At 38.1% G+C, this 62,253-nt stretch overlaps 11 protein-coding genes across 11 annotated transcripts; 9 read left to right on the top strand and 2 right to left on the bottom strand.

Annotated features, from left to right (window-relative positions):
• Nucleotides 1-7,946: 7,946 nt before the first annotated feature.
• Nucleotides 7,947-8,846, bottom strand: LOC125776182 (uncharacterized). The gene has a single exon (XM_049447092.1). It carries the CDS (start codon nt 8,788-8,790, stop codon nt 8,029-8,031), a length of 762 nt encoding a protein of 253 aa, XP_049303049.1. The 5' UTR covers nt 8,791-8,846; the 3' UTR covers nt 7,947-8,028.
• A 6,135-nt stretch (nt 8,847-14,981) lies between these two features.
• Nucleotides 14,982-16,229, top strand: LOC105222621 (uncharacterized). Its single transcript, XM_049447090.1, has 2 exons — nt 14,982-15,119; nt 15,211-16,229. The coding sequence occupies exons 1-2, from the start codon at nt 15,105-15,107 to the stop codon at nt 16,072-16,074; spliced, it is 879 nt and encodes a 292-aa protein (XP_049303047.1). The 5' UTR covers nt 14,982-15,104; the 3' UTR covers nt 16,075-16,229.
• A 3,590-nt stretch (nt 16,230-19,819) lies between these two features.
• Nucleotides 19,820-20,958, top strand: LOC125776180 (uncharacterized). The gene is made up of 2 exons (XM_049447089.1): nt 19,820-19,847; nt 19,939-20,958. Exons 1-2 carry the CDS (start codon nt 19,833-19,835, stop codon nt 20,800-20,802), a joined length of 879 nt encoding a protein of 292 aa, XP_049303046.1. The 5' UTR covers nt 19,820-19,832; the 3' UTR covers nt 20,803-20,958.
• A 2,764-nt stretch (nt 20,959-23,722) lies between these two features.
• LOC125776181 (merozoite surface antigen 2, allelic form 2-like) lies at nt 23,723-24,746 on the top strand. The gene has a single exon (XM_049447091.1). The coding sequence runs from the start codon at nt 23,787-23,789 to the stop codon at nt 24,588-24,590; it is 804 nt and encodes a 267-aa protein (XP_049303048.1). The 5' UTR covers nt 23,723-23,786; the 3' UTR covers nt 24,591-24,746.
• Nucleotides 24,747-26,167: 1,421 nt separating this feature from the next.
• Nucleotides 26,168-27,107, top strand: LOC105222620 (uncharacterized). Its single transcript, XM_011200007.3, has one exon. The coding sequence runs from the start codon at nt 26,317-26,319 to the stop codon at nt 27,001-27,003; it is 687 nt and encodes a 228-aa protein (XP_011198309.2). The 5' UTR covers nt 26,168-26,316; the 3' UTR covers nt 27,004-27,107.
• Nucleotides 27,108-28,216: 1,109 nt separating this feature from the next.
• Nucleotides 28,217-29,258, bottom strand: LOC125776183 (uncharacterized). Its single transcript, XM_049447093.1, has one exon. It carries the CDS (start codon nt 29,048-29,050, stop codon nt 28,289-28,291), a length of 762 nt encoding a protein of 253 aa, XP_049303050.1. The 5' UTR covers nt 29,051-29,258; the 3' UTR covers nt 28,217-28,288.
• A 4,158-nt stretch (nt 29,259-33,416) lies between these two features.
• On the top strand, nt 33,417-34,532 carry LOC105222619 (glycine, alanine and asparagine-rich protein-like). The gene is made up of 2 exons (XM_011200006.2): nt 33,417-33,476; nt 33,544-34,532. The coding sequence occupies exons 1-2, from the start codon at nt 33,462-33,464 to the stop codon at nt 34,369-34,371; spliced, it is 843 nt and encodes a 280-aa protein (XP_011198308.2). The 5' UTR covers nt 33,417-33,461; the 3' UTR covers nt 34,372-34,532.
• A 3,323-nt stretch (nt 34,533-37,855) lies between these two features.
• LOC105222617 (homeobox protein SIX3) lies at nt 37,856-38,840 on the top strand. Its single transcript, XM_011200005.3, has one exon. The coding sequence runs from the start codon at nt 37,963-37,965 to the stop codon at nt 38,707-38,709; it is 747 nt and encodes a 248-aa protein (XP_011198307.2). The 5' UTR covers nt 37,856-37,962; the 3' UTR covers nt 38,710-38,840.
• Nucleotides 38,841-41,517: 2,677 nt separating this feature from the next.
• LOC105222622 (uncharacterized) lies at nt 41,518-42,475 on the top strand. The gene has a single exon (XM_011200010.3). The coding sequence runs from the start codon at nt 41,571-41,573 to the stop codon at nt 42,396-42,398; it is 828 nt and encodes a 275-aa protein (XP_011198312.2). The 5' UTR covers nt 41,518-41,570; the 3' UTR covers nt 42,399-42,475.
• A 1,864-nt stretch (nt 42,476-44,339) lies between these two features.
• Nucleotides 44,340-46,123, top strand: LOC105222623 (pupal cuticle protein 36a). Its single transcript, XM_011200012.3, has 2 exons — nt 44,340-44,898; nt 44,971-46,123. Exons 1-2 carry the CDS (start codon nt 44,884-44,886, stop codon nt 46,072-46,074), a joined length of 1,119 nt encoding a protein of 372 aa, XP_011198314.2. The 5' UTR covers nt 44,340-44,883; the 3' UTR covers nt 46,075-46,123.
• Nucleotides 46,124-58,708: 12,585 nt separating this feature from the next.
• Nucleotides 58,709-60,908, top strand: LOC105222624 (neurofilament medium polypeptide). Its single transcript, XM_011200013.2, has 2 exons — nt 58,709-58,819; nt 59,814-60,908. The coding sequence occupies exons 1-2, from the start codon at nt 58,805-58,807 to the stop codon at nt 60,759-60,761; spliced, it is 963 nt and encodes a 320-aa protein (XP_011198315.2). The 5' UTR covers nt 58,709-58,804; the 3' UTR covers nt 60,762-60,908.
• The last annotated feature ends 1,345 nt before the right edge of the window (nt 60,909-62,253 follow it).

Genomic DNA, 62,253 nt, shown 5'->3' with positions numbered 1-62,253 from the left:
CACATCGACTGGAAAAATTACATTTTCGAATACTCAGTACATCGATTTGATGAGTCATCCCCCTAACAGTCCTGATTCGGCACCAAATGTTTTTCGAAACCTTAAGAAGCGGTTGATGCGACCAGAAGCCTTGTCTTGGTCATATGTACTATACCTCAATCGGAGTGACAAAAGTGCTTCCGAAATTGATTCAAACGCACGCAGCAGAGTATAGAACTTAATGGAAAATATTTTGAAAAGCATTAAAGCGATTTCCGATTATTAATATTTTTCTTTTGTTCTCTAATCCCGTAAAATAAAAGGCAACCTCCGTAAATATGTATAGAAATTTAAACACAGTTAAATATTTTAAGGTTAGAAGTGTTCTCCGAAGGCGCTAAAAAAGATTGTCTAATGCTGCAGTAATTCAGGCGTAAAAACTGAAAAAGGTAAACTCTGTACCTGCAGATATTGTTCATACTATAAAAGCCTCCGTTTAAAAAAATTCAAAGTTTGGTAAATAACTCAGTTACACTTTAAATATCTGTAACTCAAAAGCTATTTGAGATCTCAACTTAAGTTTTAAGTATTTTATTTTTTAAAGTCTAATCTATTGAAATCTGAAAAAAATTATTTTATCTGTTTTATTTGTTGTTAGCTTTGTCTTCTAAAATATATATTCACTTATTTTCGAATCATCTTTTTCTCAGTGTATGCACTTGTGCCCTTATTATATATTCCTAGTTCATACAAATTTATGTACCATATATACTCATATCTACGAATGTATGTAGACAGATTTAGTAGTTGCTAAGTGACATCACTTAACGCACAGATGTAAGTGGAGTGTCCCTTTCATTATGTTAATCCAGCGTTTTTGCCCATAATTTTGTAAGAATATTGCAATTAAAAGTATATAGTATGAAATGAAATTTGAAGTGCCACTTTTGTAGAGTGTAATTGTAATTGTGGAGAATTTGTTATAACGGGTGATTTTTTTGAGGTTAGGATTTTCATGCATTAGTATTTGACAGATCACGTGGGATTTCAGACATGGTGTCAAAGAGAAAGATGCTCAGTATGCTTTGACATTTCATCATGAATAGACTTACTAACGAGCAACGCTTGCAAATCATTGAATTTTATTACCAAAATCAGTGTTCGGTTCGAAATGTGTTTCGCGCGCGTGTTTTGTTCAGCGATGAGGCTCATTTCTGGTTGAATGGCTACGTAAATAAGCAAAATTGCCGCATTTGGGGTGAAGAGCAACCAGAAGCCGTTCAAGAACTGCCCATGCATCCCGAAAAATGCACTGTTTGGTGTGGTTTGTACGCTGGTGGAATCATTGGACCGTATTTTTTCAAAGATGCTGTTGGACGCAACGTTACGGTGAATGGCGATCGCTATCGTTCGATGCTAACAAACTTTTTGTTGCCAAAAATGGAAGAACTGAACTTGGTTGACATGTGGTTTCAACAAGATGGCGCTACATGCCACACAGCTCGCGATTCTATGGCCATTTTGAGGGAAAACTTCGGACAACAATTCATCTCAAGAAATGGACCCGTAAGTTGGCCACCAAGATCATGCGATTTAACGCCTTTAGACTATTTTTGTGGGCTACGTCAAGTCTAAAGTCTACAGAAATAAGCCAGCAACTATTCCAGCTTTGGAAGACAACATTTCCGAAGAAATTCGGGCTATTCCGGCCGAAATGCTCGAAAAAGTTGCCCAAAATTGGACTTTCCGAATGGACCACCTAAGACACAGCCGCGGTCAACATTTAAATGAGATTATCTCCAAAAGTAAATGTCATGAACCAATCTAACGTTTCAAATAAAGAACCGATGAGATTTTGCAAATTTTATGCGTTTTTTTTAAAAAAAAAGTTATCAAGCTCTTAAAAAATCACCCTTTACTAACTATTAAATATGAATAATAATTAATAAGATTTGAGAAGATCTGAAGAGTGAGTAATTAGTGTACGAAATTTCTTATAATGTTTTGTGTCTTCCTGAGGAAAATTGAGATATATTATAAGCAAAAAAAATAAGACTTTTTTCATAATTCTAAAGTTTTTAAGTTTTTTCTTCAAAATCTATGTCGCTCCCCTCAAAGTGATCTCCCACGCTCCCAATACACTTGTACCAACGTTTTTTCCAACCCTCGAAACAGTTGATTTCCGGAAAAGCCACCACTGCACGTAGCGATTCACTTTTAATATCTCCAGTTGACTCAAAACGATGTCTCCGTGGCGGTCGTTTGAGTTTGCTGAATAGCATGAAATCACATGGAGTTAATCAGGCGAAAACCTCGCAAATAATCAATGCAGTATGGGACGATAACTTATCGTGTTGCAAAATCCAAAGATTATCGCCCATAATGGTAGGTTCATTTAACGAACAGCTCGTAAACGTCGCATAACATTCAAATAGTATTCCTGGTTGACAGTTTGACAGTTTGACAGTCGGAAAGCATTTGGAATGCACCAAACCTCGATAATCGAAGAAAAGTGTCAACATATCCTTGATTTTTGATCTGCCTTGGAATGGCTTTTCGGGTTCGGATCACCTTTGCCAAGATATTCGGCCGACTGATCGTCTATTTCCGGGTCGTAAGCATAGTTCCAATACTCATCGTACTCATAATTCAAGACATCTTGGTAGTCGGAAAGCATTGTTTCACAGACATTAAAACGACGCTGTTTCTCGAAAAAATTTAGTGTTTTGGGAACCAACCGTGCTTTCACTTTGCTTCTTTCAAAATGCTTTTTACTGATCTTTCCGATATTCCAAATATACCTGTAAGATCCCTGACTGCTGATCGTCGATTATGAAGCACCAATTTCTTTATTTTAGTGATGTGTTGATCATCGGTTGTTGTTGATCGCCGTCCTGGACGTGGTTCGTCGTCAACACGTTCTCGCCTTCTTAAATAATTTGTAGGAGTCAATCTTGCTCGCGACAATCAATTATCACCATTCGCACAAAATTTAATGGATCTTCATTGTTGAATAATTTATTTCATCGTATAAATCGCTGAGTGCACTTTATCATCAGAATGGCACTGATTGTCATGCCAACTAGGAAAAAAGTTATTTCGAAGAATGTGTTCCCTCCTGAAATTTAAATAAAAAAGTCTTATTATTTAGCCCACAGTGTGGGTGTATATTTAAACTCCAGTTATTCCGAGTAATCAGTTCACAACAGATTTAATTAAACTGGCTTTGCTTATTTCTGAGAAATATTTTCATTTCGGACTGAAGTAATATTTGGCAAAGTCTAGTACGACCTATTATATACGAGTATAATGCCCAGTGCACACAAATGCGTACCTACACAACTGTAAATATAAATAAGTTAACGTCGTTAAATATACGCAAAAGCCGAAAATAAACTAGAATGTCGAAAACTGCAAACTTTCCAGCGGATTTTCCGCGCATTTAGCGAAAGTTTTTAGGGAAAATGCCGGCGTTAATTTATAGCAAGCTTGGGAGTGATTAACGACTTAAACGTACATAAATGCAAAATTAAAATTGTTTGTACTAAATACTAGTTGCCTACACACGAGCCAAAGTCAGGACCGCCCGTCGATTGCCTTGAGTGCGTGACTGACGCGTGGTGTGTTGTGAGTTCAAGTTGTAGGCGCGGAGAAAATGCATTAAAAATGAGAAAATAGTTTTCTTTTCTTGAGTGCAAAGAGTTTATTTCGAGCTTAAAACAAATTTCATATTTTTTAAATCCATCTCTTGGGCATCGACCGCTTTTCCATTTGTGGTTTAGTACTTGGAAACACGGCCATATTCTGTTTTCGAAATTTCAAAAAAAGAAGGAACATTAAGTTATACTGTATCAAAGAACGGTGCCCGTCCTTGATTTTGATCCTTTAGTTGTATGGTCCCTATAGCATAGAGCTTGTACCAATGCCTCAGAAAGAAACTCAATTTTCTTGATAATATCTCGTCAAATGAAAAAGCTGTTCATACAAGCATTTGATTCCGATCCTTCCCTTGTACTGACAACTATATAAGTAAGTGATCCGATATCGACGACAGTCCCAAATCAGCATCTTATTGGGAAAAAAGGACACGTGCAAAATTTCGGATTGATATTTCAAAAATTAAGTGGCACCTGTCTGCCACAATCGATTGTACTCGTCACACTGATCATTTATACGAGTATATATATTTTATAGGGTCTCTCGACGTTTCACACTGGGTGTTACAAACTTAGTGGAATGTTTAGGGTATGATGAGATCTCAAAAGTTGTGCTTGGTGACTCATATAGGGTAGGAAACGGCCGGACGGCGGCGTTATTAGATCGTACTTTTTTCGTGATAAGCAAGACCGGCACGTTACTGTGAATGGGAATCGCTACCGCTCCATGATCATGGATGATATGGACTCGGACAATATGTGGTTCCATCAGGACGATGCCACAACCACAAAGCGAATGTCACAATCGATTTATAGAAAACCAAGTTCGGTGAACGTGTTATCTCACAAAATGGCCCAGTAAATTGGCCGCCTCGTTCGAGCGATTTGACGCCGTTAAACTATTTCCTGTGGAGTTATGTTAAGTCTTTGGTCTATGCCAATAAGCCAGCGACCACTGATGAACTTCTCACGTATATCGAACGTGAAATTGCAGCAGTATTGGTCAATTTATGCTTCAATACCGTCAAGATTTGGGTTCAGCGTCGGTACTTCTACAAGCGTGCCTGCGATGGCAATGACAAAAAATTTGATTCGAGTGATATCCTTTTTGTTTTATTTCAAAAAAATTTTGTAGCGTTCTTATTGGAAAACCCGTTATAAATATGTTTTCTACATATACTTGTAGTACAAATGTTAGTGATGACTTGAAGTTTTCCTAAAGCTGGTATACCATATGAATATGTTCAACAACATAAGCGTGTAATTGCAAAATTATGCTTAGACCACACTGCAGCACATTGTTAGATACTAATAAACTAACAGATTTTCAAAGAATGTGGTTTCTTAAAATTCAATTTTAGTGGCGCGTTAAGAGTTTTTCGCACAAAGCTAATCATCTATTTATGCTCATACAATACCACGTAAATACAATGTATGAAAAGAAGAAGCAAAAAGAAGCGACATTTAAATAATATCTCGAAAAAGATGGCAGTGATATGAAAAGATCGGCAAACTATTAATTTGCATTGGAAATTTGAGATTTCTATGGCGTTTGCTCAACATACTACATACAAATCTGTGAATCGCATTTTATTTTTAGCGTGTGGATATTCCGCTGCAAATCAAAAATTGAAATAAGGCAATAAATAAGAGCGAAAAAAAGTTTCCGCCCGGTAGTCGCCAGCATTTGGCTGGCTCGTGACGCCAATTTCGCCCACCATTTTTTTCGTGAATTTTTATTTTTTTAATTTTTGAATGTCTATTATTTGGCAAGCGAATTGTTTTATTTTCGCGTGATTTTCGAAGCGAACGAATATTTGTTTTTTTTTTTAATATACTCGTATAGTTAGAACATATAACTGCGTCAGTATGCAAAATTTAGCAAATATTAACAGTTAGATTTTGCTTTGTTCACAATTTTATGCGAATGAAATTTAATGTTTTCACATAAACTCAACAATGCGGAAACTTTTGTGTAGAACACATAAAGCAAATTTGGAGCGTTAGAAGTGTAAAGAACGGCATATTTAACTGTTAACAGGTTTTTAGCGATTTTATGACACTCCATAGTATAATGGAGCCATCAATGATGCATAATTTGAACAAAGCACCTACGTTTTCCGGATATTGTGGCAAAACGCTTATCATGCAAATGTTTCACAAGCGAATTTGGCAGAATTATCACCGAATTACTTAATAATTTATACATAGTACATATGTTGAATTTAGTTAACAGCATTTGTCAACAGGTATCGAGTCAATTAACTCCCTCACAGAGTTCAATTAACTATTTACGGTTATTATTTCTTATTGAAATCAATACCAATAAACGTTTATTTATGTTATTAGTTGTTTGTGTCTTAAGTTCTATGCCAAAAATAGCTTAGATGTTAGATTTGCTATTTTTGTTAACCCCAATTAAAAAACAAGTATGAAATTTAGTTTGACAAATTGGGGCAAATTGTTGGATTTATGCATTTTTTCTTTTTAGGAGATACGGAAAACAAAAAGAACAAGTTTAATCTGAAAACTGCTTTCTCGATATTGCCATTTGAAGCTTACCTCAGCTAACAGCAAAAGAACGCTCTACTCGATTAAGATTTCAAATGGAATATATAATAATAAATCAAAGTTGCCTTAAAAAAATAAAAAAAACATTATCGGTAGTCCTTCTGAAAAAGATAAAGATACTTGAGTGGTTACTGATGACTGACAAGGCAATTAGCCGGCCGGCTGGTTATAAACAGAGCTGCACCAATATGGTCTCCTGGGCCCAGCAAAACGCAGTAGCGGAGGCCTGGTTGTTATACCCTGAACAGGGTATTTTAAGTTTGTCACGATGTTTGTAACACGCAGAAGGCAGCATCGGAGACCCTATAAAGTATATATATAAATGATCAGTATGCTGAGTCGATTTAGCCATGTCCGTCTGTCTGTCCGTCCGTCTGTCCGTCTGTCTGTCTGTATATATACGAACTAGTCCCTCAGTTTTTAAGATATCCTTTTTAAATTTTGCAAACGTCATTTTCTCTTCAAGAAGCTGCTCATTTGTCGGAACGCCCGATATCGGGCCACTATAACATATAGCTGCCATATAAACTGAACGATCGGAATCAAGTTCTTGTAAGGAAAACTTTGACATTTGATTTACCTTCACGAAATTTGGTAGAGATAAGTTTCTAGGGCAACAATGTAATATCCGAAGAAATTGTTCAGATCGGTTAATTGTAGCATACGAGTATAGTTGCCATACAAACTGAACGATCAGAATCAAAGCCTTGTATGGAAAACTTTGACATTTGACAATTTACCTTCACCAAATTTGGTATAGATTATTTTTTGGGGCAACAATGTAATCTCCGAAGAAATTGCTCAGATCGGTTAACTATAGCATATAGCTGCCATACAAACTGGACGATCGGAATCAAGTTCTTGTTTGGGAAACTTTCACATTTGACAATGTATCTTCACCAAATTTGGTATAGATTATTTTCTAGGGCAACAATTTATCCTCCGAAGAAATTGTTCAGATCGGTTAAATATAGCATATAGCTGTCATACAAACTGAACAGATAGTTACTAGCAGAAATGCACCTGTGAAAGGTATTGTGCTTCGGTGCAACCGAAGTTAACGTTTTTTCTTGTTTTTAGTCTTTCTTGAGCCACCTGCTTAAAATAAAACCACCTCTCAGAAACAATGGAACGTTAATCCACAGTGACACTCGCGTAAATTATTTCTGGATATTGAATTTAGTAAACCAAAAACGTACCTGTTTAGAATAGACTCTGACACATTAATCATAGATCCAGTAAGCCAACAGAGATTCCCCACATAAAACCAACCATATCTTTGATGGCAATTAAAACTTCTGTCTATATGGTTCGACCGTTTCTACAACAGTTAGTTCACGTAACTGAAACTCACTCGTATTTTTATTGAGCAAAGGACTATCTTCTCGGCACACACTACTTATGGCAGCTTAAGTGTTTGTCAAACTCTAATATGTAGTTCAGATTAGCCCCCTCAACATTACTATATGTTTTCTTATAATTTTACTCAACAATGTGTTACCCTTCCAAATATCGATATCGAACTTATATTGCGAATTGGAAAGGGAATTTTCAGTTAAATCACCTGATCCAAATGTCAGGCAATAAACACACTACAAAAAACGCTTTAACTCCTTAACTCTCTTATGACCAACAGCCTTCATTAACATGAAGGGCAAAAAAAATTAACCAGTTCGGATAACCCAATTTATATAAATATTTTTTTTTTTATAAAACACTTATAATTTTATTGGTTGGTCTTAGAATAAAACATAACAAAAAGCAATAACAAAGACACCTAGAAATATATCTCAGTATAACGGTAAAACTATCCTCATGAAAATTATTTTCGGATAATCGAGGAAGGCAAGTATGAAGCACCTGGAGCGTTCACTGGACGGGCAGCTGGTCGCGCGGCAGGAGACGAAAAGTCATGAACTGGTGCGGCGCCACCATCGTGCGATTGAGAGTTGCCACCCAATTGATCGTATTGCGACTGAATAGCACGTTGGGCATTAGCAGCATCTTCTGGTGTGCGGTACTTGACGAAGTGTACATCGGGTTTGTGACCTGTAAGGTCGTGTTGAGACTGCAATTTGTTAGCCAAATCACCCAAGTCGGCTTGTTTTTGTAGAACATAGATGGCGGTCTTCTGTTCGGCAGCAAGTCTGGCAAGATTAAGCGCGGCGTTCTCCAAACCATTACCTTCGGGTCCCTTAACGAAGACAACACGCAGATTCTTCTTCAATAAAGCGTCCAGGTTTTCGCTGCCGGCAGGTTCATTGAAGTCATTCTCATCAGCGCTGTAGGTGTAGAACTCCTTGTCGAATTCAGCGGTGGGTGCGGAGTAAGAAGGTGATACTTGTGTCGCTGCACCTCCTGGTCCACCATAACTACTCAATCCACCAAGTCCACCACTGCTGCCGCCTAATTCACCAAACCCATTATCGCCAAGTCCGCCACTGCCGCCGAGACCACCGACTCCTGAGGAGCCACCTGGTGCAAACGAGAGACCAGCGTCTGAGTGTCCTACAGGGCGATAGTTGTAGCCCAACTTATCCGCGCAGGCAACGGTGAACAAACATAGGACGATGAAGGCACGCATTTTGAAACAGTCGAAGGTGGTTTGAAACTGAATTTAGCTGAATGATTGCACTGTAATAGTTGTGTTTGGAATGATTAACGTATTTGAGTAGTGTCACTTTTATATGATCCGAAATTTTTTAAGAATTAGTTCTCAAACGCCCAAAAACAAAGTGCATTCAATCGTGCAAAAAAAAAAAAATTAAATGCATTCTACAATATTTCTTGGCGCCAGAGACAAATACATGCATATTTGTGTGCTTCCGACGAATTATGAATAAAGAAGGAAACAAGTAGTAGAGAGCATGCATGTTGCACATATAAATATGTATTTAAAAACGAATTATTAGACTATGCAAATTAATTTAGTTTTCTTTTGATTATTTTCGCAATTATAACAATCATTAAGTTATGAAATTTTTGAAATTTTACTTGAGCTTGTCCATAAATGGAGCCGATTCAGTTTTTTTATTATATTATATATGAATATCAACTATTAGGTCCACATTAGGCAGTATTTTCGTAGTTGGTTCTGGCATTGGAATGTATTCATGGGTTCCTACAAACATGTTAAGAAATATTTAAGAAATGTTGTTGCGAGCCTTAGAAGAATACAATATCGTCACCTGAAATGCAAAATAACGTATCATCAAAAAATTCGAAATTGAGTGTCTTATTGATTACGCTTCACTACTTCAAATTATATACATAATATTAAATATGTTCAACATTTTCTGGTTCTGCGGTCATATATAAACCAGTTTTAACCAATATTAATATTTTGTTTCACTCATGTTCCATTTTATTCCGTGTTTCATTCATGCCACTGTAAATTTCTGAAAATGTTGTTACGTTAATTTGCATTTCAGGTGACGATATGTATATAATATTTCTGTCATATTTCAAGTAAATATTTAATTTACAAAAAATTACATATTTTTTCTTACGGAAATATAATCGTAATGTGACTTGTGCAAATATTAAGATGTATTGATGACATTTGATGCATATGTTCCTTGGCACCATAAAAAATTGGGTATTATAGATGAGCGCAATCGAGTCAGAGACTCGCCACAACACGTTCAGTTGAAACTCCATAAACTGTCATAATTAAGGCACAAGTTAACACATAAAACTTTAATTTGGTAGAGAGGATTGCAGTAGCAAAGTTTATCAGTGGTTTGAAAATCGTTAAAAAGTGGATGTGAGCACGCCGTGTAAAAGATATAATGCTTATATCTTCCCAACCATTCACGCTATGGTATATCACCCAAATTTGCAGATGATAATTGTTTTCGACATCTCTTAAGACACACAGTCGCGGCAGTGTATAACAAGGTGAAATAGGATAATAATCTCGCCCACTTCCCATATATAATGCTTTATTAATTTGTTAAAAATTACTAAAAGTGAGATAAATAAATGGATGAAAAGGGCTCGCATCGCCCATTTTTAATAGAAATCACATATTTTCAGGCCTACTCGACCAATTTCAGCTAAATTCGGTAAATAACTTTATCTTGACATTTCTTTGTAACCTTTCTCTGCTCCCAATTTACTCTGACATTGATTCCTCAATTTCCAGCTGCTTCTAGCAATGATTTTGCGCTTAATAAATATAAAAGAAATTGGTCTACACCTTTGTAGAAACCTCACATCCCTAATGTAATGAATTGTAATCCTCTGTTTGACGTTTTCCATCTCAACTTAATATACAATATATATGTATAAATATATATACGTATACATCTTTCGTAAAAGAAACTACCCAAGTAATTTAGTAAGTAAGATAATATCTTAAAATAACGCTTCCTGAGTCCTAATAGTTAGATAACACCAGGAAGTGGGTGCATGACCAAACAAATTAAAAGAGATTCTATAATAGCTCTTTAGCAAAGACAAACGCTGGAGCTTATTTCTAGGCGTAAACGGACGTTTTATGAGACAAACAATAATAAGTTTGGAGATGATTTCAAAAGACAACATGTAAGCCCTTTTATTTCTTTGACTTGATCAAGGTGGATATCAAAGTATACAAGTGACAGATCACGCGTGAGTCGTGTCAAGCTGTCATGATATTTTTTTTATTATTGTTTCCCATTTTATCATGAAAAGACTTACGCCTGAAGAACGTTTACAAATCGTTCAACTTTATTACGAAAATTCAAGTTCTGTAAAGAATGAGTTTCGCACGCTACGCTCAACTTATGGTCAACATAATCGACCTACTAAGCGTACTATTCGCAAAGCATCACCCATCTTGAGACGCAGTGAAGAAAAAAAAACAGCCGTAGCTGAAAGTGTACACGAAGAGCGTGGAGAGTCGATTCGGCACCGTTCGCGACAACCCAGACTGACATATGGAACGAGCATTTTACGTCAAGATCTTAAATCAAAAGCGTACAAAATACAGATTTTTCAAGAATTAAAAGTGCTTGAATTTCCCAAGCGACAGCGCTTCGCTCTATGGATTCTTAAAAAGTTCCAAACAGATCCGAAGGTTTCGAGTAAAATTCTGTTCATTGATGAGGTAATGAGGATTGATGAGAGTAACCTGAAGAGATTCAAAAGCTGTCATTTCATCGAGAAAAAAAAACAACGGCTTAGTTTGTGATGCGGTGAAATCAATGGTCCATATTTTTTTAAAAATAATGCCGACTGCTACCACGCCATTGACGCCTAAAATTGATGCTACTGATCTCGGCGACGTTTGGTTTCAACACCACGGCGTCACTTTTCACACATCGCATCAATCAATAGATTTATTGAGAGAACACTTAGGTGAGCAGATAATTTCACGTTTTGGGCCGGTCAATTGGTCACCAAGATCATGTCATATCATTCCATTATACTTTTGCCAAAGATTATTAGTTTTTCTTGGAAAGAGGGGAGAAGCTCGAATTGGATCACCCTTTATTAACATATAAATAATATTGCAAGAACTTTAATGATATGTTTAATTGCGTATGAGATAGATTATGTTGCCATAGTGATAATGACTTGCAACTCACAATAAAAGAAAAACTAAATGCATAAAACATATTCAGGTAATGTATACACATGCTAGTTTCATTTCTTTAATTGTCCATTCTATTTTTTTTTAATATTAATTAATTACGGAAGACATAAAAAACATTCCTTTCCGGTTGAACATAAGAAACTGGATCTGCACTGCAGAAATGGAACAATATCTACATATAAAACAGATAAACATGGGCATTAACAGCCATATATGTATGTTTGTATGTATGAGAATAGCTAACAAAATATGAAACAAATAAGCAGTCCGATTTTATTATCTAATAATTTTAATGATATCATAAACTTTTGTCTCTTCGAATAGAGTTAAGTGCAAATTATGTTCAATTAACAGTGACAGCTTAAAGAAAATTATAAATACGCGCCATATACATACATACATACAACACAAACAAAAGTATGCTTTAATTCCATAGTTAGTGAAACGAAGCAAACTACAAAGCAGAACTATGATTTTCTGCCAATCACGTTATGCAAATCGCGGAGCGTGAAAGAAGTCTCTAAAGTTGTCAAAGTCGGAAACGTCCTTGTTGTTTGTTATTTTTATTCATTTCTGTTTTTGGTTCTAGCGGAATGTTGGCCGATAATAAGAACATTAAGCCACAAATTAGAATTAATTAAGCGCTCTCAGTCTTTTATGGCCGCCGCGAACACATTTGCCTGCACCGCGGTTGCTCACCGACTGCGGCGCTGATGCATAAACACTTTTTATTTGAATTAATGACAACGAGATGACTCGTGCACACACACACCAGCCAATCTAACTGAACAACTAAAGTATATATACATATGTATGTATGTATGTATGTGCACCCAAAATATTTACATAATTACATGTAGCTACATTAGTAGGTATTTTAAAAATTTGACACGCACACGCACACAAACTCATATTGGAAGCCGCTGAGATCCGAAATATGTAGTTGTTTTTTAGTTTCTCCGCATAAATTAATCGGAGCTGCGCTGCGCTCGCGCGGCTGTGAACCGGACAATGTGCAGATTTGCATACGAAATCTTATGCGGCGCGTTGACAAGGCGGCAATTGGATTCAGCGCTTGACTAGCGATATAGCAAACAACAACAGCGGCGCGTCCGCTATCTGCGCGCTGGCATCAGCTCGGCTTAGACGATTTCGGTGTATTCGATTTTGGCTGTGTTTTGTTTTTGGTATTTGCTGGTTCACCGCTTCGTAGGTGCTACTATTAATAAACATATGTGGCTTCTGCTGCAGCAGCTTATTTTAAACTTGACCTCTGTGCTGATGCTGCGCGTCCAAGACCTTGAAAATTCAGCTAGTTTTAGTTTCGATTTCGTTGTTTACATTTCGGGTATTTCGTTTGCATATGGCATTGCTGATCCAGTTTGTCGTGTTTAAGTTTGGACTAATGAAATTTGTATTTGCCCACATACCGTACATACATATGTACATATGGAGCTTAGGTAAGATTTGTAAATATGCATAAATCATTACAGAATTTTTTCTAAACATATACATAGGTACATATGTAATTAGGTATAGATTGTATTATATATGTATATATGTACTTGTATGTTCGAAGAAATTTTAAATTTTGGTTTGAAAACGTTGGATCTTCTTGCACCTTTCAAGAGCCCACAGAGCGAAGCGATGTCGCTTGGGAAGATCGAGCGTCTTCAGTTCTTGTAAAAGCTTTTAATGCTTTCAATTTAAGATCTCGACCTAAAATGCGCCAATTCGTTCCATGCATCAGTTAGAGTTGCTGTGAATGGCACTGAATCGACTCTACACGGTCTTCTTGTAAGATTGGCTCAAAACGGTGAGATGACAGCTTGACATGACTCACGGCTAATCTGTCAAAAACAACCTATTGAAAAGCTACCTCTTCTCGGATGACCCTATATATGCGTTATACTTGATAGGATCCCCAACGTTTCCTCCTAACTATTACAAAATTTCTAGTTAACATAAAATACCCCCTTCAAGGTATAAAAAGAAGATTCATAGCATTATGACTTCGAACACAAACCAAACTACAACCAAAGCAGGGCCTAATGCAGAAACATTGACCGGACGCGGTAAAAATCAATTGTAAATCGCAGATATTTGCTTGTTCTTTATTGACGCAGACACTGTTAATATGCTTATAGCCGAGTTTAAGCAGCGTGCCAGTCCTTCTCCCGGTGGGTACTGCGACGATTACTCTCAGAGCTGGAGTGTTTTCATCCATTCGGACGACATGACCTAACCAAGATAGCCGTAGTCCCTTGATTCACTGAACAATGTCAATGCTGGTTCCAAGGATGACGAAATTATCTACGACTGTCAACAGTGACGTTATAGCCAAGGAGAATGCGATGACTGTTTGTTTGATAACAGGAGATATTTCATTTTGCCCTCTTTCGCCGAGCGTTTGCTTAAATTTTTGATGCTATGACGCATCATAAGCAAGTATATAAGTATGCCCGTGTTCAAGGATTTTACACAAGTTGCTTTTATCTTCGTTAAGTATGCCAAAATATGAATTTTTGTCGTATTCCAAACAGTGGTTTCTCTTTCCTAAGCCTTTAACGACCAGTAGCGTGACGCAGCGGGTTACTTGGAATTTCCCAAAAATAGACACCACAGACATACATATACTCTATTGAATGTTATAATCTGATAACACCATCCGTCGGCTGCAACTGGATGCTTCGATCGAAACTATTTTCTTGTTTTTGTTTTTTATTTTTTATTTATCAGTTTTGCATATCTACGCGTCGCTTTACCTGTCTGTGACACCAAGAGACTTGACATTTTATCTGCTACTCAAAATCTTCCATGTCGAATTAGCCACCTGTGGCGATGACTTGGCCGGCGCCGACTTTGACACGCCGATGATGATTGTGACTAGATAATGACTAATTTAATTAAGACTTTAATCTGCAACAAAAAAATGTTGTAAAGGGTTGATTGTGCAGAGAATGACGATGTATTTTTTTTACTGGTGGGTCAGATTTGCATTTGCATAGACGATGTCATAACTTTGATAAAACACAAAACTTTACTACTGCGATGGTTAACTCACAGCGGCGAGACAAACTCAAGCACATGATTTGCGATTAGCTCTTTGTTGTGCGCTCTCATTTGCAAGATTCTGCATCGGTCTTAGTTGTGGCAGAGAAACTACTCTGAGCCTATTGAATTTTTATTTGAGCAAACGTTAAAAAATATTAACGGTTAATATTTTAACTATAATCTCATCAATTTAGTATATAAGCGCGTTTGAAAATTTAGTTAAATCAGAAACAAAACATTCTTCAAAGCAAAAGAACTTCAAGATGCGTGCATTCTTTGTAAGTTGTCAAAGTGCTGATTATAATTAAATTTTGTGTGCCACGGTCTACATTTCCGGAGTTTGATAAACAATTCTATTTTATTTTCTAGGTGTTGTGCTTGGCTACTGTGGCTTATGCCGATAAATTGGGCTACAACTATCGCCCAGTAGGACACTCTGACTCCGGACTCTCCTTTGCACCAGGTGGCTCCTCAGGACTCGGTGGTCTTGGCGGCAGTGGCGGATTAGGAGGTAGTGGCGGTCTCGGTGGATTGGGTGGATTAGGTAGCGGTGGCAGCCTTGGTGGACTTGGAGGCAGTGGTGGTCTTGGCGGAAGTGGTAGCGGTCTTGGTGGACTAGGTGGCTCAAGTGGCGGTTTGGGTGGTCTTGGTGGACTCGGTGGTTCAAGCGGCGGTTTGGGTGGTCTTGGCGGTTCAGGTGATATCGGTAACTCCGGCAGCGTAGGACCATCATACTCAGCTCCCGCTGAATTCAATAAGGAATTCTTCTCCTACACCGCTCCCGAAGAAGAATTCAATGATGCTGACGCCGGTCAAGATATTGCCAGCTCATTGAAGAAGAACCTCCGTGTTATCTTCATCAAGGGACCTGAAAACAAGGGACTCGAGAACGCTGCCCTCCAATTGGCTAAACATGCTGCTGAAGACCAAACCGCCATCTATGTTTTGCAGAAACAAAGCGATATCGGAGACTTGGCTAAGAAACTCAACTCTATCAACAGCCAGAGCGCTCACAAACCTGAAGTACACTTCGTCAAATACCGCACACCTGAGGATGCTGCCAACGCTCAACGTGCCATCCAATCGCAATACGACCAATTGGGCGGTCCCTCTCAATCGCACGATGGTGGTGCCGCACCAGTGCACAACTTCGCATCCCAAGCTCCAGTTCAAGCACCCGAAGTGCATGCTCCCCGTAACTCCTACTTGCCCTCTTCTATCATCCGTGTTTAAGATGGATTATTGATCGGAGGACTGAACCTTTGCCTCACTGAAGAACTGATTTGTTAAATTTATCACAAGAAATATGTAGAAATATTTCGAAATTGTTGTTGAACCGTGCTAGTTATTGTTATTGTTAACGATTATATTAAAATATTTACAAAGAAGTTTACAATGTTTTACTGTTCAGAGTTTCGAAAATTGCCTTGAGTTAGTATGAGTTTTCTGAAGAGATTTTTAGGATTAAATCTTGGTCACTTGAAAAACTAAATTTTTGAAATCTAAGGTGTTTAGCTTTAGTTTCGAAAAGTGGAACGGTGAAATAAACATTTAAAAACTGTTTCCATTTATTCACCCTTTACAAAATTATAAAAATTAGCACCCGGCAAAGTTTTTAACTCTAACATATTCCCATTCCTATAACGTAGGATCAAGAATGCATTTCTTTTCAGGCTCTTTTTTTAGTAGCCGGATAAGACTGTTAATGAGATTAACTACAGGTAGTTCTTTCTAGCCAACGATAGTGGATTCCAAGTCATTTAAAAAACTCACAGTCTTCTTGAGAGATAAAACCAGGGCTTGCGACGACCGATCATTAAGTAAATTAAGGAGTAAATTTAATAAGTTTTGTTCTTATTAAAATTACTTGATGAAAGTGTATGGAGCTGTTTAAGGGAGCGACAAAGGGGGAAGCATGGCTCCGTTATTTAAGTTTTCGTGCTATTCAATCCACGAACATAATAAACCAAATTCAAAGCATAGAAAAATCATCATTCTGATGACAAAGTTATGGCGTCAATATTTTGGGAGCCGTCTGGAATAATTTTCACCCCTGTAGGATAAAAAGGAAGCTCCATTTATGGATACTTCGAAGATTCCTAATGGCGAGGCAAAAGTACAGTGAAAAGTACTCACTATCCCTCTCTTTAAGTTGTCAGATGCATCTCTATTAAAGTTGGTAAACGTTTCGCACGAAACTTCTTATTCCTAAAACAGATATTATAAGTACAATACTCTCGTAATACAATCAAATTAGCGCAGCATCAAAAATGTGGGAAATAAGGGAAAATCCAAAAAACTCGCCCGATACATTATATTCCTATACGTTTGCGATTTGAAATTTACGATTTGATATTTTATTTATTAACCTTTATTTCACAATGAAAAGAGGATGCACAAATCGATCAATCTATATCAGCCAGAAATTTTCTAAATAAGTTTTCAGTCCTTGAAGAGCATAAAAGAAGTTTTCAAAGTAAGTTTTGCACAAACCTTTGGTAAAGTAAAAGATTACACGTTAAGATGATTGATACAGAAAGCCAAAACTAGTCGAACCGTCATTGGAAAAAAAAAACACAATTCCAACAAACTTTTCTGCTATAATAATTTGGTCAATTTAATGCTGTGGGACCCGTCTTTATAGACTGAGATGGTATATTCTTCCCCTATTATGCCCCTTCTTCAATCTCGTCTAGAGGGTATCCTCACCTGAAAGTATCTATTGAAATTTGGCATTGGGAGAGTGTAATCTGATTTATTTACGTTAACACTGAGTTGGTTTAGGATATCACTATGTCCATTGTTCTTCTGATTCCAACCTCCCAATTATTTTATTATTATTGCAGAACATACTGCAATTAGTAGGTAGAGGATCACATTAAGCGCGTCAGTCGGAAGTGACTTGATTACTCCAGTAACACCTCCACATACTGCTATTTGTGTGTATCCCATCGATATATAAGTATAGGTTCAATGACATCCAATTGATTATACTCGTACTATGTTTAAGACCCCAATTCCTGATTGCAAGTGCAGTAGGTCATATAGGCTTTTCTATTCTTTTTTCTATATTTATATAAAAGTTTCACTTGATTCTTTCACTATAAAGTACACAAATTAATAAGCAATTAATATAACGAGATTAAACTTTGCACGAATAGTTCCCTTAAAAGAAACCAACTTATGACCAAAAATCGGAAAAATGCAAGAAAAACTGTTCAAGTCCCTAGGTACCGTATATTTGGACCCCAATACCGAAAAGTTGACTTTTGATCAAAAATATCAGTCAAAGTGTGATATACATATGTCAATTTGAAATTCAGGGATAATTCTTCTCTGACAATGGTCCGCCTCTATGTCTGGGTTGAATCGGGTCAATACTTTTTTTAGTCTCCATATATCTAAAATAAAGATTTTCGAGCTTTCGGCTTCTAAGTGAAAATGAGAGAGCGTCTTTTACTCGTAACAGTGTATCCTTGTGCCTTAAAGAGATAAAATTGGGCGTAAACTTAACCTAGCCACTATATAACTAATATAAGAATTTTTAAACATCCGACTAACTCTACATGAATGTTAATAGTATGTGGTTTTGGCAAAAATATATAAAATCGGGTCAATACTACCTCAAATCCCATACACTATATGTATATAATGATTTTCGTCTCTCTAACAAACCTTATGTGCCTGACATTGTATGAGTTATATACTATATTGCATATGCACATACAAATATATAAATTGCTTGAATTTCAATCCTCTGGTTAACGTTTTACACCTTTTTGTTTCCTGCAAGTTGCAAAGCTATTAATGTGTTGTTTAAGAGTAAAAACTTACGCAGTGGCACTGCTCAGAACAAAGGCCATTTTCGTGAATTATTTTATAAATATCTTAGGCATACATACTAATTTCTGAAGAAAATAATTAATAAAGTACACCCGATTTCTAATTTAAGAAATTCCTCCTTTGTTGCAATAATTATTAATACTAAACCTACCAGTATCGGTCAAATTGATCGTTTTCAAACTTTTGTAAAAAAAAATTTAAAATTCATAAAGTGACGGTGTGGATTTGGACTCCTCTCAAAGTTTTAGTAGTTTTTGAGGTGGTTTAAATCTTACTAATAGAACTGATTGAACTGTCCTACTATTTGAGATATCGATTGTAGTAAACTATTTTTAAAGATTTAGATACAGTTGTTCTCTTTGAACTTCACACGAACGTTATAGATGTTTTTTCAGGAAAAAGGGCCTAATTAGTAATCTAAATGAAGCAGTATCGAAGAAAGTTTGTCGAATAGATATACTTTAATCACTCATTCGCGAGCTTCAGAACCTTAAGGTTATCTCGTTTTATTTTGTTCTAAATATGGATATGAAAATCAATCTCCTCTATCCGCGTAGATGTTACCATATTTCTCGTATCCAAATGTATGTACACATAATACAAACATACGTTCTGTGTTTAATGCTTGAGTTCTTGGGTTTGCTTCTGCTGCGATAACGAAGCTTGTAAAGCGACCGCCACTAATTATATTAAGTCTTTAATCTTAATACTAAAACTATCGACTTTGTTGTAGTTGTTGACTACGTCATCCGTTGAGCACCATTTCGGATTTGAATTTGCATAAATGATTTCATAATTCAGCTGAAACACAGGAACTAGAGAAGTCTAGTATAATGTTATGTGTGAATGTTGTGATGGTCAAGTAGAGATGACGCAGCAGACGCATTGATATGGTTCGCAAAATAGCTATTGATTTTCTGTAGATGAACTTTTTGCCGCTTCCTCTCATTTACAAGGTCTTGCATTTGCTCATTATGTTGTTAAGAGATTTTTCATTATGCTTTAAGTAGAAGATGCTAACGCAAACACACACATTTAACTGTAGTTTTGGTGACTTATAGTTTTTGATTTTGAGTCATAATCATAACGGTGTAGTATATATAGCACGTTTCACAATTGACCAAATCAGAAACAAAACATTCTTCAAGATGCGTGCATTCTTTGTAAGTTGTCGAAGTGCTGACTTTAATTCAATTTTGTGTGCCACGATCTACATTTTCGGAGTTTGATAAACAATTCTGTTTTATTTTCTAGGTGTTGTGCTTGGCTACTGTGGCTTATGCCGATAAATTGGGCTACAACTATCGCCCAGTAGGACACTCTGACTCCGGACTGTCCTTCACACCAGGTGGCTCCTCAGGACTCGGTGGTCTCGGCGGCAGTGGCGGATTAGGAGGCAGTGGTGGTCTCGGTGGATTGGGTGGATTAGGTAGCGGCGGCAGCCTTGGTGGACTAGGCGGCAGTGGTGGTCTTGGCGGAAGTGGTAGCGGTCTTGGTGGACTCGGTGGCTCAAGTGGTGGTTTGGGTGGTCTTGGTGGACTCGGTGGTTCAAGCGGCGGTTTGGGTGGTCTTGGCGGTTCAGGTGATATCGGTAACTCCGGCAGCGTAGGACCATCATACTCAGCTCCCGCTGAATTCAATAAGGAATTCTTCTCCTACACCGCTCCCGAAGAAGAATTCAATGATGCTGATGCCGGTCAAGATATTGCCAGCTCATTGAAGAAGAACCTCCGTGTTATCTTCATCAAGGGACCTGAAAACAAGGGACTCGAGAACGCTGCCCTCCAATTGGCTAAACATGCTGCTGAAGACCAAACCGCCATCTATGTTTTGCAGAAACAAAGCGATATCGGAGACTTGGCTAAGAAACTCAACTCTATCAACAGCCAAAGCGCACACAAACCCGAAGTACACTTTGTCAAATACCGCACCCCTGAGGATGCTGCCAACGCTCAACGTGCTATCCAATCCCAATACGACCAATTGGGCGGTCCCTCTCAATCGCACGATGGTGGCGCCGCACCAGTGCACAACTTCGCATCCCAAGCTCCAGTTCAAGCACCTGAAGTGCATGCTCCCCGCAACTCCTACTTGCCCTCTTCCATCATCCGTGTTTAAGATGGATTGTTGATAGGAGGACTGAACCTTTGCCTCACTGAAGAACTGATTTGTTAAATTTATCACAAGAAATAAGTAGAAATATTTCGAAATTGTTGTTGAACCATGCCAGTTATTGTTATTGTTAACGATTAAATTAAAATATTTACAAAAGAATTTTAATTTATTTTTATTTATATTACTCCCCGTGCCAAACTGAAGTTATTATATTTCTCAAAAATGAGTTTTTCATATATCCGTGATCTTGATAGTAATTCCGGATACTTTTGTCAAGATCCTAGTTCCACATTTCATGTAAGCAAAGCTTCTTAGGCTTTTAGTTCAGAAATATTAGAAGTTCAATTATAAAGTATAATTATTTCCACATTTGTTTGGTTCTGAAGAAATGAAGCTTATGCCATTAGAGATCGGTTATAGAAAGCGCGAACCCTTTTTTGAAACTAAAGATAGGATTTAGTTGAGAGCCACAATCGGCATGACCTTCCATAACAGCAGCAAAACTGGCCCAAAATTCCTCATAACTTTTTTTCACTACTAATATTTCAAAAGAATTTTTATGGACTTAGTTTTTTTCCGTTATGTTTTTATTATTCGCAGTTTAGTATCGTCAATGGCAACTGAATAAAAATTGAATCCATACCCTGAAAAAATTGTTTTTGTTACTAATAAGAGCGCTGTGTGGGCAACGCGTCAAGTGTAAATTGTTTTTTAATTTTTCGCCTAAGCCTCAGCGGCTTCTCTTTAAGTCTAACAAAAAAAAAAAAAACAAGTTTGCCCGCTAGAGTATGTAAGCGAACTTGGAGGTATGCTAGTTTTAGTTAAGGTGCAGACACCATTAATATCATTATAAATTCATAATCGCTTGTAGATATTTAATAAAACGATGATATAAAGGCTATAATTCCATAATGTACACATTTACATTCGGCGATATTTAAATGAAGAAGTCATTATGTCAAAAGCGCAGCAATCGTTTTGCTGTAGAAAATATGCTTAAATACTACTTTGTGAGGCTCTAGTAATATTTTATACCCAACGCGTATAGCAATGTGGTTGGATATTTGTAGAGTGGTTAATGTGAGCAGAACTTCATATAAAAGGTGTTGTTGTGGTCGTTCATGATGGGATGATGGGACAGTCCTGGAGCCTCTCCCGACTTCAGACTGCTTGTATTGTATTGCGGTATTACGGTATTTCTGTCTCCGGAAATGGTCCATGAAACTTTTTCAAATTAATTTTCAACCAAATTTATGAAGTTTTGAGCTTCTCAGATTCTAAAGACGGTTCGCAATGTATTGAAGAAGTATATTATTTAAAAATACCTTAATATTGGAGTGTCGAAAAAGGATTTTCGTATTTCTAATCAAATTTCCACTTATTTTTTTTATGTTTATAATGAACTTGAACTAAATATGTACCATTTTGGTCGAACACTTTTTGTCATTTTTCCGCTAGAAACATTTTTCCACCAGTGTAAAACTTTAATGGGTTCTCGGCGAAAATCTGCGACAAGTAATTTTCACAGGCTTCTCTTGAAGTCAACTTTACTTCATTAAGGAAGTTCTGCATTGACCGAAACAAATGGTAGTCCGATGGTGCAAGGTCAGGGCTATACGGTGGATGCATCAAAACTTCGCAGCCAAGCTTTTCCAGTTTTTGCCGAGTCATCAAAGATTTATGTGGTCTAGTGTTGTCCTGATGGAAGCCGAGATCCTTTCTGCTGATCAGTTCTGGTCATTTTTACCGATTACTTGCTTCAGTCTCATCAGTTGTTGACAGAAAAATGTAGAACCAATCGTTCGACTAGGCTGGAGCAGCTTATAGTGGTTGATTCCTTTCCAATCCCACCATACACTCAGCATAACCCTTCGAGTTGACAATGCTGGCTTTGCGACCAATTGTTGAGCTTCACAACGATTGGACCTTGATCTTTTTCGCACATTATTGTTGTATTTGATCCACTTTTCGTCTCCTGTTACCATTCGCTTCAGAAATGGTTCGATTTCATTTCGCTTCAGCAAAGAATCGCAGATGTCAATTCGGTCCATTAAATTTTTCACAGAAAATTCATGTGGTGACCAAACATCGAGCTTCTTTTTGTAGTCAGCCTTGGTTCAAAACCATTTGATAATGAATGTTGAGTTCTTAGCGAAGTCATGGCTGCTTTTGTGACGGTTCAGGTTAATCTTTTCCATAATTTCATCAACGTTTTCAACGATAGGTCGACCAGAGCGAAGTGCATCTTTCACATCGAAATTTCCAGAATGGAAGTGAGCGAACCATTGTTGTGCTATACGAATTGATATAGCACCGTCTCCCTAAACTTGACAACGACACCTACAGACAATGAGTTTTTCGACTACCCAATAAAATTCACAACAAATAATATTTTGTACGCTGGGTATAACAATATGAGAGAGCGCAGTGTGAGGTCAATATCGATTTGTTTTCTTGTTGATAGAGTCGAAGTATTTTGATCTCCCGCTGCTTCCTTTGCCAGTTACACGCTTTTCATGCTTATAGATTCTTGTTTGTGTTATTATAAAATATTATAATACTAATGGAGGCTATTGCAGCATTGTAACTTGACATTAACGGGCCTATCAAGATAAATGAATTAAATAAATTTAATAAATTTTCTCCGAGTCTTTTGTGAGCAACTTGACACAGAAGGTTGTAAGGCGGCTGAAATAAAGAAAATAATGCACATTCAAACTAAAAGGGCAACAATAACAATAAAACAAAAACAAAATAAAGTGATTTTCGATTCCAAATTATGGACGATATGAACTTGTAGCCGAATTAGGCAGATTGAGGCGTGTACACTTGGGACACTTTGATGGTTTAAAATTTGCATTTGCAAGTTCGAACTCAAGACACTTACATGTAGTATATAAGCTTAGTAAATTTTACTTTTTAGGCATTCTAAGTGAGCAACTCGAGTGTGAATCAAAGGTCGTGGAATCAGAAGACTAATCGAAAAAATGCGTGCGTTCATTATTTTATCTCTGGCTGCAGCCGTGTGCGCTGACGTCGGTTACAATTATAAAGCCGGCGGTGGCAGTCCTGCAATAGGGGGACACAGCGGTGGTGGTTCCAGCGGTTTGAGTGCAAACGGTGGTTCCAGCCTTGGTGGACACGGTAGCTCGATCGGATTAGGTGGACTTGGTGGTATTGGCGGTATTGGTGGCTCCAGCGGTTTGGGTAGCATTGGCGGTTCAAACATTGGCGGCAATTCGGGTCGCGGCGCTGGTTCCAGTGCACCAGTTTCAGTTAGTCCAGCTGCTCCAGTCACATACGAAAAAGAGTTCTACACTTTCAGCGCTCCCGAAAACGAATTCAATAACGATAACGCCGGGCAACAAATTGCCAGTATTAGGAAAAATGTGCGCGTAGTTTTCATTAAAGCACCTGAAAATAAGGGTCTTGAGAATGCCGCGGTACAATTAGCCAAGCAGGCTGCTGAGGATAAGACTGCCATTTATGTGCTTACCAAACAACCTGACATCGGCAGTTTGGCTCAACAATTACAAAACATCCAGTCGCAACAGAGCCATAAGCCCGAAGTACACTTTGTCAAGTACCGTACACCTGAGGATGCCGCCAATGCCCAGAAGGCCATTCAATCGGAATACGACCAATTAGCGGGCAAATCGCAGGCTCATAACGGTGGTGTAGCGCCAGTGTTGAACTTCGCTTCGCGTGCTCCTATTGCTCAAGGTCCCGCACCTAAAGCGCCAGCAAATTCCTACCTGCCTTCGTCGGTTCTGCGCTTATTCCGTGCGTAAGAGTTAGTGTGAAGAGTGTTTGTAGTTAAGCTTGGAATATGGAATGTAAACTGATTGTTTTAATTGTTGGTGTTTATTATGTATTTTTTGTTATATAAAATATTATTTTTTTAAATGAAATGCAAAGCGAAGAATTTGCTCAAAAATTATGTAAAATCTTTTATTTACTTCAACCAATGCTTCTGCTTCACAATCCATAATTTTAAATTAAAGAAGATTTTTGGTAGTAAGGTCCTTCTTCAACTGATCTCTCCTCTCTAACGAGATCTTCCTCACTATCTACTTCCTCGGGTGGATTATGAATCGAAAACCTTAAAAGCTGGAGAGTGCGCTTCCGGACATCATGACCTAGAAAGCGCAGACGCTGTCTTTTAATTCGCTAAACTATATAAATGTCGTCGTATTTCTCGTACAGCTCATCGTTCCGTCGGCTGCGTTATTCGACGTAGCCAATGCGCAAAGGACGATAAATCTTCCGCAAAACCTTTCACACGAAATGAGACTGGCTCATCAGATGATGTCATTGTCTATGCCTGCGCACCATATAGTAGGACGGGAATAATAGGGACTTTTAGAGTTTGGTCTTTCTTCGTTTTCGTTATGACTGTCAAGAGTGGCATGGGAGCCAAATCGGGAATGCGATGACTGTTTGTTTAATGATAGGAGATACTTCGTCTTGCCCTCGTTCACTACCAGACTCATACGTTTCGCTTCCTTATCCTCAATGAACTGAAAAAGTCACACGATAGGGAGCCTCCTTTTCTGAAACCTCACTTGGTATCGAACAGCTCGGAAAGGTGCTTCCCGATCCTTACGGAGCTTTTGGAGTTCCTCAAAATCAGCTTAAGCAGCCGTATTAGGTGTGTGTCGATCTTGCTTTCACGGGTCTTTTCCAAGATTTGGCGGATGGTGAAAATACAGTGGGTAGAAGTAGCCACACTCATAAGGTCCAATCAGTTTGTTGACGATGGGTTTCAGTCTTCACACCGCTGTTCAAGAAATGCGATGGGCAATTTCTTTTACTTGAGTTAAAAACAAAGCACCATCCAAATCTTAGCAGCCCTGTTTAGTGAATATGGAAAAGCCATGGTCTATACAGGGGGTCAATAAACCTTGACGAACAAAATATTTTTTCCAAAATACACAAACACATTTTTAGCAAACATTTTTGTAAAACGAAACACATAGTTCAAATTCAATTTCTGCAATTACCACCTGGGTTCAATAACCCTATGAATTTTTAATAATTTTTTGCTTGGGTTTTTGTTTCTAAGTTTCTTTTAGCTCTATGTGAACGCTTAATTTAATATGGACGCATTATCAAAAGCGCTACCAACGTTTAGCAGATCAAAGGCACTCTTCGGAATTAACGAAAATGCGAATGGTCTCTGCAGTATAAAGCCTGATTTATTAGACAGTTATTGGTAAGTAGAGCGCTAATATCAAATAAAAGTTGTTGGTAGTTTCTTTACAGTTTTCGGTGCTTTAGATTATAATTGAATGCGACAGATAAGTGTTGTTTTTGTATCCTACGATAATTTGGAAATAAATTGCAGCAATCAAATGCATTTTTGCAACCTCGATACATCTTTCGAGTTTAGGAAGCCGCTCGGATTCATATAAATATTGCCGAATCACAAGGAGTAAATCAGTTCAAAGTAAACCTTTGAGAGCTAAATACATCTACTATTGATTTCGAAATTATACAACCAGCAATTAATACAAAATGCGTGTCTTTCTGGTCGTCTGCCTCATCGCCGTAGCCTCTGCGGACAAACTGGGCTACAACTATCGTCCTGTGGCACACTCGGACAGCGGACTGTCATTTCCACCAGGCGGCTCCTCAGGACTCGGTGGTCCCGGCAGCAGTGGCGTATCGGGTGGTGTTGGCCCAGCAGAGTCCGGTCCTTCGTACAATGCACCAACTGCTGAATATGAAAAGGAATTCTACACATACACAGCCGATGAGAGCGAGTTCAGCGAACCAGCTGATAATGGTCATGCCGTCGAATCACTGAAGAAAAACTTGCGTGTCATCTTCATCAAGGGACCTGAAGGCAATGGCTTGGAAAAAGCTGCCGTCGACCTCGCCAGACACGCTGGAGAAGAGAAGACCGCTATTTATGTGCTGCAGAAACAAGCTGACTTGGGCGATTTGGCTAACAAATTACAGGCTGAAAACGATGTGCAACGTCACAAACCCGAAGTACACTTTGTCAAATACCGCACACCCGAGGATGCGACCAACGCTCAACGCGCCATCCAACAGCAATACGATCAATTGGGTGGAAAGTCTCAATCGCACGATGGTGGCGCTGCTCCAGTTCACGACTTTGCATCTCCGGCAGCTCGCCCAGCACCACGTCCCGTTAGCGCTCCCGGCTATCTGCCATCCTCTATTCTCCGCTTCTAAGGAGATTTGAAGTAACTAGTAATTTTGTTGACTACGAATATATGCAGACTGATGTTGTTATTGATTGTTGATTAGTGTTAATAAATAATATTTTTGAAGATTTTACCCGAAGTTGTATGTATTCTTATTATACTTCTTTCTAAAAGCCATTTATTTAAGTTTTTCGTTGGTCTCTCAGCAACTCCTGCAATATTCTCTTTACTGCACTGCTGAGGCGAGTTTTTCACTAACAATATCATTCGCCTTGAACAGTAATACATTTGGTGCTTGGTATGGGGGAGAACCTCCAAAGCTCCCAGAGCTTTTGGCGAATCACTACCGATGTATGTAGCCTGGCGATGTACTGACGCTTGACAGTTCCTCTCTTATTTGCCAAAGTTGGGCTCTTTCAAGCGACTACTTCTCTCAGACGGTTAAATTATATACAGTAAAGAAGAATTTCTTAACTTTGGATGCGAATTAAGAGTGGGGCGTCTTTACCAATACAACAAATTCAATTCCTACCCAAGCATCAATACTGGTTTGACAACCGTTTTCGTCGCCTCACCCCAAGACGGTGCTTTTTTGATCCAAATCGAAGCATTGACTTGCCTATTTAAAACATTCGCTTTAAGTTGGTACAAATAAATAGCCACCACTAACCATCCCTTTTTTTTTGATTCATGGCGTGGATAAATTATTACATGTGATTTCGTTAAAAAAATGGGCAGTAAGTTTGACTCATGCCACTTTTATGATGAACCAAACTAAATAACAATTATGCCTATTATCGATATCACATTTGCCTTCACAATATAAAAACAAGTTATCAGAAAAAATATTGAACTTGCTCTTGTCACGAATAGCGCTCCCTAGATGGGACAATACTCAGCCAAAAATGGTCGAAGGCTGTCTATACATTCCAAAGGGTTTAAGAATGTACAATTTACCTAATAAAATCATTGATTTTTCGTAGCAAGAAATATGTCACCCCCTTTAACTGTAGAGTGTGTAGCTATGTACTTAGTTTTTGGTTGCGCCACATTAGTCCTTCTTTGAGTTCAGACTTTTAGCTTATTTACCCAAAATACATATGTATATATAAACATATATTTATTTATGTCTCTTAAAGATATCAACAGGAAGTGTATGCAAAGCAATTTTCCAAATAAACTTCGTTCAATAAATAACCTTTTTTTTTACAAAAATACAAAATTTTATTACCAATGAGCTTACAGTATAAAAACAATAACAAAGAGCCTTAGAATTATATCTCAGAAAAATATTAACCACAATTATACTTAAATTATTTACGGATAATCGAGGAAGGCAAGTATGAAGCACCTGGAGCACTTACTGGACGGGCAGCTGGTCGCGCGGCAGGAGACGAAAAGTCATGAACTGGTGCGGCGCCACCATCGTGCGATTGAGAGTTGCCACCCAATTGATCGTATTGCGATTGAATAGCACGTTGGGCATTAGCAGCGTCTTCTGGTGTGCGGTACTTGACGAAGTGTACATCGGGTTTGTGACCTGTAAGGTCGTGTTGAGACTGCAATTTGTTGGCCAAATCACCCAAGTCGGCTTGTTTTTGTAGAACATAGATGGCTGTTTTCTTTTCGGCAGCAAGTCTGGCAAGATTGAGGGCGGCGTTCTCCAAACCATTACTTTCGGGTCCCTTTACGAAGACAACACGCAGATTCTTCTTTAATAAAGCGTCCAGGTTTTCGCTGCCGGCAGGTTCATTGAAGTCATTCTCATCAGCGCTGTAGGTGTAGAACTCCTTATCGAATTCAGCTGCGGGTGCGGAGTAAGAAGGTGAAACTTGTGTCGCTGCACCTCCTGGTCCACCATAGCTACCCAATCCAGAAGGTCCACCACTGCTGCCACCTAATCCACCAAACCCACTATCGCCTAATCCGCCACTGCCGCCGAGACCTGCGAGTCCTGAGGAACCACCTGGTGCAAACGAGAGTCCAGCGTCTGAGTGTCCTACAGGGCGATAGTTGTAGCCCAACTTATCCGCGCAGGTAACGGTGAACAAACAGAGAACGATGAAGGCACGCATTTTAAAGGAGTTGAAGTTGGCTTGAAGCTGTATTTAGTTGAATGATTACTCAGTAATGGTTGTGTTTGGAATGATTAACGTATTTGAGTAGTTTCACTTTTATATGATCGTAAAATTGTTCTGCAGAGTTTGAGTTTTCTGATGTCCAATAACAAATTGCATTCGAACTATGCTGAAATGCATTCAACAAAACTTCTAGGCGCCAGTAATTTGGCATCTTCGTGCTTGTGCGAAATGAAATATGCAAAATATGCATAAATAATAACTAGCAGAGATGATATCTGTTTTCTTTTCTCAAACGTTAATTGGCTTGTTAGCTGCTATTTATAAACTAGAGTAAATTTATGCGCAACAAAATGTCAAATATTTTGTTAAATATAAATGCTTTGCATAATCAATGGATAAACGAACTTATTTGTAATCCATTATATATATTATAATGTATACATATATATATATATATATATATATATATCGTCACATAAAATCCAAGATAACGTATCATCAATAAAATCGAAATTGAGTTTTTTATTGCTTATGATTCACTGCATCATACATATTACGTGTACGTAGCATTAAATTTTCAGCTTTCGCTCTCAGATATAACCAATTTATAACCAATATATAACTAATATATAACCATTTTATAACCAATTTATAACCAATATATAACTAATATATAACCATTTTATTACCAATTTATAACCAATATATATATGACTGTTTTTTAACCACTTTATAACTATTTTATATCCAAAACTCAACTTTAGTTTCAATATGAGTGGTCACGGTAGTTTGGATTCTAGGTGAAGATATGTAGTCCATTAAGTGCAACATGGAACGTACCCGGATTTTCTTCGGCCAAGCACTGTCAACTCGTCACTATTCCCCAAAATTACTTCAGGAATGTTTACCGCCGCTAAAACAACAAAAACAACAAGTTTTGTATTTTTCATCGCAAATGTTTAAACCAACATTTTCCTTTCTTCCTCTTCTTTGAACTTACCATCGAAAAAAAATTCGAACTTTCTGTTCACGTGACGACGCTTACACATCCAGAGCATAGTTTGTAACCAGCCCCTGTGAAATAAACGGCCTTGAGCTCTTTTGTTTGTACCAATTCTCAAACCTATAAACCTAATTCTGAGCAAATTCCAACAGTTTTGTTTTATTTTTTTGTTTTACCGTCGCATATTATTAATTTTCTATCGTGTTTAATTGCCTCCATTGTTTGCTCTGCCAACTGATCCGACCATTCAATGTCCCCATCTATAGAAATACACGCGATAAAATACAAACTTGTATGCAAATAAACCGGTTTCGCCAAATTCACTTCGCTTGGCGTTTCCTTCTGGCGCTTTGTTGTTCGTTGCCGCCGGTCGAAATTTATTTTATTATGCATTTTTTTATAGCCACTTTTCTTTGGTTGTGTGAATGAATGTGTTTCTCATACCAACTATGCGGGTGGAATGACCTCTAAAAGTCGCACCGGAAGTGATCAGCCGAGCTGGTAATCGTTTGTGCTATCGGATATCGAGTGTCGGATGTTGGATGTCGCTATGCATCGTTTGACGTAAATTCGCGAGAAGTAGACACACAGATAAACAGATATGGAGATATAGATGCTGCGATAATGTCTGCGACGTCTATGAACGGCTGATGGCTGATAATAATTAAAATGCGCCAACAAGTAGTTGCTCAGCCGAATTCATCGCTAAAAATAGTGTCACTCGCATAAAGTTGTTTATACCGTTATAAGTAACGGTAAATAAGTATCTCTGAAGAGCGCATAATTACATGCTCACATATGGAACAGTTTTGCATATGCAATACTCTTCGATACATATCGCTAAGTATACAGAAATGTTCATAAATACGTGTATATACATATGTATGTATGTGTATGAATTCGTTTTTTCATGTCTCACATTCCACCAGATAATTCGCTAATTGGCCTTTTATCGTAGCGTGAATGATTGGTTGTTTAACTCATTAGATTAATTGCTTGGCGCCATTCATTAGCGGTTTTTTCACGAATTAGAAAATTGCATATGCCGATTAAAACATTATTCGTAGTTAATCATTTGCAGCTTCTCTCGGAAAGTGTAATAATAGCTAAAATTAGTTTAAATGCTATTTAATAGTTAGGTTTAAAAAACAATGACTCCGCCTTACCGAAACTAAATATCCTTTACCAGAGCATTTATTATATCAAAGAAGGGTATAAGAAGATCTGTAACTTGATTTTGATCGGTCAGTTTGTACGTATATAAATCATATATGCTATATCCGATCTGAAAAATGTTGTTCAAAGCTTGTCTCGAAAACTAAAATTTAACAAATTTTTATAAATATAATTAGTGAGATAAAAGAGTTTTCCATACAAGGGTTTAATTTCGATTATTCAGTTGGTGTGACAGCTTCTTCTTCGGAATGATGGAACCCTGTTTAGAAGCTCATGAAGGAAAGTCCATTGAGTGTCAAACGCTTGGGAGTGGCCAGACACGATTTTTTTTATATTTGGCTCATGCAGTTCACGACTTACAATGTTAGGCCCATTATCCCCTGGATATTCAAACAACATCTGTCTGAAGGCGTGCTAAAGTGAGAAGGCGAATCATATCTACACAGGGTTGTGAGCTGTGTTTGAGATCCGCCACGTAAAAACACCACCCATGAAAAGAAGAAAGCAGCTTTCTATGAGAGATCCCACTTTTGTATGGCTGCTATATACCGAGTTTTCCAATAGGGTTGATATGATTTCTAAGTATCGTTGTGGTCATTTTTAATATTTATTCTTAACATAGTGCTCAAGTGCAAAAAGACAAAGAACCGCACGAGGTAAGGAATATATTGCTGCCGTTCAAGCAAGTGTTGCTGAAGACCGCAATTTACCAGCCATTGGGACCTTCTCAACCACAACTTGGCGAATTTTGAGACAGGGTTTGAGCTGGCATCCATAAAAATTATTCTCACTCAAGAACTAAAGTCATTGGACCACCGTAAACAACGTAAATTTGCTGATTTTACCTTAGAACAACTTGAAAACGATTCCGATTGTTTTAAGAAAATCATCTTCTTCTTAGTCTGACTTTCATCTCATTGGTGCGGTAAATAAACAAAACGGTCGTTTCTGGTGCGAAGAAAGTCCAAAAATTATTCATCAACAATTACATTCACCGAAATTGACCGTTTAGTGTAGTTTTTTGGTCTGCTGAAATCAACGGTCCGTAATTCTTTCGAAATGATGCTGGTGACACCATTACTGTCTATGGCGATATAGATCGATGATAACCGAATTTGTATGGGCGCAATTGGAAGAAGTTAATTTTGACAAGATCTGGTTCCAATAAGACGAGGCACGTGCAAGAACCAAGTTCTTGGGAGAAAAATTTGGATATTCGATTATTTCAAGAAATTATGACATTGAATGGCCTCCAAGAAGTTGTGATTTAAGACACATAACTACTGCTTCTGGGGTTATTTTAAATCACTGGTCTTTAGCAATAAACCAGACTCTCCTCAAGTTTTAGAAGTCAATACTGAACGTGCTATTCATGGCATACCCCTTGAGTTAGTACAAAAAGTACTCGAAAATTGGGTTCATCGATTTCGTTCCTGCAAAAGAAGTCGTGGAGGCCATTTGACTTGCATTGGATCGATTGTACTTCACACTGAATAAAAAACATTTGAATTTCTTTAAAAATTAGAAAGAAGTCATATCACTCTTATTGGAAACCCTGTATTATAAACAAAAACAAGGAGGAAAAATATAATCCTCAAAACCCTTGACGGGAAAATAGTGTGGTCCGTGTTGTTGTTTGTTTTGTGCGACATATATGAGAAAGAGAGCTCGGTAGCAGAATTAAGACTTCTCAAATATGTAATATAAATAATTTTTTGACTGATTTCCATCGAACGCCAAAGATATGCACTCATTTAATGAGATATACAGAAAATGATATACAGACTATTATATGTACATATGTATGCAGATAGCACACAAAGCTGCATTTCATAATTGCACAACAACATCAAACACTTTGTTGCCGACCGACCGAAGATATGAATAAATTTTACGCTAAGCTCGAAAGAATTAGCATAAACATAACTAAAAATGTAGTGTGTGCAAATTATTGTCATAAAATAAATGCCTAATTATGACAATGACGATGAGATACAAAAGAGTTCTTCGGCAATATGTGAGAGTTGCAAAACCAAATGATTGGTAATGAACTCTCATCCGAATGTCCAACCGATGTAGCAGACGACAGATGCGAAGATGAAATAGCAAATTGATAAGATTATTATTTGATGTGAGCTCGTATAAATATGAAAAGTCGCAGACAAGAAATCATCATAAACAAATAATATTTCCAACAAGTAACTAGTAACAACTCAAATCTAAAAAATGCGCGCCTTCATTGTAAGTATTGCTGCTGTGGATAAGCAAATGTTCAAAATAAAGTTTTTTTTTTTTGAATTTTTCACAGGTCCTGTGCTTAGTGGCTGCAGCCTCCGCTGATAAGTTGGGCTACAACTATCGCCCAGTGGGTCACTCCGACTCCGGACTCTCATTTGCACCAGGTGGCTCCTCAGGACTCGGTGGTCTTGGTGGATTGGGTGGCTCTGGAGGACTGGGTGGATTAGGTAGCGATGGTAGCCTTGGTGGATTAGGCGGCGGTCTCGGTGGGCTCGGTGGTTCAAGTGGTGGTTTGGGTGGTCTTGGTGGACTCGGTGGTTCAAGCGGCGGTTTGGGTGGTCTTGGCGGTTCAGGTGATATCGGTAACTCCGGCAGCGTAGGACCATCATACTCAGCTCCCGCAGGTCCCGCTGAATTCAATAAGGAATTCTTCTCCTACACCGCTCCCGATGGCGAATTCGATGATGCTGATGCCGGTCAAGATGTTGCCAACTTACTGAAAAAGAACCTCCGTGTTGTTTTCATTAAGGGACCTGAAAACCGTGGACTCGAAAACGCTGCCCTTCAATTGGCTAAACATGCTGCTGAAGACCAAACCGCCATCTATGTTTTGCAGAAACAAAGCGATATCGGAGATTTGGCCAAGAAACTCAACTCTATCAACAGCCAAAGCGCACACAAACCCGAAGTACACTTCGTCAAATACCGCACACCTGAGGATGCTGCCAACGCTCAACGTGCTATCCAATCGCAATACGACCAATTGGGCGGTAACTCCCAAGCTCATGATGGTGGTGTTGCCCCAGTGCACAACTTTGCTTCCCAAGCTCCAGTTCAAGCACCCGAAGTGCATGCTCCCCGCAACTCCTACTTGCCCTCTTCCATCATCCGTGTTTAAGTAGAAACGTCATAAAACCAAATCACATTTGTTATCTATTTTGTCTAATTGAAAGAACTGATTTGTTAAGTTTGTTTTACGAAACGTTTGAACCAAGTTACGAATATGGACTACGCTTATTATTGTTATTGTTGCTAAATTTAAATATATATAAAATTACGATTTTTTATTCATATTTATATTGTTTTAATTCTTTTTTTAAGATTCCACATTGAATGTACCAATTTTTATGACTTTATTTTAACATCAGCTTTGCTTTGGTGTATATTTAAAATTTGCAAATATTAAAAAATCTCATTGGGTATAAAACCCATTCAGTAAGCTAATACTTCTCCAGTCTTGGAAATCTCTTATAAAAAACTAATTTAACATTGGCGGGATATTAAGCATGTATGTATATAGTATGTACATTCATACAATATATTTGAATGTGTTACGCGTATTGAAGAAGTTTCGACATCTTAATCATAATGTATTGAAGAAGCGAAAAACTTCAATATCTGTTCTGCCTGGTTCCTCTTTCCTACAGGTGTTCTTCAATAAAAACTCCCCTTGTCAGTCCAAAAACTTTTGTAAATGTTACGTTCGCTGAAAAATTAGCAATCCTTCTTCTTTACTCAGCAGTATTCTCAGTAGTTCATTTTTGCAGGGTGATCCATTTCGAGGTTCTCTACTTTTTAAAATAAAAACACAGAAACTGCAAATATAATGCGAAATGTTTATTAACATTCGAAAGACGATTTTTTTGCATATATTTTTTGAAGATTATCTTCTTCAAATATGGGAAATAAATCCGGCGAATGACACGCGTGATGTTATGCTCCACGGGCTGAATTTGAAGCGGTATTGTTTGCGCAGACTTTAGACTTAACATATTCCCGCAGGAGCCCAAAACATGAACTTATCAACTTGCCGAGATATTATCTCAATAAATCCATTGACTGATGTGATGTGAGGGAAGTGACATGACTTGTTATAACCAAATATCGTCTAGATTACTACATTCAGTTTCAGGCATCAAATAGTGGGGTTTCATGACGCGATAACGGTCGCCATTTCGGTTATGTTCTCACTGGCATAATTTTTGCATATATATGGACTGATGATTCCACCGGCTCACAAATCACACCAAACCGTTGTTTTTTCTGAATAAAATGGCAGCTTTTGAATCTCTTCAAGTTGGTCTTCGACGCATATGATCAAAATGAGTGATGGTGATGTACGCTAAATAGGTCAATTATGTTGACCATAAATTGAGCGAAGCATATGAAACATATACTTTGCAGAACCTGAATTTTCGTAATAAAGTTGAAAGGTGCAGAGGAGTAAGACTTTCCATGATGAGACGCCAAACAAAAGCGAGCAAAAATAACTTACATCTTGCCACGACTCACGCGTGATCTGTCAAAAAAAAACCGATTGAAAAATGTGCTACAACGTGGTTATCGCGTCACTACTTGACAAATATAATTGACATTGCTTTGGTAGAATTTTTATTGTTAGTATTGCAGGAAGTAGGGGCTCTAAACCTGATTTTTCCTCGAATTTCGCATTTGTTTGTATATATCTCGTAAATGACAAGAGCTATAGAAAAAACGAACATGACAAATTTGTAGGAAATTTGATTTGCTATAAGTCAAAAGCGCTATCATTAATACTTCTCGAGATATTTGGCTTTTAAGTACCTCTGATCTGTAGGAATTTGACGATAAGAACTCACGATTGTAGTGTATTTTATAGTGAAAATTCTCTTACTCAGAGGGTCCAGCTTAATGTTAATATTGCAATTTTCGAATTTTTTTTAGGGTATTTCCAAGGAAATTTTGTGACGGAACTGAAAAATAAATACGAGCAGTTCAAAAAAAAAAAACATTCTTTTCTTAACCAAGAGAGCTGGTCGGTTGTCTGAATCATCTGAAATCAAGTGAAAGGGACTATCCTTCTATGAAAAACTTTTATATTTGACAAGGTATCAATACAAACTTTAGATTATAATTTTAGGCATCGCTATAATTTGCGAAGCAATTGCTCAAACCTCTTAGGGCATATTGCTGCCTTTAAAACCGATCGTCCAAAATCAAGAAAAATATAATTTTTCTCTCAAGAAAGTATCGGGAATTCTTCATTTCCCCCTCCCATCTCCCGCTTATATGGAAGACAAGTAAATTTTTTTTCTGTGTTTGTGTAACTGTCCTTAATTATGATGCCAAAAATTAGCGCGATCTGTCAACCAGCGTGTTAACAGCAGCTGTTTATGTCAGTCGACCTCGGTAGTGTTTGTCGAATTTTACAAAATTTTTTAACGTATTTGTGTATTTTAAACACTCAACAAATATCGTTGAACAAGTGCCGAATCTCCCTGATTTAGCTCCATTTGACTTTTACCTTTCCTCACACTGAAATATCCATTTCTTGGAACACGTTTCGACTCAATCAAAACAAGACATGAAAATAAATTCGACGCGAGAGTTGAAGGCCATCCCGGAAAGTGCCTATAACAAAATGTTTTGACGATTGGGAGAAGCGTTGGCACATGTGCATCGCTTTAAATTGATTTTACTTTGTAGGCGATAAAATAAATTTGGTTGATGATTGAAAAATTTTCGTTTATTTATAAATTTCGGATATTTACTTGACAGAATATAAATAATGCACTTGTGAAGAGTATCATAGCTTCGTTGGCATTTTTTCTTATTTAAAGTATTATTATAGATTACGTAGGTGTGTAAAAAGAAAAATTGCAATACTTTATTTTTACCAAACCAAAAATATCAACAACCATGCAAGCTTTGAAAAAAAAACATTAAAAATCATAAGCAATGATAAACGTAACGGACTGTTGCATGAGCATAAATGAACATTTAGAGCTACCGAAATATATTTATGAGCAGAAATCTGTTGCCATACGTCTACGATTGATTTGTTAACTTCGCAGCAATTTTAATAAGCTAAATGCTGACGCGTGCAATAAAAGTATAATAAATCTTTATTGCGAATTTAGTGTTTATTTTGATGAAAATCAGGCGGTGGATGTTAAAAAGTCGTGGTGACGACTCATGTCATTTTAAATTAAGTTTTTTAATGGATGCTGCTGAAGACATGCACACTTTTAATGCTAACTGCATTTGAAGACTTGGTGACTTAAAATATGCAGAGGCTTGGCCAAAGCGATCGAAGAAGATTGAAGTAGAAGTGACGTTTCTGCTCATTTATAGTCAAAGCCAAATTTATGAGCTGCGCGTTGACAAGTGGAGCAAAGAAGAGCGTGAAGCTTTAGGTTGCGGAACATCAAATAAAATTCAAAATCGATATGCCCATTGAAGTCAGCTCCAAGCGTTTTTGGTTAATCAAAGTAGAGGAAACTGAATAAAATATCATTGGATACAGATATAAATATTTTATCCATAAATAAAAAGACTTAAGCATTTTGGGTTTTTTATAAAAATTTGAAATTGGATTTGTATAAAAGATGGTGTTTCGATGATGGCAAATCATTCCGAACGCGACCATTTCAGAGTCTTAAGAGACAACCGCGAAAACAAGCCAAATAGTGAAATAATTTACCAAGTGCCAAAATATAAAGAATAAAAAATGCGTGCTTTTATCTTCCTGTGTGTATTAGCCTCTGCTTACGCCGATAAATTGGGCTACAACTATCGTCCTGTTGGCCATTCCGATAGCGGGCTCTCATTTACGCCCGGTGGCGGCGCAGGTGGATTAGGTGGTATCGGCAGTGTTGGTGGACTCGGTGGCAGTCTTGGTGGACTCGGCGGCAGTTTGGGTGGACTCGGCGGCAGCGGTGGTGTTGGTCCTGCTGCACCTGCACCAGTTTATCAGGCACCAGTTGCTGAGTACGAAAAGGAGTTCTTCACATACACTGCCGATGAAAATGAGTTCAGTGAACCAGCCGGCAATGGTCAGGTGATCGAATCGTTGAAAAAGAACTTGCGCGTCATCTTCATCAAGGGACCCGAGGGCAATGGCTTGGAGAAGGCCGCTGTCAATCTCGCCAAACACGCTGCCGAGGAAAGAACCGCCATTTATGTATTGCAGAAACAAGCTAACTTGGGCGATTTGGCTAACAAATTACAGGCTGAAAATGATGTGCAACGTCACAAGCCCGAAGTGCACTTTGTCAAATACCGCACACCCGAGGATGCGGCCAACGCTCAGCGTGCCATTCAATCTCAATACGATCAATTGGGCGGCAATTCTCAAAGCTACAATGGCGGTGATGCTCCAGTACACAACTTTGCTTCTCCAACTGCGCGACCAGCACCACGTCCAGTTAGCGCTCCCGGCGCTGCTTATCTGCCTTCATCCATTTTCCGTGTCTAAAGGTTATAGACAAACGTGTTAGCAAAACTGAAATCGACTTTGAAATGTTGTTATATACATATAGACTGATGATTCTTGTTAATTGTTGTTATCTACTCTTAATAAACTGTTTACTTAGTAATGCATAATTAAAGAAATTGGTGAAATTAATTTCCGGTTAATGGGTTGAATAGTCCACCCTTTAAGGTATCATGAAAAAATGTGACACTTATTTTTGTTTCAGGAGGTTCAGGAATACTACAATAAGAGCATAAAACTGAGGAAGATCTTTTTTCAAAAGTTTAAAGAGTTATAAAGAACTTTTTAGCGTTGAGATAGTGATCCACAATACTTATCTGTTTAATAACAGTTTATTATTTATGTAAAGGTGGTACTTATTTGTTTAAACACTTTTTTTGAACTCTGAAAGCATTGCTTAGGGGCTTCCAGCGTCATCAGGTAGAAGTAGAAAAATAATGTTATGGCAGCTAGATAACCAAGTATGTGAGTCTTCCTTCTGTTTTCTTGGCAACACAAATTTATTTATTTACTTTTTACTTTCGAAGTACAAAGTCAGCATTTCAATGTCACACGTGCGGGGAAATTAAATCAAATTTTTATCACCTAGTAGGAGCAATAACTTAATGGGTGCAGTCGTAGTAAAATGCATTATGCAAAATAATTGGTAAAGTTATTTTCAGATCTCCAATGTGTTGACAGCAATAGCTGCACAAACTAAATTCATCGAAACATTAAGGTTGATGGTGAAAAACTAGTTGATTTCATTAGCATAACTTTTTCTGAAGATATAGTATGTAGCGTTTATACGTACCCGTGTAGCGATGAAATACCGGAATAATAATTCTATAATTTATTGATTATATAGATTTCATAACCATAACAAACCTGTTGCTTTATGCTAGAGTAATTATGAGTTGTAGGCATGTTGTTCCGAAATTTTGTGTTAACCCACTGTGAGCCAGAATATAGAAGAGGATTTTAAGAATTTCGGAAGAATAAGTTTATGTTTCCAGATCTACAAATCTTTACCGATTGAAAAATGTTTCCAGTCATAAGAAAGTATTTTTATTCATCAATCCGAGTTTTATAGAAAAGAGATTTCGGAAACTTGACTATTGCTGCTATATTTTGAATAAGTAAGATGCTCACCGATGATGTCAATCATTGGCATCAACATCCACGCCGTTAGTTCTGCTTTCTACAGGCTGGATATAAAAGCGAAGCAAATGAGTCTGGTAGTGAACGACATCAAGACGAAATATCTTCTGTCATCAAACAAACAGTCGTTGGACTCGGGACTTGGCTCCCACGCCACTGTTGACAGGCATACCTTTGAAGTCGTAGATAATTTCCAATTGAGAAGTAAAGTTCTCTCTCGGTGAAACTATATGGTGCAGAGGCATGGACGATGACAACATCTAATTAGTCGATGTTACAAGTTTTCGAGAGAAAGTTTCTGCGGAAGATTTATGGTACTGTGCTTTGATATTGACATTGACATAGTTCAGCGAATTAAGAGACAGCGGCTTCGATGGCTAGGTCATGACGTCCCGATGGATGAAAACGCTGCAGCTCTGAAAATATTCGACGCAGTATCTGCCAGGGCAAGCATAGAAAGTACATTCCTTTGGAGAGACCAGGTGGAGAAGGACATGAATATAGTCAACCAATTTTATTTTGATTACGAAAAATCATGAACAAATCAAAGTATCCCGCAAATCGCCAATGGTTTTGGTTAACTTGAATATTTATCTACTGTTGTCTCTAATTCTTATGGAATGCTCGATATTTTTGTAATTTTCGTTTTCAAAGTTCCGCGAAAACTTTCATTATACATTCATAAAAAAAAGTAGTTTTTAAGAATGCCAAATTAAAGATTTCATTCTAGTCAGGTCACTAAATGGTATTCGCTTACTAGCACATACATACATACTTATTATGAATTTACCCATAACATTATATTAAAACTATTTTGGGATGTGGCTAGTTTTCTGCATTTTAATGGACTAATTTCGCTAGTTTCTGCTATGCTCGCTATATTTGCGGTATTTTGCATATTGGCCGGCTTCATAAAACCACAAATACACCGCTTTGCCGGTTCGGCTTTTGTGACGTCTTGCCTAATCGTATTCATATTAACACCAGGCTCGCCTGTAGAATGCGGCTTGCGAATCCACTTTGAGTGGAACTAATTCCGCATTGCTATGAATATTAATTTTCATTTTCTCACCCAATTCATTTGTACTTTTGTTTTCGTTAGAGATTAAGAAAATAAACTACTAAAATCGTCACAGTGCAGCGCAGCGCACATTTCGGGAGTTTTACTGGTATTGTGGTCGCGCCAAATAAAGACTTTGTCTCCACCAAAACAATGCTGACGCTCATAAATTTACTAATAACTAAAATTATGCGGCGCTACTGAGCTGTGGACTGGATCAAAGCAATTTTCTTCGCACAAACTACTTTTGTGGATGTGTGGGTGAGTGTGCGTTATACGAGGACGGGTTAGATCATTTGCATCAGAAAAGCTTTATAGCCACTAATAGTCATCTAGTATGTAGATATGTGTGTGTGTTCTTGTAGAGAGATGCCTGAACTTGCGGTTAGTGGTTATAGGTACGCATATGTGATTTTCGCAAACTGGGTCCGGGTGCTGCGTACTTGTGGGAAGTCGCCGGATCACTTGTACGTCGAAAGCATAATAAAACCCGTTGGACATCAACAGGGAGAGTTGTTGTTATATTTATGCTGAATTGGGCAAAAATCGATATTCAGGCATTGTATATAAAGAGGCTGCCGTTCCAGCAAGAATTATTCTCAGTTCGCAACTTCAGAGTAAATTACCAAATTTAACGGACATCATGCGTTTCTTCATTATTTTGTGTTTGGCGGCCGCCGTATCCGCAGACAAATTGGGCTACAATTACAGACCTGTAGACCACTCTTCGTCCGGACTCTCCTTCACACCCGGCAGTTCTGGTGTAGGTGGTGTTAGTGGCGGTATTGGTGGAGGTAGCGATGGTTTCGGCTCTGGCGGTCTCAGCGGATTTGCCCCTGGTGGCGATGATGGTAGCTACGGCAGCTCTGGAAGTCTCGGTGGACTTACTGGTGTCGGCAGTGGATTCGATTCGGGCGCTCAGAGTATTGTGTCACCAGTCACACAGGAAGCCAACAAAGAATTCTTCTCCTTCTCTGCTCCTGAAGATGAATTCGAAGATGCCGAAGGTGCCCAACAATTGGCTAATTCTCTGAAAAAGAACGTTCGTGTCATCTTCATCAAGGGACCTGAAAACAATGGCTTAGAAAAGGCTGCCCTTGCTCTGGCCAGAAACGCTGCCGAACAGAAGACCGCCATCTATGTGTTGCAGAAACAACATGACATCGCTGATTTGGCTAACAAATTGCAGTCTGTCAATGATAACCGCAACCATCATCCAGAGGTGCACTTTGTCAAATACCGCAACCAAAACGATCTTGTCAACGCCAAGCGCACCATCCAATCGCAATACGACCAAGAGCCCGGTGCATCCCAAAACTACAACCACGCAGTTGCTCCAGTGATCAACTTTGCCTCACCATCCGCCCCAATTCAGTCATATGGCCAACAGCAACAATATTACAACCCAGCTGCGTCCAACACAAACACAAACTACTTGCCACCCTCGCTGTTGAGACGTCTCCGTTTCTAAATGCTAACTTGTACCTAAATATTTACTTAAATAATTTTTTCGAAAACGACAAAAATAAATAAAAACACATAAAATAATTAACTGATTTTTATTTAATATCATCTGAAGTACTGAGGTAGTATTCGCAATTTTTTAGTAAGATATATGTATAAATATTGATTAAAACATAGCAAGGGTCAATTGTTTCGAAAGCAGAGAGAACAAAAAGAGATAGAATATCTAACCAACAAAAAAGATATTAACTTTAAGTAAATAATATATAATTTATTTATTTATAAGTTATTCTCACAAAAAAGCGAAATCTCTAACAGGTAACAAATTTATTTTAACAGCTCTTTCTCAAACTTTTTGAAATTACTTTCCGAAAGTACTTTATTTTCGATGTCGAGTTCTGTATTACCTATAAAATAAATATTTATTGAAACCACTTCTCTATCATGATACTGTGATACTCACGATACTTATGCATGTACATTCGAAGAGTCATAAATGTTTTATAAGCTTTAAAATTTTTATTATGTCGTTTAACACAACTACATTAAAATAAAATGTAAATATAGTTTTTTATAGCTTTAAAATAGAGGCGATTAAACCGGAGATCATCCTTGTGATTAACACTTTAGCAAACTCGATCGGAGCGATCGTTATTAAGTTTTCTTTGGGCAAATAACTTTGTTCATTTAAACATATTAGTTCTTTGTATCATAAACTTATGTTTTTTTATTTTTATATCAGACATATAGATATAATACGCACAACATATAATGAATAATTAATATTGATGCATATTAATATTTTAAGTAAAATTATGCACTTAGCATTTTTCTATTTACATACATACATACATATGTACATACATAAAACGCGCGTTGTATGTTAAATTATTGAATCCAACGACGAACATCATTAACATTAACATTTTCACTAAACTCACATCACTTTGATAACGCATGAGATTTAGCATTTCATAACAATAAAACATTTTCCCATCATCATGTCAAAACATGTTTGGTAAACCGGCACTTTTTCTAACATCACTAAAATTGCATTTATGCACTTTTGCTTTGATTAATTATAGCATAACTTATGAACATTTTGACAAGATCCTTTTATTTGTTTATATTTTTATTATTATAACAATTAACTTCACCAATATTAATATTTTACAAGTTATAAAATTAGATCACGACCACGAACCGATGCAGCACTCAAGCGGAGAATGTTAACGTACAGGAATTAACATTCCCAGGCTCGGGTGTATTTGTTGCAGTGCTACACATTGTGGCAATTCGGGAAAAAAATTAGCATGCGACATTGCAGTGGATTACTCGGCTGCGCAATATCACGATCAAAGTATTTTAAAGTGTTTTGTTGGGATTTTGTGTTGTAACACAATCATACTCTGTTAGACTAACATATTATACATAAATGCTGCTAAAAAGCTAGGAGGTGGGTAGTTTTTCATAATGTTAAACAATACTTACGTATTTTTACAGAAAATGCTTTGGATGAGGAATGAGAAAAAAATGAAGAAATGAGAAAAGCGAAAAATGGCAGAAATTTAATATTTTTTAAATTACAAAAACCATATTGTTTAATAATTTATATGGCCATCAAACTTAATAAATACAACATAAAATATTAAAAAATGTCCTATAATTTCTCTTTTAGGAAAAAAACAACACAAAAGTAAAAGTAGCCCATTTTAGTAGCCAAACATAATGCTAACAAAAAATGAAAATTAATTTATAATTAGAAAATAAAAACATAGTATTTAGAAGCTGAATCATGGAAACAATATAAGTATAGTTCGGCAACCATTTGCTTCAATTCTGTGAAAAAAATGTAACTGTATGTGCATTTTTTGAATAAACTTGTCGATATAACTGTTGATTTAAGTTTATTATTAGCAGTTATGCAAAATACTCTGCTTGAACTTTGGCAAACGTTCAAAAACGGTATATCTACTTGCGACTTTTGCCGGGTGGAATTAGCATAACCTCTTCAAAGTTCGTGCAATTCTCACAGCTCAAGCGAGAAAAATTAATATTAAACACCCATAAAATGTATTTGGACCTGGTCGCCCGACAACGGTATTGCTCTAACCATATTTTCAATTGATAATTTATGTTTAATCAACTCATTAGATTCTACACGAATTATGGAAGTGGCCGGTATCCATACATTTATATACACACAGACAGATGCTCAACTTTAACTCGCATATTAGTGGGAGATTATCATATTCACATGACCACAGAGTCCAAACCGAATAGGAAGCGGATGACTTTTCGTCACTGATTATTAACATATTGACGTTGATTTGCAACCAAAACCGCACAGTTTGCTTATTCAACTGATTGGTATCGATTTAACTATAAATTTGGGCTGCATGTTATGAAGTGTTGTACTCAAACAAGAGTTTTCAAATAACGAACATCGTTTCCAACTAAAAACGGAAGTAGATCTATAAAACTTCTGAAAGATGCGTGCTTTTGTGGTGAGTTCCACTCAATCAAATTTATATAGGACATAGGAAATGATTTCGGAGCTACAATTTATTCTATTGCAGGTCATGTGCTTCGTGGCTTTAGCCACTGCCGATAAACTGGGCTACAACTATCAGCCTGTGGGACACTCGGATAGCGGATTGTCCTTCACCCCTGGCAGCAGCGGATTGGGCGGTGGCTCAACTGGCGGTCTTGGTGGTCTTGGAGGTCTTAGCGGCGGTCCTTCTGCTGGATTAGGCGGTCTCAGCGGAGGCCTAGGAGGCTCGTTAGGTGGTCTAGGCGGTGGTTTATCTGGTGGTCTTAGCGGGACCGGTGGTCCGAGCGGTTTGAAAGGATATGGCGGTTTGGGTGATGGTGCATCAGGTGGTTTGAGCAGTCTTGGTGGCTCCATAGGAGGACTGGCTGGTCTAAACGGTGGTCTTGGTGGCTTGAGTGGTGGTTTAGCAGGCAATCTCGGTGGTCTAGGCGGTAGCTCTTCGGGTAGTCTCGAAAGTAACTCAGACGGTAATGACAGCAGTGATTCTAGTAGCAGCAGTGGACCTAATAGCAGCAGCAGCAGCAGCTCAGCTGGTGCACCAGGCGCAGTGGAATACGAAAAGGAGTTCTACACATACACTGCTGATGACAATGATTTCGATGAACCCGAAGCCAATGATCAAGCAAACCGCTCAGTAAAGAAGAACATTCGCGTTATTTTCATCAAGGGACCCGAAAACAATGCCTTGGAGAATGCTGCCATCAATTTGGCCAGACAAGCGTCGGAACAGAAAACCGCCATTTATGTGCTGCAGAAACAAACTTCTGTGAGTGATTTAGCCAATAAACTGCAGGATTCACATGACGCCCAGAGTCATCAGCCCGAGGTGCACTTTGTCAAGTACCGCACGCCAGAAGATGCGGCCAATGCACAAAAGGCCATTCAAGCTCAATATGATCAATTGGATGGACCATCGCAAGCGCATGACGGTGGTGTAGCTCCAGTGCATAACTTCGCATCGCCTGCTGCGCACGGTGGTCCATCAGGCTTAGATGGCGGTGTGTCTGGCCCAGCAGGTGGTGTATCAGGTGGAAACGGACAATTTGGTGGTATTTCGGGCGGCCCTGGCAAGAGTATACCAAGCGCTACATATTTGCCTGCCGCAATCCTGCGCAAACTTCGTTTTTAGGTTACTACCTCGACCTTTGTTATTGTGTTTCTTGTTATGACTGTTATGTTCGAATAAAACTTTTGTATTTTTACTTTAATCCTTTTTTTCTTTGGAATATTGAGGTACTGTTCATTTAACCTCTGGAATCACAAAACAATAATGATATAAAGTATTTTCCGAAAAATTCTCTTGGTTGAAAGTGTACAAAATACAGCTTCTACAAGAAGTAAGGCCCTACCCAAGAGACATCAATCAATTCACTCTGTGAGCTCTACAAAAGTTCCAAGAAGATCCGACGTTTTCGAGCCAAATTTTGTTCAGTGATGAGGGCCATTTCAAGTAATCAAATAGAACCTAAGCTGCAAATTGCACAAATTTCAAAAATAAGTTTTCCAATGCTCGAATGAATATGATTAACTTAAATCTAAGAGCAAAAAGAAAAATATTTACTTTTTTCTTATTCTTATTTATTACTAGTTTCACTATCTTTATTATCGTCCGTATTTTCACCAGAAAAAACTTCCGCGATTGCATCCCTTTCTTCTGCTTTGTTGTCGATCCCAATTATCGTGGTATTCGCAGGGGCCTCAATCAAGAATATCCGTCTTGGACTTAATAACTCAAGCAAGTTTTCAATTTTCTCTTCGTCCTCGCTTTCATCTTCTTCGGGCGCACTGAAAGTCAAGAATTCAGTGTTGAGTCGCTCTTTAGTTTTCAAAAAGTCTTCATCACTGACATTCTTCACTACCTCTCCAACATCGTCTTCTTCCATGCTGGAGGAGGTCTTCTCCTTCTCTTTTGATTTGTCTAATTTTTCTGCAGATTTGCTAAGCGCTGGTAAAATGAGGCAACTAATTAACTAAAAAATTTGTTATATAGACAAACTTTTGACAATTCTTCTGCACTTAAGTATAACACTTACGAAAAGGAGTATGCCGGTAACGCGGTAATCCATGACAGCTATTTGTGCCCGCAATCTACGAAAACTGGCCAATAAATGCGGCGCCCGGTGCAAGATTCGTGCTTTTATAGTCGCGTTGATAGTCATAGACGTGACGAAGCTTCACTTAATATGGCTTACATCCGATTGGCACTCACTCTCAAATGTTATTATTCCGGCTTAAGATTAAATTTTTCTGTAAGGTCTTTTCGAGTTTGGTGAGTAGTCTTCCGCAAGTCAACGAAAATAAATCTTCCGTACATCATGTGGGTGTTAATATTTATCTCATTTAGCTACCTGAAATACTTTAGTTGCATTTCCTTTTTCGTTGGCTGCTCGATATACCAATTTCTAAACAATTTGTGAAAAAGTAGTTTTATGTTATTAGAGAGGTGTTGAATGACACAACTTAAGCCTTTAAGGCAGTTCTGGTAAAAACTTGATAAATATAATACTCGTAAATGGTTGAAACCTGTTCCCTTAGTTCTAAGTGCAACTTAAGAGAAATTATTAGTTATGCTATAATATTAAAACATATGCATAATGTAAGGAGGAGTCAAGTTCGTTTGGTATGGAACCAAAGTAGTAGTAATTATACTGCCAACGCGGGCGGATCTTTTTCCTGGGGCTCACCGGAATGGCGTCGCAATGACCGAGTTTAAAACATGTTTTTCAAAAATTTCAGGATTTCTTTGCTTATAGTGTAAAATAAATAAAATAAAAATAAAAAAATTTTTCACTGAAGGTTTTGCCAGATGAGGCTTATAACAAGTGTATGACAAGTGTATTGGATTAATTCTTGCCTTGTTGGGCGGTTTCGACTTCATTTCATGATGGCTTTGACGATTATATAGTCTGATTCTCAGCTACTTTGTCAATCATCGCCTTTACATCATCCCCTACACGTCGTTCTCGCAAAAAATTCACACCCTTTGCTATGAACCATATAAAAAACATTAACTAGAATGTGTTGAGTCGATACATGAGAGATGTTGAGATCTTCTGCTAGTTGTCTGATGGCAAAAGGATGGTTTTAAAGCTCTGTTTCTTTTACGTTATTGATGTTATCGTTATTAGCAGGTTTGGATGGTAGTCTCACATGAGGCCACATAATCTACGTTTTGTGATGATGATGCCTTTCGTGTCGTAAACCAAGAGCTACCAAACACTCCCCAGTAGACATATGGACATAAATCTTCGCAGGAATATAAAAAAAAAAAATAGTAAGCCAATGTAGGAAAATATTTTTTATCCATTCGGTTTGCGGTTGTAATTTATGTGGATCAGTCATGTGGACTCAGTGCCGAGTTTATTATTTCTCATAGATCTTTTGACGCTCAATGATATTTTCGTCTAATGAAAATCTTAGAATTTTTGGCGTAGACACTTTTCAATAATATTTTCACATATTCTCCTAACCTAAAAAATTTTGAAATGTCCTGCTTCAGTATTAAATATCGGTACTACGAGTACGATTTGAGAGATATTGATATTCATTTGTAATATTTCTGAAGTTATCTGAACAAAGCAAGACGGAGGTAACATAAGGCCGAGTCGAGACGCTTCATAACAATAAGGAAAATCTGAATTAGAGTATAATAGAATTTATTTGTGGGATCTGTCGAAGCAGCCAAAAAATATATTTAAAAAAATTACGTGAAAAAACCCAGAAAAACCTCTCGTACTAATTTCTTTTATCGCACATATATTTTTCTGTCGAACTACTTGTTCCAACAACGTCAAAGTACGTATAGTTCACATGAATATTCACTCAAAAATTATAAATGTGTTTCTATGCAAATCTTCACATGCGCAAACTGTGTACTTTATGCTAAAAAAAAAAAAAACAATGTGGTAATAATAAAAAACAATATGGTAATAATAATTAAATAAATTTAAATTCATGGAACTTTCGTACTCTCGCAGGATATTAACGCATACAGACCGCTCTGCTTCTTTGGAGCGCAAGCTGCTTTTTCTCAACTCAACTGACTCGCGTGCTCGCACGTATAATTAATTATTTGTTAAGCTAAAAAATATGCAAAAGAATTTCCGTCCGCCGCGCACTATAACACCGGAAGCCAAGGCAGCCCCACCAGCAGCAACAATCACACACGCTCTCACGGTGGCAACCGACACCGGCAAATACTTGAGTATACAAAGTAATGGCTCATAACAACCTACAACACATACATACACAGTTACATACTGTGCTGTTGATATAAGTTTAAAATGTTTATAAATAAAGGGTGATTTTTTAAGAGCTTGATAACTTTTTAAAAAAAAAAAACGCATAAAATTTGCAAAATCTCATCGGTTTTTTATTTGAAACGTTAGATTGGTTCATGACATTTACTTTTTGAAGATAATTTCATTTAAATGTTGACCGCGGCTGCGTCTTAGGTGGTCCATTCGGAAAGTCCAATTTTGGGCAACTTTTTCGAGCATTTCGGCCGGAATAGCCCGAATTTCTTCGGAAATGTTGTCTTCCAAAGCTGGAATAGTTGCTGGCTTATTTCTGTAGACTTTAGACTTGACGTAGCCCCACAAAAAATAGTCTAAAGGCGTTAAATCGCATGATCTTGGTGGCCAACTTACGGGTCCATTTCTTGAGATGAATTGTTGTCCGAAGTTTTCCCTCAAAATTGCCATAGAATCGCGAGCTGTGTGGCATGTAGCGCCATCTTGTTGAAACCACATGTCAACCAAGTTCAGTTCTTCCATTTTTGGCAACAAAAAGTTTGTTAGCATCGAACGATAGCGATCGCCATTCACCGTAACGTTGCGTCCAACAGCATCTTTGAAAAAATACGGTCCAATGATTCCACCAGCGTACAAACCACACCAAACAGTGCATTTTTCGGGATGCATGGGCAGTTCTTGAACGGCTTCTGGTTGCTCTTCACCCCAAATGCGGCAATTTTGCTTATTTACGTAGCCATTCAACCAGAAATGAGCCTCATCGCTGAACAAAATTTGTCGATAAACACATTTCGAACCGAACACTGATTTTGGTAATAAAATTCAATGATTTGCAAGCGTTGCTCGTTAGTAAGTCTATTCATGATGAAATGTCAAAGCATACTGAGCATCTTTCTCTTTGACACCATGTCTGAAATCCCACGTGATCTGTCAAATACTAATGCATGAAAATCCTAACCTCAAAAAAATCACCCGTTATAAGAGTGTTTTCTAGTGAAGAATGATGTTGGCTGAGAAAGTTGCTTTGTGCGGACATGAGTTAGCATGCCTTTAAGGTTAGTCGCTCTTCTTGCATTTACCAAGGTGAATTCCTTAAAGCCAGATGAAATTTTGAGAAGAGAATAGTTTACATCGTCACCTGAAATGCAAAATAACGTATCATCAAAAAATTCGAAATTGAGTGTCTTATTGATTACGCTTCACTACTTCAAATTACATACATAATATTACATAAGTTCAACATTATCAGGTTCTGCGGTCAAATATAAACCTGCTTCAACCAATATTAAAATTTTGTTTCACTCATGTTCCATTTTATTTCGTGTTTCATTCATGCCACTGTAAATTTCCGAAAATGTTGTTACGTTATTTTGCATTTCAGGTGACGATATGTAAGAATTGCTTGCTATTATTAAATAGTATTAAAATTTCACATAAAATTTTGTTCTTTGGCATATTATGATTCAGTATTAAGATCATATAATATCGGTCTATAATTTCAGATAATCGCAATTGTAATTATAAGGTCTTCTGATGTTAATGTTGTAGTGACGGCAGAGAAAATTCTGAAGTAATATTGAAAATTTCTACCGAGTTAACAGACTTTGGTTGGATAAAAATCTGAGTACATTCCGATTATGTGGACCAGACTGTTGTGGAAATAGCAGTCTACCGATAGTTCGACTGACTTGAAATCATTATTTGGTTTATAAAAACGGATGAAGTAAGTAAGAAGAGCCAGTTTTGGTTTCAGTAGAGCATTATTAACTTTGCTTTATTCGCTTGATCTCTAGCCTGACCTCGTTTGACCTCAGAAGTGTTCTCCTGTATGACCTCTAATTACCATAAACATCGCTTGCGCACCAGCTGGTCCATGATTGAGCTTAACTTCCCATGACTAGTACTTTGTTTTCGCTTAGTTTCTAACTTGACTACACGACCCCTAACTTGTTCTCAATAGAACACCTGCTAGACTTCGATTAACTTATACTTGAATCTATTTATCACAGCTTGACGTCTCCTAATCTCCTCTTAGAGCTCTCTAGACCTTGCGCAACAAGCTCCGTCTTCATATCCCATTACTAGTATCTTGGACGAAAACACTCCAGCTCTGAAAGCATTCGTCGCAGTACCCGCTGGGGGAAGTAGAGGAAGAGAAAGACCTGTTGTTAATTCGGCTATAACCTCGTAAGCAGTTTTTACTCCAATAAAGTAGAAGAAGAAATACCTTGTTTTTGCTTCATTCCTAATTTGATCTCCCACGACACGTAACTTGTTCTTAAGAGCATATAACACGGACTAGACTTCGCTTAACTCGTAGTTGAACCTATTCATCCCTTGCTTGACCTCTCTTAATCTCTTATTAACGCTCGCTAGATCTTTCGCAAGAACCCATACAAATATTGTAACTATTAACTAAGAACACCTTTATCATAGCGGTATGTATGAGTAACGTAGAAACCTTTCTAAAAGACTTTCAGGGGTTAATGATATTCGAAGCGCTGTCTTACGAATGTTCACAGGATTGCAGCAAAAAACTAACTACTCACCTATACACACACATTTACACTAGCATAAATGCAGTTACACTATTTCCGTAAGAGTCCCGATTTGAAATTCATGAGCTGTTAGAGTGAACGCTAAGTAGATAATTTTAATAGTGCGAATTAATTGAAGCAAGGATAAAAGTGTAAAATTGTGAAGTTCTTATTTATTCGCTACCTCTTAACTACCTTCGCATGACCTTTCACGTGTAAACAGTTAAGTGGGGCGAGTATTGCAAAAGTTCTACAAAATTTCGCTTCCTTTTGCCCTGCCAATGTGGCTGCTAGTTTTTTGTTGCAAATCGCTTAGCAAAAATGTACAGGTATGTTTTTGTGAAAACAACAACAATATGGTGGGGAGCCGCGCACACCGTCTGTCGGTGTTAAGATAAATGCTGCAGATATTGTAATTTATTGTACACCCGTCCGACGCGGCGAAAGGACGCTGCTGGCTGTGCTGAGCAGAGCAGCGAGTCTGGCACTTAGTCAGGTATCGTGAGTAGCTCAAAAGCGAGGTAAATAAATGCCAAGCGCGTATATACTTAACAGATGCACGTACACATATATAGTATGTAAATGTAATAGTAAATGTAAGCGTACAGGTGTTGGTGCTTGCTTCATGCGGGCGGAGGCTGCGTACATACGCTTGCACTGATGCTCGTCTTGTATACAGATTATACGAAGTGTGTATGTATGAATAAGGGCGTACACTATTTTATGTGCTCATGTGTAGTTGTATGTGCTTTACGTGTAGTAGAAATTACTTTCAACTCTCTTTTAGAGGAGTTTGTTTCGAAGTCGTTAAAAAGTGGTGGAGTGAGGATCTGCTGAAATTCTAATATGTCAGCTTGATGTGTTAGAGTGATTGAAGGAAGCTTAAATTTGCTGTTAAAATTAAAGCGAAAATTTTTAAAGTTAATCAAAAAATTGTCTTGAAAACAGTCAAAACAAAAAAATGTTAATTTCGAAGTTACTTACGATAATTCATAGACTCACCCGATGGCCATAGGGCTTACCAATACCATGACGGCGCCAGTAGCTGCTAAGGCCTTGCTTAGTGGCTGGATTGTGCGTTTTGGCATTCCCATTGACATAACGTTTTTCCTTGGGCATCAATTTGAGAGCGCGTTGTTCCAGCAACTGTTCCAATATCTCAGTATTTCGTATTTACGAACAATACCGTACCACCGCACATTAAAATCCTTGATTTGGCACCGATGTTATGTACAATATCCTTCACAGATACATTTCTTATAGTAGATATAGATAGCCACTCTGCTTTGAGATCACTAAAGTCTATTAGGGTTTCGTCCAAGTTAGTGAAATAATGTCTTGGATCCAACATCATGTATCTCGATAAACCTGTAATAGGGACCAGGGCATAGTGATAACCGTATAAACTATGAAGCAGATGAACTAACCAGATCATGCACCACACTAAAATTAGACTCCGTACCACTTGCAGGTATCTAACAAATTTAACAACCAGGTTACATTAACCCAGCCGAGTTTCGATGGAATCAATCCCTAACAACGCTCGGCAAGCAGGCAAAAATTTCCGACTATTAAAATTTAAAAAGATGATACCATATCTCTAGTTGGAGTACTGACTTGTTAGTGTCCAATATCTTTATCTGAGACAGCAGTAAAATTGGATGAAAGAGTGTAAATTTCAGATCAATATCTCAAAAACTTAGGTGGTTCCTCATATTATTAGCATATATATGGATGGGCAAACCAGCGGACGTGGCTAAATCTACTGAGCTCATCACGCTAATAGGTTATATCCGATTCCGACCCTTCCATCTGCGTTTTACAAACTTCGTGGCAAACTTAATGTAACCTGTTCAGGGTAAAGAAATGATAATAGTCAGCATGTGACTTTCTAAAAAATAAAATCATATAGATATAGCCAATCCAAAAACATTTTTCAAATGCAACCATGTATGTGAAATTTATTCATAATTTCTAAGCTAATAGGAAGGTTTCTATAACATCCTGCCGGAAGAAGTCGCAATTGCTTTGGACGGCCTTGGGGTTGAATCAAACATCAAACACCTCATTATCAGTCTTCTGTGCGATAGAGTCATTGAAACGGAATGAGAAAACGCACGTGCTCGACGAAATATGAGTAGGGGAACCCTACCAGATAGAGTCATCTCCCCTCTTCTATGGATCCTGGTTATTAACGACCTGCTTAAAAATCTTTAAGATCATAGCTCGCAGAAAGTGGTTCTCTGGTTCTATGACACCATAGTCAACCCCTTTATGTACTATGAATTCTTTATGTAATGGAGGGGTCTAGAAAAGACCACACTTGCAAAGATTTTCGAGAGCGTTCAACGGGTGACGCTCATCAGCTTGTGTGGTGCACTAAGGTCCACTTCAACCATGATCCGAATCGAATGTCTTTGAGGTAAGGCTGGTATGAGTGCTAGGCCACAGTGAAATCGCAAGAAATTGTAAAACTGATGAGCTAGCAAGAAAAGGTACCCTAGAACCGATTTCGGTAGAATGGGAACGGATCGGTACTCTCATATCCTCTTGTGTTCTACTAATAGATAGCTGGGCTTCGTGAAAGTTTGGTCAGCGCTAGGCCTCCATCGGTACATGCGCTGTCGCAAAAGCCTATTGGCCCAAAATCGATCGCAAGAGATTTAGTGATCTCTTTGCCCTCATAAGGCTAGCTTATACCTAATTGGGGCTTTTATCAGGCCATTGCTCTATTGGCGTCAAGTTAGGGGTGGAAACTCTATGGAAGACGATGAGGTGGAAACTACTCAACCCTTTCTTCTTGACTGTCCTGCGTTTGAGAGGTCAAGACTTAAACACTTGGTAGCGCATACCTTCAAACATCCTACCGAAACTTTGTATTAGTTACTACTGTTCATGTGCAATCTTTGATCAGCCGTATAACCTAACCTAAGCTAATATTACCAAATAAAAAATTCAATATAATTTACTACAAGATTAAAAATTTGCGAGAAATTATTTAGAAAGCACGATTTCAGAGAAAATATTTCGTAATCTTATTTCGTCAGTCATAGTAATTATGAAATTAGTAAAAGGTTAAGAGATTAAGTTTATTCGCACACGAGCAAATTACATTTCACATAATAATCTCTATTGCAGATTTCATCGTTGTCTCAAACATTTTTAACTCTACTTACCACTATTTCGAAATACGTCTATAAAAATGCTTTTACTCACAACCATTTTCAAATTAATATTTCAGTTAGCGTTACGGCAAATTCTTCAACTTTAAAGCGCCTCGAACTTATGTGAAAATGCGAATTTTATATGCAACACATACATATGTACACGAAAATAAAAATGTACAAAGTTCAAGCTTATTTAAGTATGTAAGTAATTTGTTAGAGCATCTCAAATCCTGTCCACAACTCAATTAAATAAAATTCTGCACGCTCTTCACCCGTTAACCCATCACTCTTGTTCCATTTCAAGTTGAAAAGAAAAGCTGGCCATCCTTAAAACGCTCACTTCGCCTAATCCCGCATTTCAACAAGTTTTAGAAGCGTACGCACTTTCACAGCTGGGACTATGCATTCTCTGCTCATATTAAAAACATTTTTGCGAAACCCAAAAACTTTGCAGATTTGCTTACAAACCGTCTTCAAAATTTGTATTTCCCTTTTTTGAAGGAAAAACCCAAAAAAAAGTTGCGTTGCTTAAAGTTTTCTCGGCATTTTTGCCTTTTGATTTGCTCTTTGTCTTAATTTTGTTCTTGTTTTTGTGGTGCTTCCTTCACTTGCCTTTGCTTAGCCGCCTCTTCACAAGCTCTAATTTGTGTTTCTCATGTTTCTTGTGGTGTTTTTAAGGGCGTGATTACTTATTTGTCAAAAGTTTAAATTAGTTAAAGGATTGTTTGTTGTGAAAAAAGTTTAAAACACAAGTAAAAATTATACAAAAAAAATTTAAAAAGCGTAATTAAAAAGTAGCACTTCTAGACGGGTCGTGTCAAGTAGTCGTTAAAGTTGTATAAAGAGGTGAAGAAAAATTTGTTTGGAACTTTATTAGTTAGGAGTATTTTAGAAAAAAGCGCAAGTGTTAGTATGGAAGTATGAAAATTTGGGGCAAGCAAAGTATTGTAATTATACATAAGTATATATTTATATATGTATATATTGTCCTTTCATTGCTTGTACTTGTCCTATAATAAGTAATGCGGCTTAAGGCTACTTTGAAGAATACGATACGGGAATAGAAAATAAATTCTATAAATATTCCTTTTCGTCGGTTCCTCTGCTTCCACCTTCAAAGTTGGAGTGTCCTCTTCCATCCGGAAACGCAAATGATGAGGGGTAGAAGTTGATCTTTGGTCTTCAATGGAGAACTTTACTTTTCAATTGGCTACTCCGTCTCCTACTCAGATGCTACTGTTGGGAAGAATGATCCTACCTTGTATTTCAAGGCTGATATTGTTGTTGGTGTTGATACTGGTCTGTCTACGACTTCAAAGTTATGATGATCAATAGTAAGGTAGGAGGCTAGTCGCGAAAACTGTTTGTTTGATGACAGGAGATATTTCGTCTTGCACTCGTTCACTGCCACACACATTTGCTTTCCTTCCTTGTCCAATCTGGAGCAAGCAGAACTAACGGTGCGGGTGTTGAGGTCGATGATATCTTATCTCTTATAGAAGATAGTACCTTCCCTATTTAGTTCTGCATCTCGAATTATTTTCTCCAAGAGCAGATTGAAGTATTCGCACGAAAGGGGGTCGCCTTGTCTGAAACTTCGTTTGGTATCGAACGGTTCGGAGAGGTCCTTCCCGATTCTGACGGAGCTTTTGGTTTTGCTCAACGTGAGCTTAGAAAGCTTTATTAGATTTTCGGGGATACCACGTTCAGACAAAGCTGCATAGAGACAGTTTATTTTCGTGCTGTCGAAGGCGGCTTTAAAGTCGATCATCTTTCATGGGTCTTTTCCAAGATATTGCACATGGGGAAAATCTGTTCGATTCTAGATTTTCCAGGTCTAAAGCCACACTCATAGATATGCGATATTAAGGAGGCTTATACCAAGGCAATTGGTGCAGAATGTGGGGTTCCCCCTTAGTGAATTGAGCGGAGTACATTTAAGTTCCAATTGTCATCCAACCATATCTTGCAAAGAAGCACTTTGTGAGTCGTCGTATTTGAGGAGCTCGGCTGGTTATCCATGGGTCTCTGCCGCTTTGTTGCCAGGTAATTGCTATTCGAATCTTATCATAGTCGGACAATGAAACATATATTCCATCGGATGCCCACTCACTGAAATATCAATTGATCGATTGCTCAAGAACTTAATGAAAAACCGTTTGAGTGGATACAATGAGAAGCTTGATGCATAGATAACAAACAAGTCAATGCTAAAAAGCATTTTAAAATAAATTTCCATCTACCAATCGCAACAAAATCTATGCATTTTCAAGAGCGGACCAAGTCAGGATTGGCGGTGAGGAAGCGTTAGCTATGTGTTTGATGGGATTGGCAGGGAATCCTCTACAATGCGGCAAGCCTCTTAATTCAGACCTTTACTATCAACAACTTCCGTCCGAAAGAAGAAATCGCTCAGAAGCGGTCAGCTTGTGACAATGGGAATTGGAATTGTGTTCTATTAAAGCCAGGCTAAAAACATAGATAGTTACTTACCAGAAACTCCAGAAGTTTAGTTAAGAGGTACATACATATGCATATATCTTAAATTCACTACCGGTCAGCTAGAGATTGCTTCGACACAAAAAAATTAAAATCTCTACTCCATCCTTAAGGCAACAGAAAACCAGAATATTACCGTTGACTAAATATTTTTATTTAAAGTATATATTTATGCACATACCGAAATAGTTAGTGTCATCACTCTATTAATATGCATAAATGTTGATGCATAGCTTCACCATCCACACTCCCTACAGGGTGTTTATGAATACATTGCTTTTGCGCTGCCGCAAGCCTTTTATGTCTGCGGTATGGAAATAAGCCAAGTGAGCAGCGGCTGAAGCTCTGCACGAACTAATGCATATTTATAACCTCAAAATGCATTAAAATAAAATCACACGCATAAACGGCGAGCTGGCTGAAGGGCATTCGTTGAATGAAACAGCAGAGCCAACGCATGGAAAATATTGCCGATAACAAATCGACAGCATTGAGGCAAATATCGACTACAGCAACAACAAGAAAACACCGAAAACTAAGAAAAGCTTAAAGCTGTGTGTTGGCTGGCTCGTAGGCGACACAGGTTTCCCACTTTGCTACGAACGTGCTACGGCGAGTCTTGGTGCAGAGGTCGAGAGTTTTCGTATGCTAATTTAAATTAGTGCAGTAAATTGCAGCTAATTTAAATGAAATCAACTTTGAAAAACAAAAACAAAATATTAAACGATGAAATTAATGTGGGACAACATGGCAGACGAGATAAGAAGCAAATGCACGCACTTTCCATAGGGTCAGCTGCTTTATTGGCTTTGCTCAACCGCCCTTTGCAGTGGCGAGCTCACATCCATATGTAGTAAGATGTGCTCATACAACAACACATACATACATACATATATTATTCGTAAACACGGTCTCAGGTAACTGTTGACGGCTTCATCCGATAAGGGTTTACCTTTACATTTGAACTTGTTTCCCTTTTCTGTACTTACTTACATGGCTATGTGCGGTTGTACAACCAGATGATATGGGTTTAGCGCTGCCAGATATTTCTTCTTTATGCATATTGACTAATTCAATTAGACGATGTTTTTATTTTTGAACTTGATTGAACTTGAAATTGGGTAGCGGCAGACAGGTGGTCGCTTGTGCGTACAACACACTTACATATTTAAGAGTTCAGATAATGTTTGTTGTTGTCTTTGTTGTAAGGTTGGTATTGCACAACTTGGTTACTGACTAGTTATATGTCACATGTGTCTCTGGGAGTTCGAAGGCAAACTTCGCATTTATGTATATAAAAGCTCCGCAGTCGCTGTGGCACCAACAGATTTCCTTTGTGGACCCAAGTGTCAACAACTAGTGTCGAAAGTAAAACGCGAAAAGCCGAAAAAAGTATAACAAACATGAGAAGCTTCATTGTGAGTGTTAAAGGATATTTACAAAACTATTTAAGTCGAGTAAAATAGTTGCGAAAAGTCGAGATAATAGTTATTTTAGAAGTTAAAGACGTTTTTTTTCTAAATTGCTAGATATTAACTTTTTAGTATAATAATTAGTGCTAGTGATAACTCACAGTCTTCATAAGGATACCTTGGATACAACTTTCTATACTTTTTAATTGCAAATAAATTTTAAGTTCGTTGAAGTGGCTGTTTGCAATACTCTTCTGGAAGGAACCCTAAATATATGCTGCGAGTTCTAAGTAACTGCCAAAGTGCTTTATTTCAAATTAATATAAGCTTCGTAGTCGGGTGAAATACCGATGATATAAATGATCGAAAATTATAGTCACACCTACGCTGCATAAAAATCATCTGGGCTGTAGGGCGGCTTTGGAAGCGTTGGGATGCCTGCATTGGTTAAGTATCTGTTCACAAGAAAGGCGGTGTTTTATCGTGGTGCAACTTCCAATCCGCTGCGATTTCTTGTCGGATCCGATTAGCCCTTTCTTTGAGTCTCTTGTGGACTTCGACGTAAAACTTGGCGTTGACGGTTTGCCCAGGAGGAACATATTCATGGTGGACGATGCCTTTGATGTCAGTAAAGACAATGAGCATCGTTTTCACTTTGGATTTGCTCATTCTTCCCTTCTCGCTCACAGAAACACGTTGCGCGAAAATGTTTGTCCTGACTCTCCAGGTGCTCGGAGACAACTAACCAGCAGCTCGTTTGTTAGTAGGAACGTCCTCTACCGAATCCAGTCGGTGCGCGCACTCTCCCAAGTACAGTCGGCGCGGGAGAAAATCAGTCATATCACTTTCCGGAAAAAGCTGACTTTGTCCTCGAATCTATTCTGGCTAAACTAGCTAAACTAGAAATAAAAAATTATTAACACCCTATCTTATCTATTTCATAAACTTTTATTTATATTTAAGTACTTATTATGTTTAAGTAAAGTTATTCAATTTTCAGATAATTTGTTTGCTGGCCACAGCTTTTGCCGATAAACTGGGCTACAACTACCAACCAGTGCCGCATTCTGCAGAGGGCTTATCCTTCACACCAGGCGCCCTTAGTATTGCAGCTCATCATGGTGTATCGCCTTTATCATCGGAAAAATTAGCTCCAGTGGCTCATACACCAGTTCCACTTGCACCAGTAGTTCCTGCACCAGTGGTTCCTGCTCCCGTAGCTCCTGTCCCAGTTGCTCTTGCTCCAATCGGTCCTGCTCCAAACACTCTTGCTCCAGTTGCTCACGTTCCGATTGCACCTGCACCAGTCGTTCCTGCCCCGGTAGCTCCTGCTCCAGTTGGTCCTGCTCCAAATACTTTGGCTCCAGTTGCTCCGGCTCCAGTTGCTTCAGCTCCAGTCGCACCGGCCCCAGTCCAGGTAGAATACGAGAAAGAGTTCTACACTTATACGGCGCCTCAAGAAGAAAGTAACGATGGCGCAGACCTTGGAAATATTGCCAATTCATTGAAGAAAAATCTGCGTGTTATCTTTATCAGAGCGCCAGAAAATAAGGCTCTCGAAAACGCTGCTGTTAGCCTGGCGAAACAAACGACTGAGGAGAAAACTGCCATCTATGTGCTTACCAAACAGGCGGACATTGGCAGCTTGGCACAAAAATTGCAAAACATCGGCACACAATCAAGCTCTAAACCAGAAGTACACTTCGTGAAGTATCGTACACCACAAGATGCCGAAAATGCCCAGCAGGCTATCCAACAACAATATGAAAGTCTGCCTGGCTCATCACGCCACTCCAACGGGGGTTCTGCACAAGTACTGAACTTCGCTTCGCAAGCGTCGGCAACCGCTGCACCAGCACCAGCTGCACCTGGCACCCAGTATCTACCAGCTAACGCAGTGCCTTCGCAGGAGTATCTGCCGTCAAGTTTCCGTCGTTTCCGCAATTAAAAACCATCTAACGGTGCATTTTTGTTCTATATTTTTAAGGGCTCATTGTTAAACTGGTCTGGTACTAATCATAAATTCATCCAAATATATTAAAACGCCAAAGCGATTTTTTACACAACAAAGAAAAAGATAAACTTGTTTCGTATTACGCACGTTATTTATGAGCCTCTCCTAACCTTGTGCAATGCCTTGCGATGATACGAGTAGTGACAGTGGTAGTTAGGCGCAATTGTTGAACGAATTCTCCTAATGCCTTCTGCCTAGTAAATATAACGACACATCTCTAGTATGAACGCATGTGTGTCATCGTTGTCGGCTACAAATTAAAATAAATCCATTAGCGCATCCTACAAACATTCGTCCTGAAAGCCGTGTGGAAGATTAATGCCGAAGCCCCGCGCTCGTTCACTCTCTCTCTCGCTTCCCAGACTTTGCATAGTTTATATGCCAACCAGTGAGCTTAATAGGGATGCGTGTGGATGATATGTACTTGACTAGCGAGTGTGTTGCTAAATCCTGCAGTTTGTAGTAATTGTTAAACATGTTGCCGCTTTATGCGCTGTGGCCTTGTTACGAAGGACATCATTTGCCGAGATATGTGCCCTCGACTCTTTAGAAGAGTTCTGTAAATTGGCAAAGCACTGTTAAGCTAGGTAATAAGTCATTTGCTCGCCTAAGCCACGAAATAGTTACATAGTGTTTTAAGCCAACTTGCAAACGAAATAAAGGGTTTTTAAGGAGTGGAGCCTGTTGTGTTTCTTAAATAGTGATACTTAAGTTAACAGCATTGGTTTAAGGGATTTAAGGGAAATAAAAAACTAAGTTTGTTTAGAGACGCCAGATGGGTATAATGGAAAAGCTGCAGCTTAATTTTATATCAGCTGCATAATCTCTTATTTTAAGGAAAAAAAAAATATTTCAAATGAGAATTTCTTTTAAGTTAACAAATTGTCCCTTGAAACAATGAATTGCAAAGTTTGCCGAACTGTAGGAAATATATAACATCGAATACAACTTCTTTTCGTCTCAAATATTACATTTTCAGAACCAGCTCGAATAGCTCTTTGATTAAATAAAGAGGAGATTAAACTGAGAAACTTAAAAAAAACTGCTAAAAATTGCTTTACCCTGAACAGGGTATATTGAGTTTGCCAAGAAATTTGAAATGAAATTTTGCACACTTCTTTTCTCCCTGATAAGCTGCTCATTTGTCGGAACCGCCGATATCGTGCCATTATAGTATATACATAGGCTGTATATTTCTGGACTAGGCAACACTAAGTTGTAAGTTAAGGTTTGTTCTCGTTGGATCCCGCATTTGACAAACGCTCAAAAAAGGCTCGTGTGGATTGGTGTAAAGAAATGCTGAAAAAATACGATCGCGGTGCTTCAAAAGACGTTTATAAAATCGTCACAGGTGACGAATCATGGATCTATGCGTATGAGCCCGAAACAAAACAGCAATCGAACGAGTGAGTCTTCCAGACGAGCC

This window comes from Bactrocera dorsalis, chromosome 2, assembly GCF_023373825.1.
Source record: "Bactrocera dorsalis isolate Fly_Bdor chromosome 2, ASM2337382v1, whole genome shotgun sequence".
Classification (NCBI taxonomy): Eukaryota; Metazoa; Arthropoda; class Insecta; order Diptera; family Tephritidae; genus Bactrocera; species Bactrocera dorsalis.
Note: the sequence above shows the minus strand (reverse complement) of the source record. Positions and strands in the feature narration are given on the sequence as shown.

Bases quoted from the DNA above. Each gene is read 5' to 3' on its own strand.
- LOC125776182 (XM_049447092.1), bottom strand. From the start codon at position 8,790: ATGCGTGCCTTCATCGTCCTATGTTTGTTCACCGTTGCCTGCGCGGAT.
- LOC125776183 (XM_049447093.1), bottom strand. From the start codon at position 29,050: ATGCGTGCCTTCATCGTTCTCTGTTTGTTCACCGTTACCTGCGCGGAT.
- LOC105222617 (XM_011200005.3), top strand. From the start codon at position 37,963: ATGCGTGCTTTTATCTTCCTGTGTGTATTAGCCTCTGCTTACGCCGAT.
- LOC125776181 (XM_049447091.1), top strand. From the start codon at position 23,787: ATGCGTGCGTTCATTATTTTATCTCTGGCTGCAGCCGTGTGCGCTGAC.
- LOC105222622 (XM_011200010.3), top strand. From the start codon at position 41,571: ATGCGTTTCTTCATTATTTTGTGTTTGGCGGCCGCCGTATCCGCAGAC.
- LOC105222620 (XM_011200007.3), top strand. From the start codon at position 26,317: ATGCGTGTCTTTCTGGTCGTCTGCCTCATCGCCGTAGCCTCTGCGGAC.